This window comes from Dermacentor variabilis, chromosome 10 (genome assembly GCF_050947875.1).
Source record: "Dermacentor variabilis isolate Ectoservices chromosome 10, ASM5094787v1, whole genome shotgun sequence".
NCBI classification, from domain to species: domain Eukaryota; kingdom Metazoa; phylum Arthropoda; class Arachnida; order Ixodida; family Ixodidae; genus Dermacentor; species Dermacentor variabilis.
In genome coordinates this window covers 59,193,356-59,262,138 of record NC_134577.1, presented here as the reverse complement: position 1 = coordinate 59,262,138, position 68,783 = coordinate 59,193,356, and the positions used below count along the sequence as shown (strand labels likewise).

The following is a 68,783-nucleotide window of genomic DNA, read 5'->3' as shown; positions in this document are numbered from 1 at the left end:
GGTGGCGCCTCTTCCACTTCAGCAAGATAGGCTTTCTTCTTCGACTAGGAATGATATTGTGTTAGATTATTTATTTATTTGTTTGTTTATTTTTTATTTTTTTATTTATTTATTTATTTATTTATTTATTTATTTATTTATTTATTTATTTATTCATTCATTCATTTAATTAAAGATACCTTACAGGCCGCTACAGGCTTTGTGGAAGGGAGGAGAGTGCAATGAAAGATTACAATGTGCAGTAATTGGAATACATATGTGAACGCATACACAAAAAATGCAGGGTAAGAAATGCGCAAATGTACAGTAAAATAGCATTACAATATGTACAAAGAACAAACCGAACGCTCTGCAACGCGACACCTCATTCAACGATAAAGTTTCGCACGGTAAAATGTAATCCACAAAATTGGAGAGCGAGCGAGGTATAATTAGGCCATAGCAAAACACTGTTTAGTAACGGCAAAGGCAATGACAAAAATAATGCGTCAGTTTAAGTAGTGTTTGAAAACATGCGTTGTTAGAAGAAGCCGGAAATCTTCTTGGTCAACCTCATAAGCTATGGCGCAAGGAAGCTCGTTCCAAAGGTGAACGGTTCTTGTAAGAGCAGAGTAGATAAATGAATGAGTCTTTCCGTAGATGAACTGAACCGTAGATGAATTTAACCCAATAGCTGCCTACATATGTTTGGCGAAAACTTTTTTTGCGCTGAATTGGCACAAATACAAGACAATACTTTGTAATCCGTGGCTTCGAATATACGTGCCGTCGCAATTCTTTCGGTGCGAAATCGTAAGAAAACGAAGTGTCGTCTTGATTTCCTGTAACAGTAATAAACTTTTTTTGCGAAGAAGAAATTGAAACATAGTGGTGAAGGGAGGCGTGCTTCTTTTTAGTTTCCCTTAGAAGCAGGAAGCTTCCACCTGTGCACGCAACAAAGCTTGCTAAAAAAAATAATGAAATACCACATCTGTGCTGATACTGCGTGCTTATGATGATGCTGGAGAGGGAACGAATGTGACACACCTAAACTCTGAACAGACACAGCAGATGAAGAGGATATGCTATGGGAAGAGGCTCTTCTTTCTTTTTTTTCGTTCTTGTTTTATTGTATCTCTCAAGGGGGGAGGGAAATGGAGGAAGGAGGCCAAAGAAAGAGGATTAACACGGTGTGAAATTTCCTTACAGCTCGAGATATCACAGCGAGTCTTAAGCCTGTAGATGGCGGCAATTCAGAATTTCTACGATAGAAAGAAAAAAAAATAGTAGCTCACTACATTTATGCCAAGCAAAAGCCAGCGGAGTCCTTACTAAGCAGATTGTACGGTGTGGTCCACTCACTCCTAAAGAGAACATTTGTAGAACGCGCTTATTTATTTTTTTATTTATTTTTTAACACGACGAATGCACAATCGCTCAGCTTTGCAGCAAGTGGCACGCGGCTTATGGCGCTGGCATATTTCAGGAGTCCGAGCCTGCGGACTTATCGACATTAGCTGCCAGCGGGACTTTCAGCTGTAGCATCTTAAAGGGCTAACAGGGCACACGGACGGCGACAGAGAGGAGAACAACAGGACACAGCGCTCATCTCTCTCTGTCGCCGTCCGCGTACGCTGTTAACCCTCTAAGACGCTTTACCAACTAGCCCACCAAGCCATCCTTGTGAATTTCAGCTGTGGCGCCAGCTCTAGTTGCAGTAAGGGAGCGGTCTAACTAAATGGAGCCGTCCATTTAACACCAGACAGCACTGTACATGCGAGCAGATGAAAAAAGAAAAAAACGTGATGAACTACTCTAGTAACTGAATCTGCTATCAAAGCTTACTACTCTACTATCAGTTGTCCGTGTGTTTGTGCCACGATCGCGGGCGAAATTCGCTCCCCCTTTTTTTGCCCTTCTGTACCGCACGTTAATTTCCTTGGGTTTCACCCCCCGCGTTGGAGCGCAGGAGAGCGAGTCCAGCATCGACCTGCAGGCCGAAACGTACGTCTCGAAGATCATGCCGGACCCGGCGGCGATCGTGTATGCGGAGCAGCGGGTCAGCGGCCTCGCCTCCAACGTGCAGGGAGCCTCCTGCAGCAGCCACCCGTACGGCGACTACTGCGAGGAGCCGCCCGCCACGCCGCCGCCGCAACGACGCCGCGGTGAGTCCGATATCGCGCATAGGCGGGCGTCGACGCCGCCGCAGCGACGAACTGCCACGTGTACCGAACGGTGCTCAGCAGAGGAACTCGTTCTCGGGAGTGCAGTCGGTTCGCACCTGGAGCCACAACCGCAGCGTGCGCGGGACGGACGCAAGAAAGGCGACGACGAGGCGCTTGACCCTTTGCAAGCGCACCCCACTCATATCGCGGCCTCACTGACCGAAACGAACCCCTTACTGTGAAGTGTACGGTTTCGTTCGGCAGCCTTTCGCGGGTCCGTCCCGTAAACGCCACGATCGTCGCTCCAAGTACGCGTGTACTGGGAACGCGATTGCGGGGGAAGGCAGACGGCGTCTTGAAACGAGCTGCACCCTGCGTTTTCTCGCCGCGGCGTGAACCCTCTCGAGCGTGCGCGTGTGTTGCAGGTGGGCGCGCCGCTCCTCGACCGGCGCCACCGCGGCGGCGGCGGCGCGTGGCCATCGACGGCGACGAGCGCGTCGTGTGCAAACCCCAGACGGGCCGCTGGTCCTCGCTGCTGCCCGTGGGCACGCTGGCGCGCCGGCCCTCGGCCAAGCTGGTGCAGCTCGTCGCGCAGGCCATACACGAGAGCCCGCAGCGGGTGCTGCGGGTCACGCACGTCTACGCGGCACTGCAGTGAGTCACTCCTCCCTCCACCCCCCTTCACCAATTGGACGCTGCCCTTTCTCGAATCCGTCACCCTGTGCGCGGTTGCAGAAGCGCCGATCGTGGAACGGCGCCAGAGGTGACGCGCGGGGACGCTGTTCACGCTTAACTTGTGTGTGTGCTCACGCTCGATGTGAACTAACAAACAATCCCAGTCAGTCACTGTTGCAGGAGGAGCCCTAAAACTGCCAATCTTTCATCTCTCTCTCTCTCTCTCTCTCTCTCTCTCTCTCTCTCTCTCTCTCTCTCTCTGCGTCATCTCCTTTGCAAACGGACGAGGAAAAGAAATCGAGAAGTACAGAACTTCTTCTGATCGCGCGTTTAAAAGTAAACTTGCCGAGAAAAGAGAGGTGCGTTTTGACCTACATAGTACGTCATGGGAGATATGCTTGAGGCAAACAGCGCGAAGAAATAAGACGACCGAAAAAAAAACGGAACCAGCGCTGTGCGTCCTCCGTAGCGGTGTGTATGATTTCTCTGACGCCTTATTATCCTGTTTGCGCTGCTTGTTTATATAACAGATAACTAACTGGCCCAGCCAACAGTATTTTCGTTTTTTTTTCTGTGTGTGTGTGTGTGTGTGTGTGTGTGTGTGTGTGTGTGTGTGTGTGTGTGTGTGTGTGTGTGTGTGTGTGTGTGTGTGTGTGTGTGTGATGGAATATAAGAAACATTATCCTGTCGAGCTTTGTGCGTACAGTATACTGTGTCGAATATACTGACATAGGAGCAGTGCTCCTCTGTTATTCGCATAGCGTGCGGAAGACTATCATCAGCAGGGACATTAGGCCCGAGCACATTTGCGATGCAACGACTGGCTGACCGTGTACTGATAACAGATTCTGGAACTAAAGATCACCATGTTTCCCCATGATTATATGACTAGCTTACCATGGTAACCTCCTTAAATTGTAAGCCAATCCTTCTCGAAATCGCCCATTGCATTCGAAATTAGTGCTTAGATATTTGTTGATTTTTCCGTATAAACCATGCGTTTTATGCACTACCATCACTGTTGCTATAATTGGTCTCTTATTGTTCACACAATTTCCAATTTTCGTGTCCTTTTTGCGTGTGTGTGTGTTAACTGTCACCTCCCATGTAACCGCCGACTTCTTGGCCAATCCGCGCAGTTGGTAAGCATCATGATTGCAAGCCGAGCCTACCCTGGATTCTCTTTTTATTCCCCCATCTTACGCGCCTCACTCGCAGGAACAGATACCCTTACTTCCGCCTCCTGGACAAGAAGGGCATCAGCAGCTGGAAGGTAAGCGACTCGGAGACTACAATTTTCAGTTAAGCGACACGTCGCAGCTTAATACCACCGCAGCGGCTTTATGCTCCTTCATCAAGCCTAATGCCTACACTTGGCATAATGCATAATTACTAAAGCCTAAAAGCATCGGTGTCATGACAGATTGAGTGCCGTCGCCTTCCAGGCATTCCTTGCCTAGATTGCAATCACAGCATGGGTCTCGAGTTGCGGAACTGTGTGGTAATTCCGATGACGCATATTTCTTTTTCTTGTTTGTTTCTTGTTTTTTTACCAATTGTGTTATTTTGCTTGACAAAGTAACCGACAATCGGCCTCATTGCAGCCGCTATCGTTGGCAGCCACTTACCCCGTGCGCGTACGCAGTATGTGGGCGCACACTAAATGGAGTTTTCAAACGTGTGTCTCATCTTTAACCGGACTCTTGAAATGCGGGGATCTTGTAGGTGCGTCTGGGAATAGACTCATCTGGGCCACCACTCGGATACTCTCATGCCCCTACTGTCCTTTCGTATTTTTTTTACTGCAAGTCATTCGTAACTGCCCTAAGTGCATGTATTTTGGTTTCTTCATCCCACTGTGTGGAACAGCTGGCCGGAGTCATTTAACGCCGGGCAAATCGTCCACCGTCCTCTTTATCGATAGCTTGCCTTTCTCTAAAGAAAAGAAAAGCGAGGGAGTCAAAGACAGAGATAAAGCAAAAGAGACTAAAATGATACGCGCGTGTGATCTCGAGAGCAGGGTTTCACTGTGATAGCAATGCCATATATACGCATTAGTGACCTTTGAGAAATCAACAGCTGCGAGTCAAGAGACTCGATTGATGTCTGCGGCGGTTTAAAAAAAAAAAGAATCTACCATTTTAATTTTTGCGGGTAATGTGCAGCATCTTCCCTTGAAAGTATGGGTTATATTAAACTGTGAATGGCAATGTCTTGTCTTCTATTTCGTTTAAACGAAAGTGCGCTGTTGTCCCTACCCCCGGTTGTGTAGTGCCGGTAGCGCATCGGGGGGAATTACCCAGCACCTACAGCGATGCATGCTGCAGGCCGCTGGATGCGTTCTCTGCGTTGGTCAGTCACTACTATTCGCTGTCACCTATGGTTCGCTATAGCCGGGGAGCGTCCCAACCAACTTCCCTCACCTTCCCAAAGGATCCCAGCAGGTTTAGGCCCTACGAACTGACGTTCTTCGACGCGTCGTCCAGTGGTTCAGGCCGTCTCGACGCGCATACATTTACCGCGGTAGAAGGCACGCGGTACGAATCCGCTTGATATTCGGCTTACCGCATGTGGTACGAACAACCGAATCTCGACAAGTTTCCAACGGTGGCTATATTAGACAGGGCAGCTATATTAGAGGGGGTAGCTATGCTTTGGAGGCGCGTAGCACGTCGTATTGTGTGTCGACTTCACTAGACGTCCTAGGCTAACGGCTCGAACGCCAAGTGCAGGCGGGACGAGGGCGCCTGTTCGTCGCCTGGTCATGCATCACGTGTAGGCCCTTCACCGTCCCGTTCGACAAGTACGTCCCATTCCGGACGTACAGTATCGAGCCCTGCCCGTCTGTGATGTCCCCGCGGTTTTCGCCGATTACCGTGTGATCGACGCCAGCCCCTGTGTCCCGATCAGCCTCTCTTGTTTCGTTGTGGGAGCTCCTCGGTTGTGTGGACCACAAACGACGCGTTTCGTTCGCCGCAAAGCTGAGTGCGCTACTATGCCGCCAACATATCTGCTTGTCGAATAAAAAAAATAATTGAGTAGGACGTATTTCAAAAGCAGGAGCGCGCGTAATCTTTTTGCTCGCGTTCGTACCTTCCACCACACATTAGTATCGCACGAACTATTGACGTGCTGCGCAATATGCGGAAGAAAATAAGATATATATAGATCACGTCCCGGCGTACTTGCGTACTTCAAGAGCGCAACGCCGAGTGTTTACTGTATTCCACGAGGTTAGGCAGCGACAACGACGGAGTAGAACCTCAGGAACCCATAAGCGTGAGCACGCTCCAGCCGCGGACGACGTCGCGGTCCTCGCGGTGTGCGGCGCGCAGGGAGCCGGCGCCGAGCGATGCGGGGGCTGCGTAGCCGTGCGTCTGACCTCTCCTCCTCCTACAGCGCGAGCAAATGGCCGTAGCGAGGCGAATGGACGGGGCGACCTTTGGCGTCCCTCGCTCTCACTAAAGCTCTCACCGGCACCTCGATACACCCTCGCAGAGCTCGGTGCGTCACGCTCTCTTCCAAAAGTGGTTCGTGAAGCTGCGCCCCACGTCCGTGATGTACGAGTCGGTTCGTCCCAGGAGCTTCTTCTGGGGCCTCAACTACAGCAACAGGTGGGTGAGCCTGCGTGTGGGTATGTATTATATGTGTGTATGTGTGCATCCAGTCCCCGTCTGTACCCTGTCTCGGCAGTTCCGTTGAGTACAGCGAGAACCGCGTGCGGTTGACGCGGCAATGTTCCAGCTAACCGGGAACAACCGCCAGTCGGAGGAGGACTTTTCCACTGACCATAACTAGTTCTTTTGTTATCCTTCGGTTCACCCGACGTCATATGCAGAAGGATTAGTGACGGATAGTGAAAAAACTCTTATTGCTTTTCTTTTCTCGCTCTGACATGATGCGTAACTCTCGCTCCTGTATATGCATCCGCCGAGACAGATATGCGGGCACTTTGGCACGTAAGAGCCCAGAATTCATTAATTCATATACGGGTAGATGAACATGGATGGGGAAGGTGTAGTCAATATTAAAGTTAAATTCACTGAACAACAGCCAGAAAGCGCCTACGCATCAAGATGTCATAGAATATCCTCTTTGGAGCCCCGAGTTTAAGCGTGGCATAACGCTTAGAGCGGGCTCACTCGCATCTCACGTGATTGCACCCGCTTCCTGCATGGCACAGCCGAATTCCTGTGAGTGAAATATGCAGCCAGTTCTGTAGGTAATGCCGGGTTGGGATAGACGCCAGGCGTGTGGCAATGCGTGCTGCGAGACATTGTGTGCTACGAGGTTTACTTGAGATGGGAGCACCTGAAAACGCAGGTGAATACGAGGGATGCCTTAGCCCGCGGTGCCAGCGCTTGGACAGGAGGACGCCCGTTCGTTCGGACCTCGGCGAACTGGAGACCTCTTGTCGACACATTGACAGCAGGCCGAGGCTGCGTCCTCGAAGCGTTACGATAAGCCGCGGGTGATCGAACGTTTTCGCTGCGGACCGTTGTCCTGCTTTTGAAAGGACAAAACCAAGTCTTGGTTGAACAGAATAGCCCAACACGTATCGAAGCCAAGAGTACTGTTTGCGTAGTAAAAATATTTAGCTGAGCCCGTTGTGCATGACAGCGCTTCGCTGTTTTTTGGGTTCCTTTTTATGTACTCCCTTTGGTGCTTGCCTTCCTTTGGTAGACCTACCCTGTGGACCTCTTCTTTACCTGCCTGTCGCTCACTCGTCTTCCCACTACTCGGAGATAAAAAGGACATAGACGTCCTTCCAAACATTTACAAACAGTCTCGATGCACGCTTAAAACGAAATACCAACAGATGACGTGGTAATGCAGAATTCTTTTTCGAAAGAGAAACGATGGCTAGGAACCGTCATGTTAGTGAAAGCAAAAGACACTTTGGTCTCATAGGACTACAGAAGTGCACTCACTGTCCAGAGATGCGGAGGCACTGATGCGAGCATGTGCCCGAAAAATCCGATCACGCAAGCACACTTTCAGGATTTTAACAGAGTCGCTAAAGTTAATACTGACTTTAGAAGGTGCCGTCCCACTGTGACTGCATTCGGTCTGAGGAGGCTGGACAACTTTGGTGAGGAAAACTCCGTAACCGTACGTCTGGGTCGGGTCGCGGACCGCAGGCCCCGTGAATGGGAGATGCCCCGAGAAGTGCCGCGGGCCTTCGCCGCACCGACCAACGGCGACGACCACGGGCAGCAGCGGGACGACGGCGAGCCGTCCAGGCTGTTCTCGGGCCTGCAACTGGCCGCCGAGCCGCCGACCAAGAAGCCGACGCTGCCGTCGGCCTTCCGCCTCGAACTGGAGCGCGGCCTCTTCCCGCCGCCGGACCTCCTCCGATCTCCGGGCCGCGAGCGGAAGCTGCCGGCCGTCCGGTGCTGCGAGTTCGGGCCGGTGACGTCGCCTCCGCAGCCGGCGGACGAGCTGATCTCCGTGGACAGCCCGTCCTCCTCGCCGCCGCCCCGCGTCGCGCCAGAACTGTGGAAGTCCGAGTGCGCGAGGCCCGACGGCTGGCCGGTCCAGGAGCGGGCGGAGGAGCAGGCCTGGCAGCCCAGCGTCGGCGCCTGTGGCCCGCTGCCGGGCGTGTGGGACGCGGACGTCGCGTACTGCAAGCCGGTGGGTGCTTCCGGCGGTGCGTCGCGGTGTGCGGCCAGAAGTTGCCACGCGGCCTCGTTCGCGTAGCCGTCGTTCCGCGCCCCATCCCGTCACGCCATCGGCGGCCGTAGTAAGAGGGCTGGCCGGCTGGCCCAGCGTCCCTTTTTTGGGAACGAGAAACTATGTGAAAATGGCCGAGCGAATTAGTTGTAAGGCTTACTTCGGTTAACGAGGTCTAAGGCAGGATATAAGACAGCATTCACGCTGCCGTCGTCCCACCCCCCCTCAACCCATCACCATCGCGGTGCGGATTTCCTCCGTCGGGGTAGACCCTGGCTTCCTTGCCGATTTATCCTCGAACACGTTGTGATAACGGTCCGGCCAGTATCGTCAGAAAATACAGAGCCGTCACTAAATTGGTTCTCCAAAGCAGGAGCTAGAAATCGTCACGGCTTGCGGAGCAGGTGCGCAGCCGTATGCGAGCCTACTGAGCTGTTCGCAGTGGCTACAGAACACACCGGTCTTTGGTTAACAACAAAGACCGGTGCATCCCGACAACTCCCACACAGCTGCTCATTGAAAAGGCTAGTGCGTGTGCGCACAGAGCGCATTACGGCTGTAGCGGAATGCTGAGCACTGCAGTCGCACCGCGACTGACCCGATTGAGCAGCGGAGCGCGAGCGTGCGTTCGCTTGGCTTGTTCGGAACGATGTGGCCCAGCTGCGACTGCGCCCGGCTCGAAACTCTGCCATATGTGTGCATTAAAAGTGCGAAATCAACTCTGTCCTCTGCACTGGCCCATCGCATGAAATGCGAGCGGAATAAATCGGTAACTGCCGCTCAGCTAAGGCTGTCTGTTAAAGAAGTAATGGCATAACATTTACCATTTTCCTATTTTATTATTATTTTTTCTTTATATCAATCCCGGATCTTCAAACCCTGGAAGAAATACTGACAAACCTCGCGAGGCCGTGTACATAATATAATATATTAGCTTGCTTAGGTATCGTATGTGAGGAGGTGCGTGTGTTATGACGTTTTTTTGTGCTTGTCGACCTACCTCGTATGTCTGCCGGTAATGTCGAGCGTTTTGCACGGCCTAATCGTTCCATAGGGGACCGGGATTTGTCAAGCTGCAGTCTTTGTTTCTTTTTTACGGTTACCTCGTTCCTTCGAGATAAATGAGAAAATTGATTGATTGATTGATTGATAGATAGATAGATAGATAGATAGATAGATAGATAGATAGATAGATAGATAGATAGATAGATAGATAGATAGATAGATAGATAGATAGATAGATAGATAGATTGATTGATTGATTGATTGATTGATTGATTGATTGATTGATTGATTGATTGATTGATTGATTGATTGATTGATTGATTGATTGATTGATTGATTGATTGATTGATTGCGACGCCTAAGGAATACATTCAAGTCAAAGCAGAGCATCGTGACGATTCAGCACACTTTCCTACTCGCTCCCTCGGTCGTGTGGAACGTTACTAATATACTTACGCGGCTCGATGCCTCATCATTGTATGCTTGAGACCTCCTTCATTGCAGACGACGAAAGCGGTTGGCACACAACATATACATAAAAGGTGTCACCACAGTTTTCAGATCAAGCAAAAAGAAAAGACAAAAAGTGAAATTTTGGACAAATTGCGATGAGCAGGCCATGACCTACTCGTCGAGGTGAGGAAGGAAGGGGACATCCCAGTCTTTAGATGCCCGGCCGGAGTATGCACCAGTGTTGTGCGAGAGTAGTCGTGCCTACACCGAAGGGTGTGTAGGCACGACTACAACCAGCGCGTTGCGGTTGACGCCAATGGCATAACGTCGCTTCCGTGGCAGCGGGACATGCCAGGCCACGGCTTGCATAGAGCGCGAAAGAGCAACCGGCACGTAGAGTGCAGGAGTGATCAGTCTGCACGTGCCCTCTGCCCCAAATGCTCGCTTCTTTCTTGGTTCGACGCGAGGTCGACGAGCCGAGGCGGCCGCGCTGCAGGCTATAGTGTGTGCGCGTCGGAAACAGCAGCCGCCGTAATAAAATGCGCAGGGGTCAGCACCGCCTTGCTCGAGCGCTACGGCCACGTCGGCGACTGCGACGCTGGTGGAGGCCGTCGTGGACAGCTTCCAGAAGCCGTGGCCGTCGCTGTCGGGCGAGCAGTTCGTGCAACTTCGGCACGAAGAGCAGCAGCAGGTGATGCAAGAGCCATTGCAAGAGTCATTGCAAGAGCCACAACAGCAGCAGCAACAGCAGCAGCTGCAGATGCTGCAGGCACCGATGCAAGAGTCCCGGCAGCACCAGCAGCAGCAGGAGCTGCAACAGGTCTTGAGAGAGTTCCTGACGGCACCGACGGCGCAACAAGGCGGCGCGATGCAGGACTGGCTGAGACCGGTGGAGGTCGTATGTGAGTGTGCCGATGAGAATCCTCGCCCGCAGTTTCCTACTGAAATCACTATAGAGGCCAGTTCTGGCACTACGATTGTTCGGCTACGGCGGGAATGGCGGTTAGCGCATACTTATTAGTGTTTCAGCGCAGAATCTACAAAAAAAGCTTGCACCTTTTTCACTTCTTGCACTTCTTTCCCTTTTCGCAGTTCTTTTTTTGTAGATGCTGAGCAAAAGAGCTGATAAGTATGGATTGCCAACAAGCTCGAACAATCGCTTTGCTCGGTGATTACATACTTGTTTGATCTTCCTGCTTGCAGTTCAATTTTTGACATTGATTCGTCAGTAGATGGTGGTAAATGGTACGTGGAACACGTATGTCGGTTCGAGGTTCCTCCTGTGTCTTCATTTATTACGCTTCACCTGCCTTTACTGGGCGTAGAAATTCGAAGAAATAATAATAATAATATTTGGGGTTTTACGTGCCAAAACCACTTTCTGATTATGAGGCACGCCGTAGTGGAGGACTCCGGAAATTTTGACCACCTGGGGTTCTTTAACGTGCGCCTAAATCTAAGCACACGGGTGTTTTCGCATTTCGCCCCCATCGAAAAATTCGAAGAAGGTCCGTTCCTCTATACGCGAAAGGCAATAGGACTCGGCGCACACGCAGAATAACTGCGAATTGTTTCACTTGTAACGCAATTTGTTGCAAATGATCGATTCTCACATTCGCACAGTCGTTACAAGCTAGCAGTACGAAGTTTCAAAGGCCGCACCAAAATAAGCCCGTATACGTCAATGCGACGCCACGGAATTGGAAGCATTTGCCTGTTGCATAAGCCATTCCGGTGAAGTTTCCGAAACCTGATGGCTCGGGCCATTGGTTATCTTAGAATGAGGTGCAGTTATTCCCTGTCGATAGGAAAATGAATAGACCGGAGTGGGCGCTGTCAAAATGCACGATGTCGCGGTGACTTGGTGTGGGAAGTGCAAGGCAGCGTCGCTCTTTCGTTACTGCGGCTGATTTTATTTCTTTTTTTTTTTAAGCGAAGCATTCTCGAGTACATAGGTTCCTGTCGCTCGCCTCATTTTCGGGACGTTTCAACAACAACAAAGTTGGTTGAGGAACGGATAACGTTTGAAAAATGGTTCTCCAACGCAATAGCCCGAGACGCTCTCCACTATATAGGCCACAGACGTATATGTACTTTGCTCGTTCAAATGTTAACTAGGTCTTTGGGACAGTTGGCGCAAATGTCACGTCGTGGTCAACAACATTCTTTCGAAAACGGGAACGCAAGCGCCGCATGCCGGTTTTCATTAGGCCGCAAACGCGGGAACCTAACGCCAGAACAACTAGCAACCTTGTCTACGTTATCTCTGTCATTCACGTGCGTCACATGGCACCACAAGAATTCACTTCTAAAAGCCAACAGTGGACAGCTATCACGATTCTCCGCGCATGGTAGCTAGCTCTTTGAGAAGCTTTGTGACAGTGTTTCGCCTTTGTGATAAGCCCGGGCTTGACGCAACAGGCCATAACGTTTCTTCTGCCGGAGTGTATACAATGATTCCGTTGTCACGCGGTCGCCGTCACATATCGTAGACGATGTATACACGTCACCCACAGCTTGCATCTGTCGTACCATGCACAACTGCTCGCTTTACACAAACACGTTGGCTGATTCGGTAAGGCTTTTCAAAACAATGAACGACGCTGTATATCTGGCTGCCTACAAAATGCTTCGAGTAACATAGACTTCAACAAGGCGCGGGATATATATATATATATATATATATATATATATATATATATATATATATATATATATATATATATAAACTTACCAAGCATTACCTCGAGATTTATAAGCGACCGTATTCCTGCTCCAGAAGTGCAGTTTACTAACCCAATTTATTAGTCCACCTCATTGTCTCTCTTAAAGTACCGACCGCTCAGCTCTTTCCATTCCCCAGAAGCGCACACGGAGCATACCGTAATCGTCAGCGCTAATGGCGCAAAAGCACGGCCAACAAAACCATCTCGTTATACCATGCTGCGCTCTTCGCAGGCCCCAACGACATCTTCGACCTCAGAACGGAGTCGCAGGACAGCCTCTGGGACTCCCTCGACCACTTCATCGGATCGCTGGCATTCGGCGGCGAGGAACCGCTGGCACCTCGTCTCGCCCAGGGCTCGCCGCGACACAACGCGCACGCGTCGTATCCCAGCCCCACGGCGCTTCCCACCGCGCCTCCGCCGACCCAGGGGTCGGCCCCGTCGCAGCCGCCACCGGCGATTCCCGAGCCGTCGCCGCCGCATCTGGTAAGACAACGTTTTGGCGGGTGCGCCGTATTCCCGTAAATGCAACGACGTTTCCGGATCACGTAGGAAACCGGAGGAGTCAGCGTGAGATGTCGACGACGATTTATTGGCATCCCCCCTTTTGAAACGGGCGGTCACAAATAGCCACCTTGCCTGCTTGAGTTACTCGGGTATTATATCATCATCATCAGCAGCAGCAGCAGCAGCCTGGTTACGCCCATTGCAGGGGAAAGGCCTCTCCCATACTTCTCCGACTACCCCGGTCATGTACTAATTGTGGCCATGTTGTCCCTGCAAACTTCCTAATCTCATCCGCCCACCTAACTTTCTGCCGCCCCCTGCTACGCTTCCCTTCCCTTAGAATTCAGTCCGTAACCCTTAATGACCATCGGTTATCTTCCCTTCTCATTACATCTCCTGCCCATGCCCATTTCTTTTTCTCGATTTCAACTATGATGTCATTAACTCGCGTTTGTTCCATCACCCAATCTGCTCTTTTCTTATCCCTTAACGTTACACCCATCATTCTTCTTTCCATAGCTCGATGCGTCGTGCTCAATTTAAGTAGAACTCTTTTCGTAAGCCTCCAGGTTTCTGCCCCTTACGTGAGTACTGATAAGACACAGCTTTTATACACTTTTATCGTGAGGGATAATGGCAACCTGCTATACAGGGTGGCCAGTTCTTCTAGAACAATCTGCCCACCATCAGCTGCCTTCCCCCTTTGCATAGCTCCCAAGGCTTTCTTTAATTCGTCTGGCGTTCATAATCTGAGAATGCCTGCCAAACACACCCCAGCCTATTCTTATTCTTCTGATTATTTCAGCCTCATGATCCGGATCCGCGGTCACTACCTGTCCTAAGTAGATGTATTCCCTTACCACTTCCAGTGCCGCGCTACCTATCGTAAACTGCTGTTCTCTTCCGAGACTGTTAAACATTACATTAGTTTTCTGCAGATTAATTTTTAGACCCACCCTTCTGCTTTGCCTCTCCAGGTCAGTGAGCATGCATTGCAGTTAATCCCCTGAGTTACCAAGCAAGGCAATATCATCAGCGAATCACAAGTTACTAAGGTATTCTCCATCATCTCTTATCCCCAATTCTTCCCAATCCAGGTCTCTGAATACCTCCTGTAAACACGCTCTCAATAGCCTTGGAGAGATCGTATCTCCCTGCCTGACTCCTTTCTTTATTGGGATTTTGTTGCTTTCTTTATGGAGGACTACGGTGGCCGTGGAGTCGCTATATATCTTTCAGCATTTTTACATACGGCTCGTCTACACCCTGATTCCGTAATGCCTCCATGACTGCTGAGGTTTCGACTGAATCAAACACGTTCTCTTAATCAATGAAAGCTATATATAAGGGTTTGTTATATTCCGCACATTTCTTTATCACCTGATTGATAGTGTGAATATGGTCTATTGTTGAGTAGCCTTTACGGAATCTTGCCTGATCCTTTGGTTGACAGAAGTCTAAGGTGTTCCTGATTCTATTTGCGATCACCTTAGTAAATACTTTGTAGGTAACGGACAGTAAGCTGATCGGTCTATAATTTTTCAAGTCCTTGGCGTCCCTTTTCTTATGAATTAGGATTATGTTAGCGTTCTTCCAAGATTCCGGTATGCTCGAGGTCATGAGGCATTGCGTATACAGGGTGGCCAGTTCTTCCAGAACAATCTGCCCACCATCAGCTGCCTTCCCCCTTTGCATAGCTCCCAAGGCTTTCTTTAATTCTTCTGGCGTTACTTGTGGGATTTCAAATTCCTCTAGACTACTCTCTCTCACATTATCGTCGTGGGTGCCACTGGTACTGTATAAATCTCTATAGAACTCCTCAGCCGCTTGAACTATCTCATCCATATTAGTGATGATATTGCCTGCTTTTACCTCTTAACGCATACATCTGATTCTTGCCTATTCCTAGTTTCTTCTTGACTGCTTTTAGGCTTCCTCCGTTCCTGAGAGCATGTTCAATTCTATCCATATTATACTTCCTCATGTCAGCTGTCTTACGCTTGTTGATTATCTTGGAAAGTTCTGCCAGTTCTATTCCAGCTGTAGGGTTAGAGGCTTTCATACATTGGGGTTTCTTGATTAGATCTTTCGTCTCCTGCGATAGCTTACTGATATCCTGTCTAACATCTTTGTATACATCTTTGTATACACTTGATTTTTTTTTTCTCTTACTTAAAACTCCTCTATCTGCTTCGTGCCGCTACCTGTGCTTGTAACGGATCCGCTCGTGTGTCGGTGTTTTGCCTGCATTATATTGCTTTCACCGATGCTCGAACGTCGCTTGCTCATCTCCGCTGCTGACCAGTTGATGCGTCCGTCCTCTCCAAGCGCTGCTAGAAGCGACCGGGCTGGTGGCGCCATCTGATGACGCAGAGCTCAACCGGACAAGTGCGGCGCTATTATTACAGTGACCAAGAGCATTTCACATCGGCGCTGGGGTACATTTTCGGCAGCGACGTAATCGCCAACAAGTTGCCTTTTTAAATGTAATTTTCTTTTTTGTCTTTTGACACTAACACTCGGGGAACACGATGTGGTTAGACGAAGCGTCACATGAGATGTCGCTACCAGCGACCGGCAACCCGGTATTAGGCAAAAGCCGTTGCGTGTACCGGAATACGCGACGCGCTAACACTGTCAAAAGCTTTGACGGGATACCACCCATCGTGCACTGCCATCTGCAAAGCGGGTTACGTGAGTAAAACGTGCGCGTAAATACAATCCTGACCTTTATATATCAGTCTACCAACCAGTGTTGCCACATTTTTTTAAGCGTACCGCTTAAGTGAAACGAAAAGTTGCTAAATTTCCGCCGAGTATTGCTGCAAAGTAAGAAAAAAATCTCGCTAAATCTTGCTATGTAGGCCTGTGGCTGAGTCAAGCTGTTGAAACCGGCAGTTTCTTTTTTTCGTTGTCTCCGGCATCATCTATGCACCTATGGTGCTGGATTATTATTATTATTATTATTATTATTATTATTATTATTATTATTATTATTATTATTATTATTATTATTATTATTATTTAGACTGTCAGATATACTTCTTTACGTACATTCGCTGCCTGATCACTTACATATAGTGCAGTGGAAAAAGTAAGTACTCCGACGCTCCTCATGCTCGCCTCACGCGAGAGCTGACGCGAAGGAGTGCCGTGCGCAGTGACTCCGTCCATTCTCACCCCCAACTCAATTAGAAATACACTATTATTGATCGATTTTAATTATGAGCGCCAAAATGGAAAACTTGTGCGTGCTTGTGTGTGAGAGGCATGGGAGAACTTAAAAAGAACGTGTATATATATATATATATATATATATATATATATATATATATATATATATATATATATATATATATATATATATATATATATATATTTATAGTGCAACTGACTGTGGCCTGCTCCCGACCACCGTAGTTTGCATTCCGCCCCTGGGGCCGGACCCGTGTATCCAGTGCGCTCCTGCAGAACACTTTGCCAATGGGACACGAACGCGCTCTAAATCACAGATCTTGGACCCTCAAAGAGGTGCCACGTAATACTAACGCGTTTCTCTCGTATTCAAGGCGAAAAAAAAATTACCTTTGTGTGTTTCGCCCTCCCCCTCCCCCTCCCAGGGTATCCTACTGCGAAAGATGCACCAGGAGCAGGCAGCCCGCCTGGCGCACCTCCTCCGCGCCGTCGGAATGGCGCTGGAGGACCCGGACGAGTGCTTCGCCTTCGTGAACGTTCCCTGGCCCGTGTGGAAGATTCTGTCCGGGCGCTCCATCGTGAGGAGGAGCACCCCGTCGGGCGGCCGCCGCGAGCGAGAGCGCATAACGGCGATCGTGTTGGCGCCCCCGTCCACGCTGCTACCCACCGACGGCGACGGTCCTCCGACCGCGGATCATCAGGCCGAGTGCCGCGCATCGCGACCCCCCGCTGCCGGCGGCGACGAGGACGGCCGGTCGTTTCCCGCGGACCAGGCCGACTGCGGAGACCCCGGGTCGCCGCCTGCGTAAAGCGTTCGAAGCGCGTCCGCCGTCTCGAGCGTGCGCCCTTGATTGAGTAATGTGTGTGCCACCGTTCCTTCTTTTTTTTTTTTTCCTGGTTTTCATTGTCTTCTTTCTCTTACAATGCCGGGTCCAGAAGTTGTTCTTGTTCGGAGACAGCGATTCGTATTTTTCGGCTCGATTGCCTCGATAAGTTAGAACGAACGGTGCCTTGTTGAGTGGATGAGAAATGTGGCTTGAAACGCTGGGATGCCCCCCCCCCCCCCCCCCCATTTGCGTTAAGGTTTCCGGCTATACGTTCCCGTGGCTTTCGGATAGATTTAGCAGGGCGCGGATCCGTACCCGGCGCAAGGCACACGCCGTGCAGCCCCACCGCGCCAGTTCTCGAGGAGCAAGTGGAACCGTCGCATCCGTGCGCCTCGCCGTGACGCATTTGTGCACAGACTGGACGCAAGTGCGAATTTCCGAAGGGCGCGAAAGGGTGCACGCGCCGATGCCACGACGGCGCTTATTGCGGGCGGCGCTTGTACACACAGGGGCACCAGCACTCTAAGAATTAAAAGTTTACGCCCTTTGAGTCGTATCTCGACACGCAACAATAAGCGTCGCCTGTCTTGTCCGCGTTTCCCTTCTTTTAACGCTGCCAGCCCGGTACCCCCCAGTAACGAACGGCGTGCGCGTTATCAGCATGACATATCATTGCCGACAGGAAAGTAGCGGGCGCGGCGTTTGCAAGAAAGGAAACACAAGCGAGGGAGATGACGATTATCGTTGTGTGGCAGATGTACGCCCCAAAGGGTGTAAACTTTTTTTAGAGTGTAGGACGTCTGTCGTCTGCCCTACGGTGGGAATGGATTCCCGTTCCGCTAAAGTTCAGAATGTATTTCGCTACTGTGTTCTTCTGACTGCGTCTGCCAGAATTAGCACTCCTGCTTCGCAGTGTCGTCGCGGAGGACGCTGCCTATAGTTTGCCTGCCTCTATCACTCTTAGAAATATTTACACCCATTGGGGCGTATCTTGTCCCACAACGATAATCGTCATCTGGCTTGCCCACGTTTCCTTTCTTTAACGCTGCGAGCCCGGCACTTTCCAGTCACGAGCGGCATGCGCGTTATCAGTGTGACGCGGCATTCTCGACAGGAAAGTAGCGAGCGCCGAGCTTTCAAGAAAGGAAACTCGGGCAAGCCAGATGACGATTATTGTTGCGGGACAAGATAAGCCCCAAAGGGTGCAAATTTTTCTAAGAGTGCAAGAGAAGTTTACACCCTTTGTGGTGTATACTTGCCACACAACAATAATTGTCATCTGTCTTGCCCGCATTTCCTTTCTCGAAAACGCTGCGCTCGATACCTTCCTGTCGAGAATGCTATGTCATGCTGATAACACGCATGCCGTTCGTTACTGGTAAGCATCGGGCTCGCAGCGTAAAAGAATGGAAATGCGCGCAAGACAGATGACGATTATTGTTGTGTGGCAAATATACACCCCAGAGAGTGTAAACTTTTCTGAGAGTGTAGATGTGGGGAAAGGCCTATCGCGTTCCGTCAACGGCGAAAGATAACAGCCTTCTCTCGAGCCTTTTTTTAGGCAGGGCTGCTAGACTTGGTTTCCGTGTTGCCTTGTACCTGCCCGAAATGTGATATTCTCAGTGCTCTCCTCGTGATTGCCAGCGAGTACAAATACTGAACGCGTGCGCATACGTCATCGCCGTGTTCTTTTCTTTTTTTTCCTTTTTCTTCTCTCGAGCATCTAGTCAGAGCAGTTAGTGCCTTTTGAAGACTACAGCATTGTGATCGTGGTGTCTAGCCTTGTACAGTTGAACGCATCTCCGCAGTCTTCCAAGGTTTCCTATTCCAGTCTGAAACTTCTGGAGGCAGGCAGCACGTGACTTTCAAAAAAAAAAAAAAACAAGCGCTAATACTCGGATGCAACGTGTGCCCGTGGTTCTCGAAGTGGCTGCTATTTGTTCCTTCTGTGCGTGACTACAGACCCTTCAGCCTTAAACGAGTGTTCGACCAGCTGCCCAGCGCTTCGCACAAGAACAGGTGGTTGTCTTCTAGTGGCGCGTCGCTCGACCGTTCTCCGCCTTTGTCACAAAGTCTCGCAGCGTCTTCGAGGCATCGCGGGTTTCCTCGAAGGGTGCTCCGCGACGGCGTACGTTTATTAGATCACGAGGTAGACACGTCTTCCGGGGACGCTTCAACTCGTCGTGCAGTAAGGTCGCGATCTCGGCGTGACGCGTTGCTCTTGGCGTTTCAAAAAAATCCTCTTCGTGTCTGCATCCGGTCCCGTGGAACGTGGGGCTTTGCAGCCCGGTTGCGCGACGGGTCGGCAAGAAAGACGTCGAGGTCCGAAAGGACAGCGCCGCAGTGTGCCGACGCGTCATCTCCCAGCGTCGACAAATGGGCACGCGATCGATGCGCGAGAGATGCTGAAGACGTGAAATCAGAGACGGGACGAGCTCGACCGAAACGGTGCCGGAGGACGAAGTCCACCTAAGATTATACCCTGTCCTGCCTCGACACGGAACTTGGCGCACTCCGCAGGTCGGACAGTTTACCGCGCTGCTACTGCTAACACGAAGCTTCGTCGGCTAATTTCTCGCCTTCTAAAGTTGGCCCTGGTAATCTCCGGGCGCGTTGGTAACCGCGATGCGGCATGTTCGTTAATTCGATCCTCGGGTTTCTGCGAGTCGTTCTTTCGGCGTGATTTTTTTTTAATGAACTCGAACTGCCCTCCTTCGCAATTGTTGAAAGTCTGTTGTACGGCAGTTTAGTCAGTGTTTTCCCTTGTAAAACCTCCAGCCCGTGCAGACTGCTGCGTTCCAGACTGTCAAAGACAGCGTCCGCGAGATTGCGTAGCGAGCCAGTTTCGTCTCCCATTGTTGTGGCAATGGTCATTCGCTCGTCAGCAGGCCCTTCCTATTGTTTGGGACGAGGCAGCGTTAAGTAATGTTTGCCTGGAGTTATCGTTGAGATGGTCATGACTCTTCATAGACATTATGAAACGAGCTTGCTCATTTCAGGCTTCCTATAAACTATGGGTATGACAGGTTCAAAAGAGCCGCTAACGCCTCACCTACCGCCCGCGAAGCGTAAAACTTGGGACTTAGTTTTCCAAGTTTGTCTCCAGTGTTTGGCATTCAGTGACCGAGCTGCAACTTCGTCTATTCCATGTGCAGAGTATGTTTCCTTTTTTTCTTGTGTGTGTGTCAACCCGCACTCACTGTCTCAGCAAAAAGCCACTGTCAGACGCAAAGGAATTTCAGTCGAACGCACCCACGTTACTCAGAGGGTCCTCGCGTATTGCATCTCTCTAGTATTTTCAGTATTTTCATGCATGGTCATTTCTGCGTTTCGTTCTAGTTATATTACTTTCTTTTTTCAGCTGCGAATCCGTTGTTGCTCAAATATACCCTTAAGTATTTCCACACGCCATATATATATATATGTATGTATGCATGTATTTCTCGTTGTCAATATTCGTTTCTTTTCGCGTTGCTTTTCCGTTATTCGTTCTCATTATTATGATTTGGGCGCATGAGGGTAGGCGCAAGCATATGAACTGCCATTAGCATCTATCGTGATGACGTATTTTTATATGCCCTTGACAGCTCGGTCGTCCTGCATTCCTATATCCCATATTTTTTCTTACTCTTGCACACCGAACTATAGTAAAGCATGTCCTCGGTTCGAACTTCTTGGATGTTAAAGTTCTAAAAGTTTAGGATCAGTTCGTTGCATGCTCAGTTCATTATTACTGAAGCTTTATCGCATGCTCGTTGCACGTTCTTAATTAAAGTTAGGCTTGTCCTGGCGTGAACGCTGAAGTCAGTTTCCAGCACTGAAATGCCTGCATCAACTGTCGACACAATTTTTTTAGTGTCTCCAGTGCATGTTGGTGTCGACATTCCGATACGTTTGATCTTCTCAACGGTGCCTGAATTTGATTATCAGCAGTGTATATGCCTTGCTCAAAGTTGCGACTGTGATAAATTGTGACGACCTGGAACATGCACTGATTGCTGGGCCCTTGAGCCAGAGCAGACAAAGGCGAGCTTATCAGCGTGTCCCTTTTTCTGACAAGCATTCGCTGCAAGCATGTTATCAACGTTCCAAATTTACCCGTGACTATGTCACAGGCCGCTGAATGCCTGAAAATCTTGCGTGATATTTTGTGGTTGACTTTATCATTGTTTCACTTGGTTCAAAGTTGACTCCAGATGTAGCCTCAAAACTGTCTTTCGTGCCAATGTATGTGCGGAATGTTAAAACATCAAGTCGTGTTTTCATTCACCGAAGAGTCGTTGCCGTTGTTGAGTGCGAGGAAATTTTACTCATGTCAACACGTCATCTCACCGCTTGCTCTACAACGCCGTCGTTCACTGTTTGATGCGCCACACATGTGTTCCCCTCGTACTCTTCTTGTTTTGTGTTATGTACTATAGCGATAAGAAAACCCAAAAAAAGTTTGTTGCAATAAAACTGTACAAAATTTTTTTAAAAATCTCCGCGCGTTATTGCTAGCCACCCTCTTATGAGCGGTGCACTTCAAGACGTTGCAGAACGCTCACGAGAAGATAAAGAATTTTACTTTCGTGTACCCTAAGGTATGAAACGGATGGCTGTGAGACAAGTGTATTGAGTTGACCTCGCTTGCTTGTCTCGCCAAACTTAGCCAAACTCGTCCAACGCCTTCCGAATGGATTAGGTCAAATTGGCCCATCCGTTTGTGCGTGCGAATGGTCCAACCAATCCGATCTCTCTCTCTCTCTCTCTCTCTCTCTCTCTCTCTCTCTCTCTCTCTCTCTCTCTCTCTCTCTCTCTGTGTGTGTGTGTGTGTGTGTGTGTGTGTGTGTGTGTGTGTGTGTGTGTGTGTGTGTGTGTGTGTGTGTGTGTGTGTGTGTGTGTGTGTGTGTGTGTGTGTGTGTGTGTGTGTGTGTGTGTGTGTGTGTGTGTGTGTGTGTGTGTGTGTGTGTGTGTGTGTGTGTGTGTGTGTGTGTGTGTGTGTGTGTGAACAAGGGCGCGCTTGTTCGTGGAGATAAATTTGCTGCCACTGTAGTGCCTCTGGAGTCTTCCAAGGCGCGCGTTGGGCTGTTACAACCTTGCCCAAATACAGCTCACCCACGGAGATTTCTAGGCGGTAGTAACTCGCCTCAGAGAGCTCTGAACCACTCCTTGAGCTTGTTGCGCAAAGAGATTTCGCTGATGCAGCAGGGTGCATCACCACTAGCTTACCTGTAACGTCCTCTGGTGAGCTAGTTGATTACACGACTTCGAACGCAAACGTCCTTGCGAAATTTTAGAGTTATACATTGTTTGCAGCGCTCAGTGAAACGTGAGTTCAGTTTCCGCTCGTTGCAAAGGAGTATACTGGCCTGAACTCCGCTGCTGCGACATGCGCCGCATGATGATCTTGGCTTCTAGCGCGAAGTGAACACAGACACAGAAAGGAGCAGACAGGACTTCGCGCTAGAAGCCAAGGTCATGTTACCGTACCAACTCGCCCAACTGTCTATCCTCATGATGATTAGTAAATGATAGGCGACTGCATATTTTATCGTAGATAAATAGCAGGGCTTACGATAAGCGGCACAGCTCGGGTGCTGCCACACAAAATTTATTTTGCATCGCATTCCCCATCTTCAAGTCATCGGATGTGGTCGTCGCTGAAACGACCGCCATCTGTACGCCGACTTCGCCAAGGTAGGTGGCAATGACGGTACCAATGCTGCGGTTCTCGGTGGCACGATGGATGCCTTAACGAAGGCCAACACGATAAGGAGAACAAAGACGGAGGCTGCAGATAAGCGCTATCGGCGATCTCCCTGCTGCTGGCCTCTATCGCGAGCTTCAGCGCTCTCACTGTCGACATTCTGCTGCCTCGAGTTTCATCTCTAAGTACAAGGCAGAGAGGCTGACAGAAAGAGAGAGAATTGCGGTCAACATTCGTCGAGCAAAGGCTTGAGGCGAGCGTTCGATATGGGGTTTTCATCATAACGCGCACAAGTTCTCCCTATTGAGGCATTCGCTGACTTGTTTATATTCTCCTTGTTAGTGTAGTTTGTCGCCGACTTGTTTAGGGCAGCTGAAAAAGAAGCACTGGGGACTGGGCTAGCAGAGTTCTCGATTAAGTGGTGGCCTCATCGCATTCACCACTGCGCGCCGAAGTGCACGAGCGTTTTCGCACCTCGCCTCCATCGAAATGCAGCCGCCGCGGTGGGGATCGAACCCGCGACCTTGTGCTCAGTGGCAGAGTGACTTAGCCACTGAATCACCGCGGTAGATTAAACGTTGTCTGCAGCCTGAGACATCCCCTGCCCAAGCACAGTTGATAATTTCTGAATGTATAAATTTTCCAGCACGGTATCTGGAGAGAGAGAGAGAGAGAGAGATTTGTAACGAAGATGCAGTCTGCTTAGAAGCAGTGATGCAGCATTGACGTATGTTGGGAAAAAAAATGGAACAATGAAAAACTCTGCGAAGCTTGGGTAAGTTAGGTTTGAGTTTGTCTCTTCTATGGGGGAAGAGAAAAAAAAGCTTCGCTTTCAAAACATAACAGCGCAAGTGGAGTAGATAGGCTCGCAAGTGATAGATAGGCCTCGCACAGGCCTATATCTATCAGTTGCTGAAAGTTGCAGCCAAAACCTCCTTGGCTGCAACACGTTAAGAAGCGTGTCTGATCGTGGGAACTCCGGGATGATGATGATGTTGATGATAATATTATTATTATTATTATTATTATTATTATTATTATTATTATTATTATTATTATTATTATTATTATTATTATTATTATTATTATTATTATTGTTGTTATTATTATTATTATTATAATCACAAGCTACGCACAAAGGACGATTGGCCAAGAATCGGGCTGCGGGAGGGCCCATAATACGAATACTCGAAGCCCGGGAAAAAACTATGAAGGAAGATTAAAACTGTGCGACAAAAAAACGAGGACAAGCGGAAGGAACGCGCAACACACCACGAGCGCTTGTCCTTCCGCGTTTGCCTTCGTCCTTTCGCGCAGTTTCAGCCTTCCTTCAAGTATGAACCAACTAGCCGGAAAGAACGTTGTTGCTGTTATTGACGCCTCGAAACATGGCTTGTGCACACAGGAGGGATTCACCCCACTGGGTTGATTGAAAATACAACAAGAACGTCCTACTAAAAAGAACTATGCAAAGAAAGAAGTGATCACTTCTTCTGTGTTGCCAATTCTCCAAATCGCGCTAATTTTGTTTTCTAGCATTTCCTTCGCGAATTCGCGCTTTCTGTTACTTTTTCAAACTATATATAATTCGGCACTGTGGGCCTCGGCCGCAGCCACGGTGCTGTTTGCGCTCATTTAGTATTAGACGCTGCTGGGATCATACAACAATTCCTAGAGCTTCATATAATAACTACCAGAGGGAACTCTGGCGCTAGTGTCTACGGCAGCTGCAATGGGAGCAGATGAGTCAGCATGGGAATTATGGGAAGTACGTGGATTTGCCTAAATTTCGTCCTTCTGGCTTCAAACGGCTTTACGACTTTGTAAACTCGTCATTTTCAACAATGTACCGCGTAATATAAGTAATCAAATACACATTATTAATTTTTTCCGACGGCAAGATTTGAGCACAGGACCTTTAGCACAGAAGCCGGATATTGAAACCATTAAGCCACGGACGCTTTCTTTTTTTATTTATTTCCAGCTTGGCTACAAGCCTCAAAAGAGTTTGTGATCATAGATCACACTCGTTTTATATGTGCCAAAGTATCAAGCATTGACACCGCAGCTTCATCACAGTCATTCGTCTTGTACACGGCATGTACCTTCACAGTCATTTCCACAAAATATTCATACACAGATCGGCCTTTAACATCACAATGTCTATATGCCAACAGACTACGCCAGACTGCGTGCGTCCCAAGTAAAAAGATAACATCCATCTGCTCAAAATCGCGTTCAGGTGGTAAAAAAACGAATGCCATGTGGGTTGAGGGCTAGGTCTATCTTTAACGTTCTCTGTAATATATCCCAAAAGAATGTGGCATTATTACAATCAATGAAAACATGTTCGATCGTTTCAGCTTTGTTGCACAGAATGCATCTGCTTCCCCATGGCACATAAATCCCTCCTTCCTCTAACCGCGTTTTAACAGGCGAGGTTCGCGTGTGAAGCTTGAAGAAGAATGTTATAACGTTTGCCGGTATCCACATATTTTTAAGCCTTTTAAGTACGCCTTGCCCAGGCCCTTCTTGAAACATTAACCGACACAATGAAACAGGGAACACACTTTCAATGAGATCCTTCATAAGACGCTTTCTTTTCACATTGGAGAGTTACTCAAGAAAAAATCGCGCCCTAAGGAAATGATAGGACGTTACAACTTCACGCAAGAACCTTGAAATTGTGTAATGAGGGTCAATGGCTGAAGAAAAAAGAAATCAGGCACAGAAACTGTTACCATGGTTTGAAAGAAGAGCACAGAAACGGGTCTCCTTCGTCCCTTATCAATATGAAACGTGATACAACTTGCCGAAGAAACAAGTGGGACACCGACAGACCACCTCTCTTTACTCGACGAAACAAATTTGTCCTTGATGTTCGCTCCCACGTACAACACCAGATAAACGTGGCAAATATTCGGTGCAATTTTTGAATGTGCTTACGTGTACAATACGGTGCCTGCAGAAGATACATAATTTTCGCAGCGAGAAAAACGTTACAAATAGTGGCACGTGCAAAAATCGACAGTTCACGGCCACCCCATGCTTCGGCCATCGCACGCATTTCATCCGTTTTTTCGAGCCAGAGTGACTCGTTCTCACGATACCCATCCAAAGGTACCCCCAGGTAAGTTCTAGGTGTCGTGAGCCACCGGATATTTTCAAAAATACCGGGCCTGGCATTCCAATGGCCATGCCAGAGCCCAATACACTTTTTCTTATTGATTTCACTACCGCTTTTCTCGCAAAACCTTCCACTAATTCTTAATAATGCGCTAACACCCTCCCTATTAGCAGCAAATAGGGCAACGTCATCGGCATAAGCTAGAACACGTATTTCACAGGACTGTATCTTAAAACCCCTGATTTCTGTACTATTAACTCTTTTTCTACACAGCGGCTCCAAAAATCAAGCAAGAAGTAAAGGACTTAAAGGACAACCCTGTCGAACGGAAGAGAATACTTGTATGCGTTGTGGGAGTTCGCCATTAACAATTAAATTGGTACATGAGCTTTGATATGCCATTTTGATGCCTTTACAGATGACGGAACCAAGTCCTACATAATTAATTAATAAAAAGAGAACACTATGTAGTACCATGTCAAAAGCCTCAGCTAGATATATTTGCAGCATCGCTACCTTGAGGAGAGCGCTATCGCAATATTCTAAAATGCTTCTAGCTGTATGAATAGTTGTAGATATGTTCCTACCCCTGATGCCGCATGTCTGATGCGGCCCAACTAACTTCCGTATAACTCCCTGCAGCCTTGCTGCAAGAAGATTCATGAAAACCTTGTAATCAACATTTGTCAACGTAATTGGCCTGTATCCTGTTACTTTAAGTAATATATTTCTATCTTTGCCTTTTGGGATTAGTACTGTGTGCGCACGATTGAACGATGGAGGTAAAGTCACCCTCTCGAGTGCCTCTGAAAATACTTCATGCAATGCTGTTGCCATATCCGTCTTGAATGCCTTGTAATATGTCGCGGTAATCCCATCCGGACCAGGAGATTTGTTCGAGCTTAGTTCCTCAATAGCCCTCTCAATATATTCCATACTAATATTCATTTCTAATAAATTCGTTTCCTCTTTGCCTAGCGTCGGCATTTCTGCCAAAAAGTCATCCTCGTAGCCCGGCACCTTTGGCTCACGACAAGCAAACAACCCTCTATAGTAACTTTCAAATGCCGTCATAATAGCTTTCTGTTCTCTGAATATCTTACCATTATATTCTATTTCCAATATTTCATTTCCTCGAGCCTACGCCTTTTCATCTGACAAAGCGCGCTTTGTTGGTACTTCCCTCGTGAGATATTTTTTCAGCTCGTGCACGTACAATTGCACCTCTGTATTTATCCTCCTCTAAGCTTTCTAGTTTTCTTTTAATGACTTCCAGTTCTAGCGTCACCAAACCCGGATTAGCTGTTTCGATTCGCACCAAGTCTTCGAGCTCCTGCCTCAGACCTTGTTCATGTTTTTGAGCTTGATACTTCATATGCCCACCTCCTTCTATTGCGTTCAATTTTACCCTTTGATTATATAACTCCCATTTCTCTGCGGCACTGTGTAGTGTGTCATTAAAAAACTGCTTCATTTCTTTTTTTGTTTTATCTATGAACACGTCATCCTTGATAAGCTTGGCGTTCAATTTGCACCTTTCCCATTCAAGTTTCCTTTTTTGCTTTTGGCCGGTCTCGAAGGCCACTAAACAATGATCACTGAAAGAAACAGCATCACCATCGTATTTCTAACACAAAGGCGCAATCTCCGAACACACATATACTCATCTAGTCGTGCATGGCTGGTGCCTTGAAAGTGTGTGAAGTGCTGGCAACTTCCACCTCTTGCGAACTGTGCCACATCATTTAAAGAGAATTTGCTCACGCATTCTTTAAGATACGCAGCACTTTCATCATTTACACTAACAGTGGTTGAACGGTCTTCCTGATTAAGGACACAATTGTAGTCACCCAACACAATCAAACACCTCTCATAATCAAAATACATACTCAATTCGCGAAAGAACAGACATCTTTCATGCGCCTTTGTAGGTGCATAGACGCAAATAAATCTAAATTTCGCTGCCCCGTAAGAAAGATCGCACGAAACAAAACACCCTTGCAAGTAACTTGTAACCGTTTCAACGACAATGCCAATTGAATTTTTAACAAACAATATACACCCAGCTGATGTTCCCACCGCATGGCTGACGCATACATTGTACCTTAAAGAAAATTTTGCTACCGAGCCTTCGGTCGCCTCCTCTCTGCTAACCTTAGTCTCCAGGACCGCAAGCAAATCTAGGTCTCATGCGTTTGACCTGATATTGCTTGCGACTAGCCCCTAGACCCCGTACATTGAACGTACCGACGCGTAATGGTGCAGGTATACTAATCATGGTGATTGTAAGCGCGAACCACACGTACAACGCTTACCGTGGCTCTACCCTGCAGTGGGAATACCGGGGTATTACTTTTCGCGTCCCTGACCTCGAACCGGCGGCGATGACGCCGACCGGACTTCGGGGACATATTTTTTTACCATTGGCGCCAGCAACGCGATGCCACTGACGCTCCAGGCGTTTAACCTTGAGTTCGGTGCTGTCCTCCGTCAACTTCGGAATGCCTGTTCTGGGACGCTTCCCGCGTGCCGCGGTCTCCCCCGCAGCGTCTGCTTGAACTTCGGCTGTAGTGATCTCGGTGCTGTCGCTCATGTCTTCCTCTTCACTTGCTTGACTTAAGAGCAGTGGCTCTTGCGTGCAGCCTATTTCGGCACGTTCCTCAGTTGCCTTCCTCATGTCGCGGCTGTCAGGTGTCGTCCCTCTAGCTTTCTCGGCGTCCGTCTGCCGGGTCTTCGCGTTCCTTGGTGTTGCTGTTCGGGGCAGACTTTTCGGCTTGCTCCGCGTCTATTATAATTCTCTTGGACTTCTTCTGTTGGGAGAACCGTTTTAGTTACTCTAGCGTAGCTCCTTGCACAATCATTGCTTTCGTGTCCGAACGCCCGGCACCCACCACAACGTGGCGTCTGGCAGTCCCGTCAAATGTGTCCTTGCCTGCGGCGCCTCAAACATAGCGGGGACCGGCCCGGGGCCACAAGAAGGACGGTGTCACTTCCTAAATTGAAAAGATGAGGCAGGTCATCAAGCTCAACACCTCCCTTAAGTCTCATTCGCACGACTCTCGTCCTGGACGTCGCATGTTCAAAACCGGTGACGGACTAGTTGTCGTTCGACGCGTCAAGGACGTCACCAAAGCTACTCAACGCTTGCCGAAAGCTCTCACTTTGGACAGCAAAGTCGACCCAGTGCACTTTCACGGTGACGTCTTGTTGGACGGGGTCAATGACAGCGCAGAAGCCGCCCTCGACTGGAAGCCCACCCGTTTTCACGAGAGAATCCTTGTCCGCCTTGCTGCGGAACTTGACTAGCCAGATGTGATTCGTCTGGAAAGCTCCTACACCCGTGATGTTCTTGATGATACCAGCTTCCTCCAATGGCTCGCGAAAAATCTTCCAGCCGATATGGTCTTCTTGCCAGGTCACCGTGCAAAAAAAACGCACTGCTGCATGCTCTCGCCTGAAGGCAATGTTGGCAGGAACGTCCTATAATCCGAGGGTGCAGAGGAAAAGCTGTCACCGCGGCCAACGGCGGCCGCCAAGGAACCTCGCACGGAGCGAGCCATCACGCGTCCGTCCTCCTCGAAAGACGAACGCCGACATCAAGCCACGGACACATGTATCGACAAGCGATGTGAAACGCCATTATGAATTTATCGCGGGCATGTCTTGAGACGCTTGGCGCGTTTCGTTTTCGCCACCACGACAAGCTCAATCGTTGCAGTTAGTAGCGATTGTGCGTGTTTGCGGCGTCTTCTGCGCTTCGAAGAGTGTAGGTTGCTCTGAAATTTACGACAGTAAGATTTATATAGCGTGATTACAAAGCCACGAGAACATCTGAATCCACAAGCACGGAAATTATTGTATGAAACTCTATGCCCTCTAGTGTATTGTAAGAAACTCTATGGCTGGGATGACGTTGTTGGGAGTCTGCGATGTGTTTGTGTAACTATCTTTAAAATATTGCGCTTAACTGTTGTTCGTTATTCAATTTTCTTGCGATTCCACATGGAATTCGTTCTCTCTTTTTTTGCTGTTTTCTGCAAATTCCGGCAGCTGTTTGCAGTCTTGTTTTGTCTGCGCGTCCAAGTTTCTCTCGCTAGTATGTTCCACGTAGGAAGGAATGAACATCGTCATGACCATTAACGGACGCCAACCCTTCAATAAGTTAGAAAATTCAAATAGCGAGAAGACAAGTTTACAGTAATAATTCAATGATGTTACAATTCAATATTTAACTTACTTATTCTTTGCACCGACCGTTTACTTTAAGTATTTTTAATAATGAGTTCACGGTACTCTGTTTACACAAGACTGACTACATTATTGCGCACTATATTGTTTCATTTATTATCGGTTCCTTTCCCATCTTTGATTACTTTTTTTCTTTCCTTGCTTTCTTTTCTTATCATATTACCACCCGGTTCGTGGCAAACGAATGGCCCAAACCCCCAGTGGGTTTCTGCCAAAGGAATCATCATCGTTATCACCCAACCGCCGTGAAGTTCACCCTTCTCAGTTGCCACGACTCGTTTGGAACAATCGTCGAGGCCAGTCACCCACTTTCCCGGTCACTTCGTCGGCCTGAAATCGGCGACTCGGCGCAGCTTACAGCGAGGTTGAAGACACCGACGCTATGTCCGCAAGGCAAGTGTGAATACTCGTGCGAATTTGAAGTCTGTGGCCTCGCGCGCGATCTTGCCGCCGTAACCGTTACAGAGGCAGTGCGTTCTTTCTTTTTTTCGTTAATTTACCAGCTGTGCTGTTCGATGATAAGTGGTAACAGTCGTGTAAGGTATTGGTGAGGGATGCAAGGTGGCAGAAAAAAAAATACCAGCACTAGATTTCTCATCCGCAAATCGGCAGCTCGCCCAATGCCACGCAACCGTGTCACACGGTCGCGATCGATTTATGTTTTTCAATCGCTATTTGCTCGTTTGTGCAAGCTCGCGGAAAAGCAGCCGATGGGTCCCGCAGATTTCAATGATCTTTCCTCTGTACATTCTTTGAAAGCGCGCGTGTAACAGGGGTATATTGTCTATGGGGTTTTACGTGCCAAAACCACGATCCGATTATGAGGCACGCCGCGGGGGGGGGGGGGGGGGGGGGACTCCGGAATAATTTAAACCACCTGGGTTCTTTAACGTGCACCTAAGTCTAAGTACACGGGTGTTCTCGCGTTTCGTCCCCGTCGAAATGCAGCCGCCATGGCTGGGATTCGATCCCGCGACCTCGTGCTCAGCAGCCCAGCACCACAGCCACTTAAGCAGGTACGGCGGGTGACAGGGGTATATAAATAATATTAGGTAGAACCCGACGATAAAAATTCGCAGCATGGAAGTCACGAAAAACTTAATGCCCCAGCACTCAGCTTGGCATTTCTGAGTACCATTCTGGGATTCTTGTAGAAGCATCATTACCAACCATAACGTTCCATCTAGGGTTTATTTCTTAGTCTTTCTTTCCTTTTTTTTTCGTTTTTTTTTGCGCTGGGTAACGTCGTAGGGAACGTCGGGCCATTTTCAATTTAGACGAAGGTTCTTTTTTCTCTTTTTGTTTTCAGAGCTTTACACTTTTCTACTTTCGATTGAAATCATGATCTTAAGAACATGCCGCTACGCACCCTATTCTGACCGCAAGCTTCATATAACAAAGCCAAAGCGATCACAGCCAAATTGGAACTGCTGTTCTAACGTGATCTTAATTGGCTTTCGTGTAATTAATATCAACGTGCTCGCACGTCAAAAATATACGTTCGTTGTCTTTCGCCCTTCTCTTCCAAGCACGCTAATGTCTACAGGAAAGGTTTTCATCGCAAATATATCGCTAATTGAAATCACCCATCACAGCTCAGCCAGATTGGGGGGGGGGGGGGGGTAGGGGTGATATTCTGTAGACGTCCACCTAATGGAGACGTGCCTTTTGTCTGCTGCTGAAGTGCTGATTGGCTGGGTTGGGGTACCAGCGAGAATGAAACGGGCGACCACAACCCGTTTCCTTCTCTCCGGTTCAGCGCGAGCCAATCGGCGGTGGTGGCCGAAATGGACAGTAAGTACATTATAGGCGGACATTTACGGAATAGTCCCCCTGCCGGATGCAAGGGTAGGCAGGGGAAGTGGACTGCGTTACAGGCACGACGAAGTACTGAACTGTACACAGGAAGCGAGAAAGCAACAGTGTTTCACTTCCCGCCAGATGGGAGCGATTGTTGTAACGCCGACTTGAAAGTGTTACGAAACAATGAAAGCCGACGACATCCACTCAAAACTTACGGTTAAAATGCGTCGTCGTAACACTTATCGGGAGATTGTCACCGTCTCTCCCTGCGAGCCTGCCTCCTTGTTACGCTCTTCAACAAGCAGCGCAGGATTTCGCCTCTGTCCTCTGATATACAGTTCACCCGTCGCCTGCGCCGTTTTAGATGGATGGTTACTAAGGGCAAAGTGCAACAAAATTTCACTTTGGCTATAAAATGCTTAGAAATGAGCAGTACGTACTATTTGAATCAATCTTGGCAGAGCTGCAGGGCTTGTGATTGTCTCGATTTTTTGTTTTTTTTTTATCAGCAGCCTTTATATCGCATCTAAGCGACGAGGCGCGCACCTGGCGGTTAGCGTGTGTGACGTACGTGCCAGCATGTCGCCTTCGATATTTCGTCGCCGAGGATTCGCGCATTCTAAGTCGTGCGTCACTTCCGGCGAGCGGTAACGCAAACGTTTCCTTTTTTTTTTGGGGGGGGGGGGGGAGGTTTCAGTAACGAAAATCTCCAATTTTGCGATCTTTTTAGTAAGGCAACCACTCGAATTTCAAACGTGAAATCTGACCCGATGCTGCTCTTGCGTATGCTATCTAAAGCTATGCTCTTATTTTTATTTTCTTTAAACCTCGCCTAAGGTTTCGTTGCGGCTGGCCTTGAAAGGTACTTTAGGCAATTTTCGTGGCACCTGCCACAGCTATGTGCTTTCAGAATCAGAATCGAATATTCAGAATATCACAACGTTTATCTTCGCCGCGCTTCTTCGGGAGAACAAGTTGTTGGTATTATTGTTTCGGCACAATCACTGAAGCCCAGCAAGGTTAGACAGATCAAGAACAAACAAGTGCAACACCCCCTTCCCCCTCCACCCCCCCCCCCCGAAAAAAGAAAGAGGAGATCTCCTTGGCGTCATCTATGGAATACAATGTCTGTTTAACGTCGCGTGAGCCGCTATAGCGTCGTCCTAGATTTCGGTATTTGTCACCGTTATATAGTCATCGTCGTTGGGACAGCTGGCTCTGGTAAGTGTGCAATTTGAAAGCGCACAGAACAACGGCGGTGTCCTTCGTCATTTCCTTATGCGGGCCTCGTGAAACTTATGATGGCCACGCACCTTGACACGTACCAACACAGCCCAACAATGCACAGTGTCAAGAACACTAAATTAGCTTAGATTCTTGTTACAAACCGCAATTTGAATGCAGTGAATGTACTTGAATTTAATATCGCGCCAGAATGGGAGCTTCACTGCACCAGTGTATCGTCACACGTTACAAAAATCTTGTCGGGAAATTCGGCTTCGTTTGAGCAGAAAAAAAAAACGCATCCAAAGTGTCAAACGTGAGCCTGTAGCTCCACTGTGGCGCTGCGTACGTAGTCCCCCATTCTCGATAAACAGTCACGCGCACGTAGTCCCGATAAGCGCTTTCGATATCCTTGATATCACGATGACTCGGTACATGTGGCAACTCCAATCCGGAGCCGCCGCCCGTTTTTTTTTTTTTTCTGTGCTGCTCTTTTCTCTCACCAAACGACCGACAACAGTAAGAGTAAGGATGCTGCAATTTCCGAAACGCATTTTACTAATCAAGTTAAACATATCATCCCCTTCAGAGTTCCTTAGATATATTTTTATTATGGCTATTGATCGGCCTTTTGGTATCTTCTTTAACCCAGCAGTTTCGCATCAAGGAAAATAAGAACAACTTGTTCACATTTATTTCTGACCATAGAGAGTATAACTGTACAAAAAAAATGTTATTTGAGGGAAACCACGATCAGTTTGGTAATTAGTTAAACGGACCTCGCTCCAGTGTATCGAAAACGAAACTATAGGCTAAGCGAGCTGTTTCCCGAGCTTAAATCGGAATTACGAGATAATTAAACTCTGCGAAGCATACATACGATACGCTGCACGTTGCATGGTTAAAATCTAGGCTCCCGACCAGACCAGCCCCATTTTTATAAACCGGTGCGTGACGTCCTCGACCGCTGCAGGCACTTCGCTTCGGGAGACGGCGCCGACGTCCGTCCTCCGGACACTCGCCTCTCGACCAGGGGCGTCGAGTCCCGTCTCCCCGGCTGGATCCCGGAGCGGGACCTGCGCGAGGCCGGCTCCTCCTCGGGCGCCCAGCCCAAGCCGAGCCCCGTGACGGCGTGCTGCCCCGGCTCCCGACCCTCGAAGACGGCTCGCATGCAGCGCAAGACCACCGCGGTGACGGCGACCGCCGCTGCGATGCCCCGCCGTCGCCGGTCGTACGAGGACAGCTTCGTGAACCGGCAGAGCCAGGAGCTGGCCCGGCTAAGCCTCGCCGAGGCACGGGAAGAGGACGACAGCGGGATGACGAGCGCGGAAGGCGCCCCTCCGCGGCAGGCCACCGCCGCCTACGCCGGAGGCGACGGCGACGCGTCGGCGATGGATTTCGCGGCCGACGAACAGCACGCGGTGGAAGGCGTCGACGCGGCGCGGGCCTGCTTTCCGCAGGTACGCGCGTACCCACCTCTAATAACGCTCACCGGCACTCACTCGCGTTGATGCCTCTGCCCACGCGAACAGGTATTCACTAACTTTCATGCTCACGACTAGCCACACGAACAGTTATTGGCTCGCGTTCATATTCTCAAGTGTACTCCCACTCATTGTTAACTCAGTCACGTTCATATTGGCGTCTACTCACAGTTCTAGCTACTCATGTTCATGTTCACGCACACGGACAGTTATTCTCTCACGTTCATATACTCAAGTGTACTCCCACTCATCGTCGCTCAGTCACGTTCATATTCGCCTCAATTCACAGTCCTAGCTACTCGCATTCGTGGTCACGCCCGCGCATCCGAACAGTTATTAACTCGCGTTCATACACCCGCGTCTACTCACCCTCACTGCCACTCGGCCACGCTCGCACGGACGTCTGCGTACACACCTTATGTACTCGGACACGATCATACCGACGTCTAATCACACCCTGCGTCGCTCGCTCACACCCGGGTTTTCTCGAATGAGCAAGTGAGATGGGCGATCGAGTGTGTCGACGAGCGAGCGTGCCGACCTGTGCTTTTTACAGGGCACGTTCGGCGAGGGGTGGAGCCTGACCTGGGTGTGCCAGCCGTCCGCGGCGCCGTTCGCCTCAGCGTGCCGAGATCTGCGCAAGCCGTAGTGGAGCCCAACGTTCGACGGTTCGACGCTGCCGCATGCTCCTGCCGCGACGAGCGCGACACCCGACGACGTCGTCGGGTCCTTTAGAGTTCCACGATTGTCTCGTGCCTTGGAGATTCTCATATCGTTTGTGCTGCACGCATAGCTTCGAAAAAGTGCCATAAACGCCCGTAACCCACTTTTCTGTCTCACGATAACAGTGATGTTGGCCTGCCTGCGACCGCTAGCTCCTATCACTGCGCGTGACTACTGCGGAAGCTGCGGAGGGGCGGTTGAAAATTAGCGTCGGAGAGTGAATAAACGAAAGTAAACAAAGGTGGAATGGGGGGGGGGGGGGGGGCGCTGGCCCCTGCACATGAAGAGTTGTATGGTAGCGAAAATTTTGAATGCATATGAATGATCACGGAACCTTGCGAGGCATTTCTGATACAGTATAAGATGTTCATGCATATTCGTGAAAGGACTTAATAATCGATCTATGCAAACAAGGTCATACGAGCTTAACATAACAACACACAAACATTTCACATAGAATGGTGCAATAAACCTTCGAAGTTCAACCTGATGTGGAGTCATCGTTTGCTATATTACTGCGAGATCTCGGCAAAAATAATTTACTCATCCAGGTGCTCGCTGAGCTTTGCACTGCAAAATCTCTCCTGAAGCGTGCTCCTTTGGAACAATGGTTGCAGGAATTGCTAAATGTTTTAAGTACAGTTCAATTTAACACGATCGTATTGAGCGGTTTCGAAAGGCACTCTAATACCCTAAAGTAACCACGCATATGGCGCCCATTCGGCCAGAAATAATTTTCTATATTTTTTAGAGCTCAATTTACTATTGCAGCTGCTTACAGAAACTTTCGCGTCATGTCAGCTAAAAAAATCAGAACGAATTGGAGAGACCTGAGTAACGTTCCGCAGCTGCACGTCTAGATACCTAATCCTATGCCGCAGGCAGCACTACAAATAAAATGGGGATCCAACTCTGCATACACACAGTATATGCCTACTGATTTATTTCTTAACATGAAGCGATGGCGTCATCATTTAAACTTTCAAAAATATCGCTTCTTTTAATTCGACGGTTTCAGCTGCCGCAGGAGCAAAGTAACATTACCGCGTACAACGAAGGAACCGACGGCACCGACGAAATCAGCGTGCCGACCCTGATAGCTTGACCGGACCCTACGCGATCAGCCGCTGAACCGCAACGCGATAGCTGCAGCTCATTCACTTTTAAATATAATTATTCGCGGTCAAAATGCGTCGACATGCCTTCGAAGCTGAAATGCACGAGCTTCAGTCCTCTCAAGCCGTGCACGTGAAGTTTGAATCCATGTTAACCCGGTTTAGCGAAGGTTGCGTTACGCCTGACCCCGTCGTGTTCGTGCACCCGCCACCGATGGACCTGAACTTTGAAAAAATAACCATTCAGGACGAAGGAAACCGCTCTTATAGTTCAGCTGTGATCCTACAGCGATTTGATAACTACTCTTCACTTCGCACAATAAGCAGCAAGCGGCGACACAGCGCTGTGCCAACATCTTGTACTTTGGTCATCGTTCCCGAACTCTGCCGGTCGCATTCCCGTAGATGGTGGATCTGTGTGTGTTATGCTGACACATTTCTTAGTTCCAGAGAAGCACTGTTTACCTGTGTCAAACGGGAAGGAAGGGAATAATCATTCGGTACAGCAGTACAAACTGGCTCATTACCAACGGTGTCGGCAATGGCATCCGCGTTCTCGCGAGAGAACTACACGGCCTATAAGTGGGGGCTTATGCCGAGCACAGTTTTCTCTAATAATACTTTATGGCAAGCGCAAACTAAGTTAAACAAAAGCGAGAATTAGTAACAGCCCGTAATATATATGTGTCTGTATCACAGTTGCAGTTTAAGTCACTCAGCTACTCATACTGAATCGTCTTAGGGAGGAACAACGCGGCTCATATGCGCAGATATGTATATTTTGCTACATTTTGAGATTATTTCACATCAGCGATGCGCCATGTCTACAATATTCGAAGAGCTAGCAGCTTTCTGAAGCTGTAGATGTAGATGGAAATAAATGCATCGCTTTGGCAAATCCCACGTGGAAGGCTGCGCTCGAAGGCTTCTTGAGTATGCGAAATATTTAGTGAATGTGTACAATGAAGAAAAAAAAAAAAACGACGTGCCATCGCAGAAATCAGCGACAGCGAACTCTAAGGCAGCCGCATCGGCAGACGGAACTCTGCGTGCCTTTCTCGGCCGCGCTGTTACCACAACAACGCACTCGGACCTGTTCACCCACTATAGTTGACATGCCGCCCCGGAGAAACCATTAATAATTATTCGCGATTCACGAAACGCACAACCAACGCACACTCAACATGGGCGCAGGTACACAAACCAACCGGCGAAATCCCCGGCACCCTTCCAAAACGTTTCTAGCGGCGTGCGTCAGAGGGCAGCACAAGAACATAAAAAAGACGGAACCTACTGGACAACTACCGCTATCTGTAGTAAAAAATGATAAGTAGCTGAAGCTCCACGTGGCCTCCGCGATCAGCTCCGGCAGCGGCGCGCCGCCGGAGCTGATCGCGGAGTCCATGAGCTCCACACGGGCGGGCTCGGTCGCTCGGTGTGCACGTATACTCACGTCACCATAGAGTCTCTTAGTAATACAATAAAGAACTCTATGCAAAAAAAAAAGATAACACGTCATTTTCGCTCTTTCTTTTTCCTTTGTCCATATGAGTCGAAGCACCGGTCGAAGTAAGAGTCGAATATTACCAGTTACCTCAGAGCATAGTGGTAGAATTCTATCACCCTTTGATGTAAGTGGATCTTAAAGGCAATGTTGTTAAAGCGCTGCAGGTTAGGTTCTGAACACATCCCAGCGCTTTCTTTGACAGCAACGCATTGTTTATCAAGTACAATTCACGTCTTTAGTTACGTTAATAGGCAGCATTGCTTCGACGTTAAATTACTGCAATGAATGTTTTTGAACTGCTTCGAGAAGCAAAGACCAATGACGTCATAGGTGCTTGTTCACTTTCTGCATGTCTATACGTATACGTCTCTGTATACGTCTAGGTCTAGGCTAAACTGTACAGTAGTGTCCTCTGCCTTGGTATTCTGAAATTACTAGCCACGCACTGCTGCTGCTCCTGCTGGTTCCGTACTTCGGCCGGCGCAGGTCGACGGATGCGCTGCGTGCATAAGTACGGACACATTGCCTTGAACGATCCGATCAGCCGCAGTGGCAACCGCCCTTTGAGATAATCGACACTCCATCTGAACGATCCGTATCCGGGTTCGCCGTAGGCATTCTTTAGCGTCGCGTCGTGCGCCAGCTCAAGAGTTTCGTGTAGTTACCGGCCCCACCATGATCAACACCGGGTAAGTGTCGCACGAACTTCGCGCTTGCCCCCTCACGTCAAAGCAGCCTCCGGCGAACTCTTGTCAGCGTCTTCCCTGTCTCACTTTTTCCTCGTAGCCTGACCGGTGAAGGCCGCTGAATGCGCAGCCGCTACGATGGTGCGTTATGTTAAAACAAACGCGTCACCTCTGCAAGGAGCACCGCTTTGCCCCTGAGCCATGCACTATCGGTAGTAAAAAAGCATGTGTGCTGCGTAAGCTAACGAACAAACATCATACCGTGTTGGTCTAAGTATGTAGTGCCCGGATTTAAAAGATGCACAGCACAGGCGTTTACGTCTACCCCTGCGATGCGCACGAATTATCTTTCAGGCTACCAGGAAATTGTTTGTCGGTGCACTCGTGGTCAACGAACTTTTCCTTGATGGTAGTACCACGTTTGCTTTTCTTTGCGTTAGCTTTCCTTCTCAAGCAGTAGCCCATTCGTCGTGCACCCAGCATATCGGAAATGGTGTACAAAGGAGTCAAGGTTACTTTATTATCACGTTCGAAAACTGCCGCATAGGGCCGTGTGCTTTCGGTTCATCGCCGCGTACATTTAATGTGCTCACTTCCTCCCAGGCTCTAACCAGCAGCAGCCGTTCTGAAACTGTACGACCTTGACTCAACACCCACTTGCTGATACAGTTGGCACACCAATAAGCCGGTCTACGTACGCTGAAAGTTCGTGTGCTTAGTTAGGTGTTCATGTACTATCGCACCCTATGTGAGTTGCAACACAGGATACACCCGTTAGTTCTTTCAGTAATAAAAATGAGAAGTGCTATTTTTTCTCGTAAACAGGGTACTACCAGACCGGGTACAGTATGGCATGGCAGCACTTACCCACAAAAAAAAAAAAAGGGGGGGGAATCTCTTGTTGCAACTCATATTGAGCACGATAGTACGTACGTCGCTGCATAATGTGTAGCTGTGGGACTCTAGGCCGACGCTGAATAGGCTGTAGCGAATGATGCGTGACATCATTAACCGCGTCGGTAATGGAAAAGGATAGAAGAGGGAAGAAGTCCTTCATGGCTCACACCAGCGAAAGAAACGCAAGAATGTCGACAGTGACCGCTTACAGACGGTTGGAAATGGTCATCGTGAAGGTTGGGCGTCATGAAGGTGAAAAAGAAAAGGGAGAAAAAAATGGATAAAAGAAAGAAAAGGAGAAAGCAAATTGTCATTTCTGTAATGAGAGAGTATCTGTACATTTCTTCTTAATGTGTCGTCAACTTTCAGTTCAAAAGGAAAGACATTTAGAGGATCCCTTTTGAAAGCTTGGCAAGCTTGGCATGAACTTGCCACTTGCGATTCTTCTTTCCTGCGGAGCTACCGCTCTCGGTTACAGCTACAGGAACATTTGTGATGCCATTTTCGATTTCTCAAGCGAGACAGTAACATTTATGTGGTTATATCTCATTTAATATCTGTGTTCGCAAGCTCTTAACTTTAATATTTCCACCTGTTTGTTTCAATTTATATTCCTCGAAATTCATTTCATATTCCTGCATCCTCATTCCACCCAATTCTGGGCCAATCCCTCAGAAGGGGTTGTGTTATTACACTGGGAAATGAGCAACCAACTAGAAAGCCTTCAATCGGCTTACTGTGAGCCCACTGTGTATGCGGTTGTCATTAACCATGACTATTTCATATCTCCTTGCCTTTCTGCTTCCTTTGTCTGCACCTTCAACATTGTATTGATAATGCAGTGGCTCTGCTACGCTTGTTATTACTCGTCTGTCTTGGCTGATACCGTGCAGTGAGGCTGTCTGTGCAGCTGACCAGAATTTTAGTTTTCACATGCATATCACATGGTCTCTTTCGAACAGGGTTATCATGAAGTTCCTATTAGATAGCAGTTCTTGGCCTTGTTCTGGTGGGTTACCTGAAGAGGCAGTCATTACTTGCAGCATAAATTGCATGCATTTAGCTTATTGTGGGAACCTGGAATATAGTTAACTATACTTAATTTCTTTAAGGGACGTGTTGCAGTTCCACAGTTAAAGCTACGTAGTAGTGAAGTAATGCCTTTCTGGAGAAGTTGCAACTCGGGCACTTCGGAAATGTCCATCCCAAAAATATGCTGCAAAATACCGTGGCATCCAGTTTAATGTTATCCCAGACACCCTCCACAACACACTCCATCACCAGGCTAAGTTTATTACTGGTGTATTTCATCACAGGTTTTGGGGAGGGATATGTCAGGGAATTTGACTTGGGATTTTATACTGTCTTTAGCTCCACTCTTACAACCTGTGCGCTATAGGAAATAAATATAGTCAATTAGAAAGCCTTGTTAACTAGTGTTAACAACTATTCTAGCGTCCGTTGCAGCTCTGCATTTCTTGTTGCATAGCACTTTTCAGTCAGAACAAAGTAACATGTATCATTAGTGGCCCGAGAGTCTAATTCATTCATTGCCATGTGCCCGACTTTGTAGCAGCTGTAAGGCCTGTGTACCCTGTTTATGAAACACTTCATTAATAAACTTCCATATCTTCCTGCAAGAACTCCACATGTTTCGCCACGAAAAATAATAACTAAGAACGTTATGGTTTGTTCCGTAAGGAGCGCCTGCACTTTCTAATGGTCCACTCGAAAAGTCAGAACTGCACTGTCCATCATAGGTCATAACGAACGTAGCAGCTGGAATGTACTATAAAACTTTTTGCCACTTGAAGGACAGTGCTTGAGAAAAAAATGCCAAATTTGGATTGCTTACAATGGCAGCCCTGGTGATTGTGCTGTTTTCTATTGATATATGTGCTGCCTTTGTGTCTCTAATTATATGCCGGACAAGCCCTGGTTACTTCAGTTGTCAGTACAGGGTGAACAAGCCACCTGCTGAACTGTCATGTGATAGGTGCTTGTAAACGCTTTGGCACGATGTGTTGTTGTTAGTGACATGTAATGCTACTGCTATCCATTAAAAAGTTATTTGCCAAAAATTCCTGTTGTGTGCAATGATTGACTTGGAATGCAGATATTAGTCTGTGTATCAAATTAAAAAAGATATGAAATTTAATGTCCGCATGAAAATTGCAAAAATCATTTGCCTTGCTAAATTGTGAGTACTAGTAATACTTCATTTTCTGTTCTGGTTGCTTCTGTGCTAGCTTACAGTGTGCTTCTCCATTCCTTAATGTAGCTTTTCACAAGGGGTTCAGGGACCCATTCTGACATGGTGGCTATATATGTTGCATACCTCAAATCTTACTAGGGCCTTTATAATGGTGTTATTTTTGTTGGTGTGAGGTTGCAGCTACTCCCTCTTACCATTTGTATTGTCTCTATTGTTTCTTTACTTCCTCATATCATTCATCTAAAAGCTGTTCATTTTTCTTATAGAATCAAGCTTGTGTGCCCGAAAGAGTAAAATGAGCAACAAGAAAATCTAATCCACAGTAAAGGAAGGAAAGTGCTGCTGGCCGCACTGTAGCAGTTTAGCTCAAGCATGTGGCATCTGAATAATGGCCAGCAGAGAAGAAGGCATTGTGAGATTAACACATAGAGAAAGGAAGAAAGATTGAGAGGGAGCATGACATCAGGCGGCTAGCCTTAGCAAGCCAGCCTACTCTGATGTCACTCTACTTTCCTTTGAGGCCAATTCGTATGTTAGATCTTGGGAAGTAGGCCTTCTAAGTTTGCCTGGCCTTTCAAGGCATTGTTTGGCTCATGGTAGCTCTTAGTTGACGCCCTCGTCAAGATGGGCCCTCCCTACCCACTCTACTCAATCCCATCCTTCCACGTGCTTTGCGGCTTTGCAGAGCAGCTGGGTGGCGAGACCCAGCTGCTGTATAAAATAATTTGTCTTCTGAGCTGTACCACATCCACAAGAAGCCACATGGCCCTAGAAACACCTCGGCACTCTTGGCCGCCGGCAGCAGGTGCACGCGGTAGCAGCTGAAGCGTCTCTCCTGCAGCACTGCACATACTCTGGATGCGTCGTGACGTTACTAGCTCCAGACCAGGGGCGTAGCCAGGGGGAGGGGGGGGCTTATGGGGCTTCAGCCAAAGTCCATTGACTTTTCTAACGTCTTACATCGGAACACACAACGAGACAAGTCAAATCAACACACTAGCAGACAAATTGGCAAAGCACGCAGCGAGGTTCAATGATGCGCAGCGTTGTGGTGGTTCATTTGTGCCGCCATCTCACATAAAAAGATATCAACTTTTTTTTAACCTACGCCAAAACATCCATGTCAAAACACTAAAGCCAGCCAAGGTAACTACGTTCTTATTTATTTTTTCTACTTTGACTTTTATTCGCGAGGACACATTGAGCCTCTTCAATTTTTTTTTGTTCTCGCTACCATACCCGCGGGCTGCCAGAGCCAGCCAGATTTTGATAGTTCCGTTTTCTGAAAATTTGCGATTTTGGCCAATTTTTAATAAAGAATGGACCGCCTAAATGAAAAATTCGAAACAACAGTCACTAGAATTTACGTTTTTCTTTTAAATTCAACAAACATCGTCAAATTTGGTGCAGTTATTGCGAGGAAAAACGAATTAGCCTTCTACATGTATTTAAATCGCAGCACTCGAGCTAAAGCTTCCTCTTAAGGAGGAGGCCGAGCTGCAACATGAGCCCCCCCATCCCTGTACGAAATTTCTGGCTACGCCACTGCTCCAGACCCACGATAGCCGCGACTGCCATACACATTAGCACAGCCCGCAGAAGTGTGCACAGCACTCTTGTTTACTTATGAGCTGCTTCATCATCCCTAGTCTCACTCTAAATGTCATTCTTCTTTATATGGAAAGCACATGGCACAGTTTCTACAACCTGGACAATATGTGTCAGTACATTTTTAACCCAAGTTTAACTTGAACCTGTTGCGGTAGCCCAGTGGCTATGACGCTGCACTGTTGAGCTCAAGAGTTCGACCTTGGCTGCAATGGCAGCCAAGGTCAATTTCTATGGGGTTGAAATGCGAAAATGCTCATGTACTTAGATTTTGGCACTGAAAGAACCTCAGGTGTTCAAATTTAACCCCCCCCCCTTCCCCCAGTTGTGGCATGCCTCATAATCAGATTGTAGTTTTGGCACATAAAATCCCAGTATTCAGTTTAATTGACCCTTTATTAACTTGCTAGTTTCTTCTAGTTCACAATATTTTTTTTGCTAATTTTGTTATTGCACTAACATTTTCACACATTATATCTTGGTTCCAGAATCTTTGATATTGCAGCTTATTGACCAACAGATGTCAGGAAGAATACTTGTTCTGAACAAAGGTCTTTCCCTCGACATTTGTGTAAGCACCTGTGTTAATGTCTGAACACATGATAGTGAAGGCAACACAAGCTACAAAATGATGCCCATGATTGCTCAAGCTCATTTGCACTAGGCAAAAGGGCTTGATTAGGGTGGTTAATCTCTGTTGCAAGAAAAGCAAAATTAACTGACTAGTGCCATGGCCAGGGTAAAAAGGATAGCTAGTTATTAGCTGCCCATGTGTGGACACTTCTTCATTCGCGAGTAGCAGTAAAACCATCCAGTTGTGCTTTTTCTCTCTATCTCTCTCTCTCTCTTTTCTTTTTGTCTCTTTTTTTTTTCTTTTTTAAGGGACGAATGGTACACGACTTGTGCATGTGTTCTATGCTGCCGCAGAAAGCTAGCAGGGAGAACGCTGTTCATTACTGGTGCCAGCCGAGGGATTGGCAAGGAGATTGCCCTGAAGGCTGCGAAGGATGGTGCCAACGTGGTCATTGCTGCCAAGACGGCCGATCCCAACCCCAAGCTGCCAGGCACCATCTATACAGCTGCCGAGGAAGGTGTGATTACCACTGTCTTAATTTCATTGGCCGATCATTAGTCTTCTGCTTCTTCTGTGTGCACCTTTCTCACTAGTTTTGTTTCCTATGCGGTAATTGCAGCCCAAGTGGAATAGGCTGGCAGAATAAGCGGATGCTCACTCACCAGTATTTTTCTAGGCTCTCTACTCAATCATACTCACAGTCACTGACTTTCGCTTATACTCTTGAACCGGCAAATAGACGAGAAGAGAAACCAACGGGCCTGATTTTTATTAGCCACACCCATATGAAGCCAGCAGATAATGAAGCCAAGGAAATCATCGGGGAAATTGCTGTTTTTAATTCAATTGTATAAATGATAAGGACAATGATAAGGAATATGAAAGTGGACAAAGAAAACAAAACAAGTTACCACTAGTAGGAGCCAAACCTACATTCTCCACATTATGCATACGATGCTATTGCCGATTCAGCTGTGGTGATGGCTGTTCCCATGTCCACATTCTTGAGTATTTATGTATGCGCACGAGACCTTACGTTGGGAATGTTAGCCAGTGCCACTCGTGGTCACAGCAGTGGATGTGGCACACACTTTTAACCACTGGGTTCATTATCCGTTGGCTTCATGTGTTTGCGACTAAAAAAAAAAGTGGTAAACAGCTGTGGTTGACTTCAGCAGAGGCCCGAGTGCATGAACTCCCTTGCAGCTGTGGATGTTCTGGCCGTGCACTGATCGTCAAAACAGCATAGTATTTCATACGTGACCCACCTTTGACGTTTCCCGAAATGTCTAGAATGCATTTGCAGCTGTGGACGTTCTGACTGCGCACTCGTCAGAACACCATGGTATTTCATACATGACCCACCTTTGATGTTTTCCTGGAATGTCTGGAATGCACTTAGCTGTTGAAATTAAGGACCATTACAAATGCGTTAGTGCTGTCCGTGTCTAAAGCATTTATGTGCACTGTTTGAACCAGTTTCAGCATTTGCGAATGCTGTCAGTTATGTGCTTGTGTAGCTGTTGGAAAAATTCCTGCTTGTGTAGGTGAATTCACAAATGCTCCTACAGTCATGCTGTCACTATACAAAATAGGATTGATGTAGGTAATGCTTTGCAGATCACCGTATGAATAACCCGGCATTGTAGTAACTTCTTGGGGCTAGCAAATTGCTGAGCTATCTTTTCTTTGTGTGTCACTTTCTGGCTCCATGTCTACAAACCCATGAGCAAGCTTTCTAAAGTGAACTTTTCTTTCTGTTTTATAGTCTGTATGTCGCATTCTAGTTTGCTTGCCATTTTGTTTGGTCCTACTAATGATGCTTGCACTTCCAAAATGATACAGATATGGATCCACAAATGATACCAGTACTTTAAAGAAAAATTAGGCTATGGGAACAAAAGAGACTATTTCACAGATATTATTTCAGAGAAAATTTCCTTAGAAAACGCTGACCCACTTCAGAAAATTGTTTGATGTGAATCATTACCATATAGAAAAATTAAAGAACAAAACATGTGACATTATTGTGTTCCATTGGCAAAAACTATGCAAGCATCTATCTTTCCAGAGTGTTCTCTAACTTTCTGTATATTTTTGCTTTTTGCAAACTTTTTGTCAGGCTCGTTTCAAGCTACCTGTGGTATGGATGAGGTATCATTATTTTCATTAGTGCTTCTGGCGAATTCAATACACTATATATGCAAAACTCTGCAAGCAGCCTTTCCCTTGCATTTACCTTGCCCTTAAGAAATCTGGCCAAGCTGAGAGGCACATTTCGAAATTTTGAATTTTACTAGGAATAGAAGGCAGCAGGGATGATGACAACAGTCTGCATGTCTAAAATCTGCCATTTTGGTTAGGTTGCTTCAGATGTGTGGAAAAGCACACTTGAGGATATTGCACATCGCCTATTGCACACGCGCCATTTATAGGTTAAGCTCATCTGGCAGTTATTGGATTCTTGTTCTCAGTTGCTCCTCAAAGCAATTTGTCTGTATATATATGCATTAGTACGAAGCATTCGTATCGAGTTCAACCCAGTTTTCTTTTAACAGTTATCTAGCTGGCGTATCTGGCCGTGCTTGCGGGCCAATCACAAAGATAGTTCAGCCTAAAAATGTAAGCTGTTGTGCCACTGGTTAAGTGCCACTCTTCAATGAACCTCTGATGTCAACTTGGGTGATTAGGTGTCACAACAAACACCTATGTAGTGACATCTATAGCATTACGTAGATGTCAGCTGGGGTTGACATTGCTTAAATATCTCTCTCTCTCTCTCTCTCTCAGTGGAAGCTGCAGGAGGCAAATGCCTGCCCTGTGTCCTTGATGTCCGTGACGAAGAGCAAGTCAAGCGGGCTGTGGGTGACGCCGTTTCCAAGTTTGGCGGCATTGACATCCTGGTCAATAACGCGAGTGCCATCAGCCTGACACAGACACAGAACACGGAGATGAAGCGCTACGACCTGATGCACTCTGTGAACGTCCGCGGCACATTCCTCACGTAGGTCTTTGGCCATCAAGGCTGTTTGATGCGGAGACTGCCATCCATTTGGTTGAACTAGATCTCTCTGATCACGGGGTGCATAGGAAATCAGAGACATTGCTTGTGCCTAGAGGCCAAGGCTAGTGGTAGGTCCAGTTTGCAAGGCTGGCTTTGAAGCAGAACTTTGTGACCAAGAACATTGTGTTATGTTCAAGCATGCAGAAAATGTTGCAGTACAACTGGTTTCAGTTAATCTGACCTGCCTTGTAGTTCAGCTGTGTTTTAAAGTCCTGAAAACAGCCAATCTTGAAACGCCATCGCTGTCGCAAAGACAAAAGATGCTGGTAGTTGTAGTCTTTGGCTGACTGAAGGGTAATGGTGGTTTGAATTAGATATCTTTTTTTTTTTTGGCCTCTCCATCTTTCTTTAATCGTAACCAGTTGGCACAGCTCTCAGGATGGATAGACAAGAAGGTGGGGAAGAATAAAGTCGGCAAGCATGCACCTGACCCCTATGGTGACTGCCATAGCAACCCCTTTACTGGCAGCATCTGTCTTGGCCGAGCTTAGAGAACAGTGAACGCATTGAACATGTCATCTTCCATCAGAAACACCCATTCTCAGCCTGCCTAAGGAACATGTGTGAGCACTTGATTTGATAACAAGATACTAAAAAATTTATTGTCCAGCCTTGCTCCATTACTATTCGCTCCTTTTTCACAGTCTTTATCAACTAAAACCATTCCTCATGACTGGTGTGTTGCCAAATACCCATTTTTAAGTCTGGTGATGATTGCTCGCTACTTAACCACTATAGGCCAATTTCCTTAACTAGTACCATTTGTAAACTCGTGGAACATACCATACATCCTGAAGTAATAAATCACCTCGAAGATCAGTCATTTATAAGTAACAGCATGGTTTTCGCAAGGGATATTAGTACAAAAGACAGCTTGCTAGGTTCATTCGTGACATTGTTGCCTCAATAGACTCCAGCTTACAGGTTGATGCAATTTTCTTAGATTTTTGTAAAGCTTTTGACGATGTCCCACACCACAGACTTCTATTAAAATTAAGAAAGGTGGTGTAGTTGCGTGGATGAAGGACGTCCTTTCTTCTCGAACACAATTTACAACCGTTAATAACTGTGATTGTTCTGTCAGCCATGTACTTTCGGTGTCCCTGAAGACAGTGTTATCGGTCTCTTATTGTTTCTCATGTATATAAACAACTTGCCCTGTTGTGTTCTTTCCTGTATTAGATTATTCGCTGATGATTGCAGGATATACCATTGCATTTCTTGCGAGGTTAAGCTCAGTGATTGGTGCACCTCCTGGCTAATGCTTTAAAATTTTTTCTAAAGCCAAAACAATGTCTCACTAACCACATTTTCCAACCGACACAATTAAAAACCAGCCAGTAGAACTTACTAGCACTTGCAGCCCGACATACCATGGCAGTACCACACTGATCATACGCTTGCATCTGCCAACCACTCATTAGAATTTCTCAAGTGCAACCTCCAACATGCTCCTGCACACATTGGTAAACTTGCATACATTTCGTTAATCCGTCCAAAAGCTCAATGCATAGGTATCTGCCGTCTGGGACCCAGAACTCGCTTACGCTACTGCTAACATAGAATCCTCCCAATACCTTGCTATACGATTTATTTACTCTGAACACGGAACATACACTAGCGTCACTGCTCTTAAAAGCTAAATTGCCGAGAGATTGCTTGCTTTTTGTTCCTTCACAAGCTTTATCGCCATCAGACCATGCATCAGAATTTCTTCCAGAAACCCACAGTCCAGGTTTCCGCGCCAAGGTCGCGGATAAAATATCAAATGTGTAAGGTACAATACATCTCGCGTTGCCATGTCATTTACTCCTCACACTATCATTGAATGTAATAATCTCCCACCACACATCACCACACGTCACCCAATTCCAAGAATTAATACACACACTGAACGAAGACTAACATATGTTCATCTTCAAGTTTCGGTTAAAATTTTGCACTTGACATACTACGACATCATGCAATGCATGTATAATTGTGTTCATGTGTAGAATATATGCACTCACTTAGCACTTCCCCGTATTAATTATTTACGTTTAAATTTGTTCTGTTTAAGGCCATGGTTTGTTATCATAGTTTTCGATGTCTCATTATATGACAACCATTTATTTATCTCTATTCACTAGTGCTTTTTCAAACAGTGTTTTAATTCATATCACAAATAGTGCTTTCTTTTTTTCGTCCCTATTGCACTAATGCATATTGAAGTGCAATTATACTGTTTGTTTGTATAATTGCAAATCGCTCCCAACACCTTGTAGTTTTCTTTTAGACTTTTGCCTATTTTGTAACATTTATTTTTTGCCTATGTGTTCTCTGTTCAAGCTTTTGTAGATAATATACCGCAACTAAGTTGTGTAATAGTGTATCTGAGTGATACGTTGTATCATTTCTGCACCCCCCCCCCCTCTATGTAATAGCCACAGCTGTGGGCCTTTGATATTATTTCTGAATGAAATAATACAAAGAGCGGTAGCTCGTAATCTCTGATTCTAGTATTTACCCGACTCTAACCCGCACTTTTCTTTTCTATTAATTTGGGTTGAAAATCATGTTTGCATGCTTTGCCGCATTAGAGTGCGTTGCAGCAAAGATTGCATTAAAAATTTGTGCGGTGAAGCTGAATTTAAAGAAGTCAGTGGTGATTTAGTGGTAAATGCAAGAAAAATACTTTAGGCATTACGTCACACCTTTCTGTAGTCGCTGATCCATGATTTAAACTTTGTTCACCACTTTGCTAATTGTTGTTTAGGAGCTCACTCGACATATGTCCTGCCTCCTCGAGGAGACAACTGACAGCGGCTCAGAGCAGACCACCATCAGTTGAACTATATATATATATATATATATATATATATATATATATATATATATATATATATATATATATATATGCACACCACAGGCTTCCCGCACTTCACTCATATTTTTTCCCTTTGAAACTCCTAATGCTATTGCACATAATACAACGCATTACGCCTTTGCCCATTTTTCTTATTTCTTGCTTGGAAATGGAGTGCACGTTTGATTTGTAATTTGTTCAGGAGCTTCACTTTGTTTGATGTGTCCATGTTTTCTACCCTGCTTCTATGTGTTATACTGTATTAAAATTATCGATGTGCACAAAGCTTTATGGAGGGTGCATATCACTTAGTAATGGAACTGCTTACCCAAGTCAAAGGCTGATGTCTCTCTTCCATCCTTTCCCATCTCCAGCTCCAAGTACTGCATTCCCCACCTGAAGAAGTCCAGCAATCCGCACATTCTCATGCTCAGCCCGCCGCTCATCATGAAACCATTCTGGTTTCAGAACCACCTAGGTACTGCAGCTTCTTTTCTTGAGCCATTAGAGATTTGTAATGCCAGCGTACGTGTGCCGCATTTACTCCCTTCTAGCAAGTGTTCAGCTGTAATGTGCACACTCTTTTTGTGATCTCAAAAGAGAAAAAAAAAATTAACACGTGTAATAGTAATGCACACCCTTTGACTTGCTTTTCGTTATTTTTGGCATGCATGGGCATTCTTTTGGAAAGCAAGATCACCTGGTGTCAGTTAGATAAAGCTTTTCAATGAATTCAAACATTTTTCATTCATTTCTAGCAGAGCCAAATAAAAGAAAAGGAGTCAACACACTTGGAATCTTCCTTGCTAATCGTCAGCCACATGCAGGTTACTTAAATTTGCTAATTCAGAGCAACACCGATTACAGCCGGTGCTCTGTTCACAGGCCTAGCTAGCATGGCACTGAATCGTGCAGCATGCAATAGGTATTTGCACCCAACCATTGCTCACTGTACAGCCATTTGCGACGTGTGTACAGAACGCAAGTCATATATAAATCAGCGACACACTTTATATTCACCTATATGATGCTTGCAGTGAGCACGTTTCAGTAGCTGCGGCTTCCTTTACTCCATGGTGGCATTAATGACAATAGGGTGTGGCTCCTATAGAATGCTCATTCTTGTACAGGACTGTAACGTGCCTGTCAATTTTTGTTTTTCTTTAGGAGAGGGGGGAGAAAGTGCATGTCAGTACTATTAAGTTAATAAGATGTAACAAATCAGAGAACCTCACTAGGTGGAACAGGACTCATGAAAGGGAAAATTGTCATCTACCGTTGTCATCCATCAAATAGACCATTGTCAAAATTGTCATCCAGCCAGTGCTTCATGCTTCAGTCATGTGGATGTCAATTTTCCTTTTCATGATAGTTGAAGTATTGAATGAAGGGAGAATGAGACATCCACCCAATAGTAGCAGTTGCTAAAAAGGAAGCCCATACGGGTTTCTCGAAAGAAAAGCCTCTCAGTTTTTTTGTGTTTTTTTAAACTGCGAGGCTTTTCTTTCAAGGAACCCGTATGAGTTTCCTTTGAAGCAATTACTACTATTGGGTGGATGTCTCATTTTCCCTTCATTAATTACTTCTCTCCACCTTGCGGGTATCCGCAAAACTATTACGTCATAATTGAAGTATGTTTACAAACAAGTTGCTTCTCTGCCTACAGCATTTGTTTTTCTTCTAGACACACTATTCTCTGAGCATTAACAAGCAGTATGTATAGTGACATACATGCCGTATGCTGGCCCAGACTTGCTATGCCAGCGTACAGCACATGTACTACTTTATGCAGGTGATCGTGGCATGCATGCTGTCATGGCACACTCTCATTTGCTTACCATTAGAAAACACTGGGGTATCACAGCAATTTAACAATAAATGGGAAATTGTGATGGATCACTAGTATATTCAGAGCACTTGATAAGCTCAGGCGCTTCGAATAGTAAAAGTGCAGTGGGAAGCCGTAGTGCAGCGTTTGACATTTTGAATATCTGCGCAACTCTGGTTACTACAAAGTTCAATAGTGTGACTTCGCTTTTGTGCCCCCCCAGCCTACACTATGTCCAAGTATGGAATGTCCATGTGCGTTTTGGGCTTGTCCGAGGAACTACGACCTGATGGCATCGCCGTCAATGCTCTTTGGCCAAAGACAGGTGAGCAAATCGGCCTCATGTGCAATTGATGGGGGGCACTGCAATTGGTGCTGCGATGATGTCAGCTGGGGAACTCGCCTTTGTCCTGTGCTACGATCCAGTGAAAACAGCGGCATTTTCAATTGTTTGCCCATGCTCTGATCCATGTTCACGCAGCAAGGCACTCTCCAATTACTGTCTATACTATTTTTTTCCTCATGTTAATCTTATCAATGTCAGCATAAGGAGGCCAACAAACATTCTCTAAAACCACAGCCATCATGTGCAAGGACACGATCTCACGCCTTAGTTGCAAAACATCACACTGAGTGAGTAAACTAGATTGAGTCCACGCAGGTTTGAAACTGAGGCACAGTCTTGTGGCTAATTTGCAGAATTGTGCATTGACTATGTGACAGTTTAGTTCAATACAGATTTTACATATTGCACCTAAGTCCATTCATTTCTTGCTAGACAAATCTCTTGCTGACAATATTAATTCTATGATTTTGCTCGTAAGCAGTTACTCTCACACAGTGATTGCACGGCACTTTGTCATCTTCACCAGTTGTCAAGCATTGAAAACATGTCTCCCTGCAAATGAATATCACACTACATTGCGAGAATTTATGTTCACTTAGGTTAGCATGTTTAGGCTTTCTGTTCATTGCACGTTTAGAAAACATGAAAATTCGTAAAACGTCACTTTATCACTGTAAGAACAAAAATATTTTATTCATAGAACAAAAAGTGTTGTGATTTCACACGAAAAGCATAACATTGATTGTGCTAGCAAATTATTGGGCAACCATACGAAGTAGTAGCGCTCGTCCTGTCTGCTTCTAGTCTGTGTCCGTATCACTTCGTGCCCCAATCCAAGACCGTGTTACCGTACCAACTCGCCCAATTTTCTATCCTTTTGCATTACACGAAGTAAGGTTGGTAGTTTTATCGGCCGTATAACCTGCAGTAAACATTCACTTGCTAAATTAACAAGCGTGGTGTCATGCACGCGCATGCAAACATGAGCACATCTCGTGCTATGGCTGCGGATACTCGCTGTCAGAATGCTGGCGTGATGAAGAGGGGCAGCAGTGGCGGCCGAATTCCCCTTCGTACTGCCTCTTGCTTCGACACAAACTGGGCACGTGAGAACACAGTGCGTTTGAAGCTATCAGCCACATCAGGCAAATCTCCTTGATTTTGGGTCACCTAGCCTTTGTACCCACCAAGATAGTGTCACAGTTTTTCGGTTTTCTTGCTTTCTGAGCACATTCAGTTTACATCCTGCCAGACCATTTAAAACTGTTTATCTATGACTTAATCACCTAATGCTACATTTTGGCACTAATGCCACGTTGCAGCAGAACGCGATTTTGCTGCAACGCCGCCAGAAGCCTGCATGCTATAATACGCCGCAGAAACCACCCAATTTCTTGAGGATGGCATCAAACATTTTTCGTTATATGCTTGAAGCGCTGGATGGCAACAAAATTGAAATGTCCGTGGCCAAGGGAGCGCACGACCAACCACGCAAAGGTTCACTGGACACATGCAGGCACAGATTTTATTACAGTGCAGACACTGCAGCCGAAGGCCCAATAATGCAAACCATCTACAGAAAATAGGCCCTCGAGTTATTGTGAGTGTACTACAATCACTGGACCGTTTTCACAAAGAGGTATTGACAGTGTGAATGTGAACACGCTGTTGGCCACCAGATGACTTTGAGGAGCAATCCACACAAGGTTTCCAATAGTGACCTAGCTCCATTTCACGGAGAGTATTGTTCAAGAAATTCTTTACACTGCTTCACAAACTTAAAAACGTGGGACGCTTTAAAAAATTGAGCAAGGCAGGTCGACCAACTTCATCAAGCAGCCTCCATGTTGCGGGCACGCGGCATGGCGGCAGAGTCTCCCAGCTGATGTCGTATGCGAGAGGCTGCCACTCAAACTTCTCATTTTTGTTTCCAACCAAAACCTGTCATGCTTGCTGTCATGAAGCCACATACAGAATCACTCCTGTCTACACAAACATCTTAGCGTGCCTTACAAGATCGCTTGTATTAAAATGATGAGTCATCATTTCAGACTGTAATACAGTCATACCTCGATATATGAAGAATTTGTACTCGAAAGAACGCATTCAAGGTTTTAAAGCTTCAGCAGTAAAAACTTCACAAATTCCCAGAACGTTCCTTGTGGATAGTGCCTTGTCAGTAAGCAGTAATAAACAAATCTCAAGGTCAGGCCATAATAGCACGGTTATGAGCGCCAGCGTGCACGATGCAGATCACATCAAGGGCAATGAATTGAAGCGGCTCAGCGCATCCTAGATTTCTGTGCATTGCACCACGCGGCACCATCAGTTTTAGATGCCATGACCAGCCGCACTTAGTTCCCACAGCCTATATCAGGCATCCACAAATTAAAAATACAGGTGCAAAAAGGTGCAGATATTCATCCTGAGCAATAAAAAAGAGTTGCAGTTTCGCCACGAAAGTGGAGCATTGATGGCGATAGCAAAGAGACTATTACACAAAGTAAGGTTCGTAGCTTTACCGGTGTCACACAGTCTCAGGCAAATATGAACAGATCTCACTCAATGAGCGCAAACGCTCTATAAGACAGGAGCCCAAGCTTTGCATCATGTTTCTGAAACTAGAGATTACACAGCTGCGAACACTTGCTCATCAAAGCACCAATAGTCTCGGTTTGCACTTTGAACTTGTCGCAGATTACTTCCAAAATTGGGTGCATGATTCGCGTTCACCCTCTCCCTCTTTGTGCAGAAGGAATTGTTAGCTCTTGTGTTTCTCCAAGCTGCCACGCACCCTGTGGCCTCCGCAAGTTGTTTATACCAATGTGACAAATGGTGCAGCGTCGTTTATATGGTGTCCTGGCGAGCACGCTTTGGCAGTGTTTTTGTTGTTGAAACTTTTCATGCGGAAGTACGCTTGAAATCACCTCGGCCAACATTTTTACAGTTTTATTTATTTCTTTCCTAGATTTACTAGCCGCGCAGGCTCCAAATATATGCTTGAAATGGCCAAGAACTTATTGAAATCAAAACCGTGTCACAATATTACGCTGATAAAAGTGTGAAAAACATTGTGGTTTTCAATGGAAGTATGATCAGGAAATGTAAATGCAGTAAGTAGTTTCTGTTGCAAATTTCGTTACATCGAAGTTCATTATATTGAGATTTTGACTATTGCTTGTGGTACAAAATCTTTAGGCACAAAGATTATATTGTAGGTTCACTGCTAGCTGTAGCAAGAAGGGGTCTGTTTGAATTTTTTTCAGGAATCCAAATTTGGGAAGAGAAAGAAGGGGCGTGGCTTAATTACTGTTCCACTGCAATACAGTAGAACCTTGATGATGTGATACTGTTACGTATAATTTCCTGGCACCAACGTTTGTGATCGACAACACACAGAAATTGAGCCAGTGAAGCTGTGCTTCTTTATTACAGGTTAACATGTTCCCAGAAAACAAAATCTTTTGGCACCAATGTCCTGTACATCACCAAACTGCAATCATAAAATATGTTTTATGGCTGCTAGATCCCATGTAAACAGGAAAAGGCATGAGGTGCATGCGATCGTGAACAGTAGCCACCCGCCACAACAGGTTCCCTGCAACACCAATGCACACTCAATTTCCTCTTCCGGTATCAGCAAATCTCCTCCCGGGTCGTCACATGCCGCATTCATAGCTATCGCCCTCAACACTATTGCAATAAACATCTTTGCCTATCTGTTTCACAGTGCATGGGGCTTAGTGCTGCTGGAAGCGTACTGCACACTTTTAATAGGCGATTAACCAAATGCGCCACCATCTCCTGCTGCGGGTGGCATGAACTGAGTATTATGTTTCACTGTGGCAGCATCATCGGCATCCTATTCCCACATCGCCCACCAGCTTGATTTCGTTTCAATTTCCCATCGCTGTCTTGAAACACTACGCAGTCTAAAAACAACAACGTGGATCTTGGGTCACTCGGCCCCCACCAGTCGGACTCGCGTCAGCATCTGGAGCCGTGTGAGCGCGTCAAAACTTCTTGTCAAAATACGTTGCTCAGAGCTGTTGACTCAGGCTGAATTGGAAAAGTGCAAACGTAAGCTTGCCAAAGCAGCAAGAATGACCATACATGTTACAGGCTGCTCAGGCCTCACCAGCTGATGCATGTCTGTGTATTGTGCTGCAACAATTTGCACAATGATTTGCCTTATGTAAATTTCAACTACAGTTGAGTCTGTCAATATTTTACAGCGGAGCTGTTGGAACCTCACTGGGTTTCTCTTGATGTCCACAGCTTCGCCGAACCGAGGGAGAGAGAGTGAGAGCAGAGTATAAAAATAGTATCGCACAGCATAGTGACATGGTGAGGGTGGGAAGAGCCTATCAGGGGAGAAGGAGCGGCACAGACACAGGTGGTGCGACGTCATTGCTCTCCTATAAAAACCTGCGCGCTCGCTTCAGCGGTCTTCTTTCTCGCAGTGGAAAAAAATGTGCGGCTCTGCTATCGCAAACACCAGAGACCAGCCTAGCAAAAGTTACACCAAGTGTACGTTTTGGCACTACTTTACTGGCCTTCCCCCAGCTCTGCTGGTCTCTGGTGTTTGCAATAGCAGAGCCACGCATAATTTTTTTGTGACTTCGGATCATACATTTTCCCGGCTGTACTATGCTTTTTGACATTTGTTTCCAATACTTGTGAATGAGGTTCTACTCTATTTTCGTCAGTACTGAGGAGATACTGCATGTTATGAGACACATGTCAGTTCTGTCCAATAGAATAGCAGACCTGTTTATTTTGCAAGAACCTTCAGCATATATGTAACCATTGCATGCCTCAGCGATTGCATATATAAGATTGTGCAATCTTGACACACATAAAAAAAGAAAAATTTCCCCCGTTTTTGTGACAGCCATCCACACCGCAGCCATTGAGATGCTCATGGGTGCCGAGCACGGCCAGAGCACAAGCCGCAAGCCAGCCATCATGGCTGATGCTGCATACGCCATCCTGACCAAGCCCAGCCAGTCTTTCACTGGCAACTTTTGCATTGACGAACGACTGCTGCGTGAGGAAGGCGTCAAGGACTTCGAGCAGTATTCATGCGTGCCTGGTGAGTGCAGCGTTTGTCAAAGAGCCCCCATAGAAGAGCTCCGCTCAAGAGTTCCAGTATTAGTTTAGTCTTAGAGCTAGTTCTAGCATAGCAGAAAATGCAAGGGCCTAGCGTTAGTCTTGCATGACACACACTGCGTGTGCTCAGTACAAAACCAACCCCGGTGCTGTTGCGTGCATATTCATGAAACGCCACGTTGAATACGTTTTTGTATCTTGCGCAGTTTCTTTTTTTTTTTGTGTTCACCCACTCCTTTCTGTAATGCCTTCAGGCCTTGAAATTATCTTAAATAAATAAATAAATAAATATGCCATTTACTGGATTTGGCATTCTATGCTATTGCACACTTGTGAAGCAAGTAACATGGTGGTGCTTGTCAAAAGTGGATGCTGTCCACTTCAGGTCCCTTGAGTCACTGTACTGCACTGTTCAGCTCATTAGTTCCCAGCTGGTGCTTGTATTTGCTTTAAATTTGTGTCATCATGCTTAGACAGCAAAGTATTAGTTACAATAGACAAGAAAAGGCAGCGCCCCCTGTGGCACCAAGAGCATTATGCAGAATGTGAGAGCCAGTTTCGGTTTTGGACGCCACATTCTGCGTAGCTAAATATCGCAGCCACCGCAGAGTGCCGTAACGAGCCCGCTCACCATCGAAACACTTGGAAAACTCTGTACTCCGATTGGGCTCTATGGGTGACATTGCTACAGGCGCCCGGGCATGGGGATGTGAGCGAGAAGGTTAAAGAAAAACTGCTGGAGTGGAAACAATGTCCCGAAAGTGAAGCCGCACAGGAAGGGCACAATAAAGCTATAAATGAACAATAAAAAATGGCGAAGAAGCACTTTTCACACACTTCCCATGTGTTAATCAACCTCCTTTGTTAATCATGGCCTATTTTATCAGACAGATGCTTATCTACATATATCTCTGTATTACTGGCTTTAGTGTGAAATCTGAATATCCTGGCATATTGTATTGGGAAGAAGTCATCAATATTCAGAAGAAATGATTATTTTCGTTGGGAACAACCAGCTTTTATTTTCTAATTAGCCTAGCATTACAATAATAGAGCCAAGTCACTTAATCTGTAAGTGGAGATCACCTGACAAGGCTCTATTTCAGGTGAAGGAGGGGGCAAGCATTGGCTTCACCTTTTCTGGTAAGAAGCTATGGGAGCTTCCACTCAGCAGTTTTTCTTTAACCTCCTGGGATGTAAGCCAGCCCAAGCTCGCAGCACCCTTCAACATGCATGACTTGTTTGACACTTTTACTGGCCCTATGCACAGCAATGTGCAGGGTCAATAGCCGATGTTTCTTTAGTTTCCTTCACGGGCTTTTCGGCTACACTTGCCAATGCAACCACTGTTCTGTGAGAAATCTCTAATGGGTCATCCACTTGCAAAACATGCGAAAGGCTTGTAAACATTGTTACACAGCTGCTGTAATCAACCGTGGTTGCATAGCATTTATGCGAAAATGTGTGTTATCTTGCGTGCTCTTAAAGATATAAAAGCTTATTCGCAGATACCCCTAGCTGTTGCCCGTGCACACTAAGGTGTATTTTTCAGGTCACGTTTGAAGAGTGCTAGAATAGCAGGTAACATTCACATGCAATCCATTGGTGGCCCCCAGCAACTGGTCAAAATGTATGGAAAAACACATTAGCAAATTTTCGGTATCCTGAACAGCATGAGGCATGTTTAAGTGCACAACACAAATGGCTAAGAGCCTTATGAAAAATTGCTTACGCAACCAATCACTTTAAACGTGATTGCTGTGCTGCTGGAATGGCTCCGCGCCTATGGCCAGCTGAAACGCAACAAAGTAGTAGCGTGAGACCTATGCCATGTTCTGATGGAGTGCTGCTGTCTTCTCAGCAGCATCTTGAAGTTGTGCGTTTTATGTGTTTAGTAAAAGCATGCCATGGCTCACGAGTTTTGCTGCACGTACCTGGCAAGCAAAAAGCGAGTGCCGGAGCGTGGATGCGTTCGGTGCACCAACTGTGGGGAGATGTACTGGCTACGTAACCAGCACATAATTTTGTGACCACTAGGGTGACGCTTCATTTTACGACATACTGTGCTATGGTAAGCTAAGACAGTAGAACAGAGGCTTAACTCCAGTTAGATGAGGCCCGTCCTACCCAGGTGTCTGCAAGCGAAGCAGACGACGTAGTCCCCACCCTCAAGATTCCCATAATGCCTTACCAGCAACTGCTTGAAGGCGTGCGCCACTTTCTAAAGTTGTCTATTGGGCACCGTTTCCAAAATCTGCTTTTGATCTTTTGGCTGCTTAGGCTTAATGAGAGGCTGTAGTAGCTACAGATTAGCTCTACGATTTCGCAGCATGCACTACAGCACTGCACAGGCTATTCTTTCAAGCCAGGGCTCGGCCAGAGCCTGGTGCCTTCAAACCTGGCCCACACGCGGCCCAGGCCTGAAATATCTGGGCCCGAAAGATTTTGGCCTGATTCGATCCATTAGCCCTTCAGCCTAAACGAAGCATGGTCAAATTCTTGGTTATTGTAAGGATGCTAACCGAACGCACCCAGATGATTATTTCATTATTCAATATGAGAGCTAACAGAGTAGCTGCTACTCCAAGGCTGCTGCTTATGGCATAGCCACGCAGGCCCTATCATGAAGGTGATCTGTGATGGGGACAGAGTCTAGGTGCGACGAGGGCTGATAGCCCTCGTGATAGCACGAGAGAGGAGCCTGGTTGCCTTATGACACACTTGCCAGCGTTCACACGCACCAGCGCACCATGCATATCAGAAGCCATGTGCACACTTCACAGTGGCGGCACTACATGGCTCCGAGTGTTCTTGGGAAAAAGCAGAGGAGTCCCGCCTCATACACAGCTTGTTTCGGCGGTGGCAATAAGTTGTGTCGCTATATTGATTCAATGCTGATGTGTTACCGTCGACAGTCGTCATAAGATGGGTTCTGCTGTAGTTGTTTTTGCATTTGCCTTGTTGCCTTGGCTATAGCTTTGGCCTGTGCACAACAAACTTTAGTTGGAAGCCAGAACACGTGTCATATGTTCCCTTAATTTTAATCCCGTTTTTGCACTGTTTGCAATAGTATGTTGTCGTAACAACAAGCCCGGCTAACCGCCATCTTGAAGCGTAGCAGATGCTTTCACTTCCGCATAGTTTTCTTACTTCTTGAACTGAGCACACGCGCTACCTCTTTCTCATCGCGATGCAGGCTCCAAGCTGCAGCCAGACTTCTTCATTCCGGACGATGTACTTGCCGAGTTTGACCAGGAGCAGGTGTCGTCATTGGGTATCGGCACCGTTGCAACACCGCCACCGTCAGTATCAACTGCTTCTTCTGGTAGCCCCACTGCTGATGGTGTCGACGGCATCGTGCAGAAGATTAGCCAGAAGCTAAGCCCTGAACTCGTCACTCAGACGGGAGGACTGTTTCTCTTCCAAGTCAAAGGTTAGCCTGTTGCTCATCTCTTGGGATGGCTGCTAAATGGATGCGGCAGTAAATTGCTTTCTCCTTTGGTAATGTGCCAGACACATGTTCTATGCAAGGAAGGGTCATGATTTCAGCAGCACATCCTTGTATTTTGAGTTCATTGTCATCTTCCATCATCTTGTGCAATAACTCTAATACAGGAAAGCGACATTTTCAATCGCTCTGCAGTTTCTCATTTCCAGCTCTGCATGCACCCAGCCAATATAATTGTAAATTTTCTCACTTCATCATCCTGTTTTATTTTGCACTGCCTTGAAAGGGCTTTTGCCAGCTTCTGGCATTGCAAACAAACATTTGTGATGCATAGATCATGCTGTGATAACTGTATGTTCAAAATGCTGCACCTTGTGTTGACGTTCAGTGCTCCAGTTCACTTTGCATATAGCAACAAGGGCTGTGTTATCGAAGGCTTGCAGTGCTCCACTAGCATGCTGATGAAATGCTGATAAGTTGAGTGATTACCAACAACATGAGAAGAGCTAATACTTGGTAATGATACATTTCATTATCTATTCTTATTGCAGTCGACTTCTGCCAATTGATCCTGATGGGACCGACAAAAGTAGTCTAATTACCCAGCAGGTCAAGTTAAACAAAAAGCAGAAAAAAACGCCAGAAAATGCTGTTGATTCACTTGGTAGTAGTATTGCTTTCAAAATTAGCTTCGCTGCAGTACAGCTGTGTTATGCGATGAAGCATATAAATCGGGTAAAGATGCCATTATTACTGGACATAGAACATGTTCCTTAATTTACACATGCACTTGTACCATTTACAGTCACAGTACGAGCATTGAGACGCCTAATAAGTTTACTGGCAGGCCTTCATAATTCTAGGTAGACCCCCATTCTTTTCGTGCACTTTTAATGTTTCTTCAATGTTGAACGTTCCCTCAATGTAGAAACAGCTCTGAATGGCTATGAGTATGTTTATTAGGTGTATAAGTGCTCATACTGTGACCAGAGATGGCGCGTGTGCACGTGAATAATTCAGAAGCACAAACTATGTCCCGTAACGGCCCCGTTGCATTTCTTGTATGCATTTCTTGTAGCCACTGGCTCATCAGTGCAGCCAATTTTGTACACTCTCAAGTAGCTGACAGGTCATGGGAGTTTTGAACTACTGCATCCAATGTTTACTAGCAGTGTTGGGCACTTCCAGATTTCAGCAGGATGCTGCTCATTGGAAGTATTGTGTTGGTGACAGGTCGCAAAAGGTGTATTTGTTTCAAGCAAATTTATACAGCTAAACCTCGATATAATGCAGTCAGTAAAATTGTCAATTTACTTCATTATGTTGAAATTTCATTCTGTTGAAGTTCGGGCTTTCATGCAAGTAAGTACAGTCTCCAATCGACTTTTCTTTCGGGCAATCTAAAAAAAGCAAGTTTAAATGAGAAAACAATTCATTTTTATAAATTTGGGAGTCTCCGACAAATGATACGATTTCATGCCATGTACGTCGACGATATCTTCTCGGTGGCACGAATTAAGTGAAGCCAGCCGCGCTTTCCCGTGCACTTTGCCCCCACAGCTCATAGCGTCGCCCGCACTGGGATGACGCTATCAGAAAAACTGACGGCAGTAATGGCAAATACCTTGCCTGCCTCTCACTCCAACAAGTCACCAAAACTAGAGATTACGCAACCTCTAATACTAAATGCGCGATAAGACAGCTTACATGGTGCCACGCCATCTCTGCTTGCCTACTCTTTGCATACACAGCAGATTACCTATAAATCGCGGTGCGCGGCTGCGGATACACTCAGTCCTGCTTTCAGCCATGTGCACCCATGGCCGAGATGCACGCCAATATCGAGACGTGTGCCAACCTACCCCCACTTCGACCTCCCGGCCCTCTTGCCCACTTCATCACTTGATCATGAGCTCGTGCAGGAAGGCAGCACTCCTGAAGTCACCATCTTTCTTTTCTCACCCTCGCACACTTCCACTCACACCTAAAGCGCACAGTGTGCGGGGCCCGATAGGATCTTATCGCACTTGGACTTTATAGAGAACATCTTGAGGCTCCACTTCAGTGGTCGCTCTTGTCGTGAGGTGCGTTTGCAAGCAGCCGTTTGTAATTCAATCATTTGACCATCTGCGTCCGCAGAAGTTTCCATCTATTGTCTCAGCATTCCTTTGTGGTGGCAGTGAAATTTCGTTATGCTGAAACCGCATACAAACACTTTGTTATATTGAGGTTCTAAATACATGGTATTCTATGGACAAGAGGGTATGAAAACGTGGACACTTCGCTATATTGAGAATTTCGTTATGTTGAAGTTTAACTGTACTGACAAGTTCCTGAAGGAGGTGAAATTGGCAACACCAAGGTTCCTGAAAAAGTAACCATAATTTAAAAACAATGTGCTTATCAATCTTTGCTTTTCCATGTTTGCTGCTACTTGTGTACTGCATCTGAAGGTAACTCTTCGTGAATAAAGTGCATGTGTAACCTTCAGAAGGTGCACGGTCAAGGAAAGGCTTGTGGAGAAAATATGCTGTTGACAGACTGATAAACTCTTTACTCCTTTCTGCACAGGTGGTGATGACTTCTTCGTGGATCTCCGAACGGGCCAGGGCAGCGTGGGCAAAGGCCAGCCCTCGGAAGGCAACTCGCCCGACGTCGTCTTCACCATGGACACTGACAGCCTGCTCAAGATGTTTGCGGGCAGCCTGAAGCCAACAGCAGCCTTCATGAGTGGCAAGATGAAGATCAAGGGAGACATGGGAAAGGCCATGAAGCTTGAAAAGCTGATGGGCAGCCTCAGGGCCAAGCTCTAGAAACCAAGCAGGTTCCTCTTCCGTTTGGCACCAGTATTGACACGTTCGCCACCTTTGATCCACGCAGCCATGCGGAGAAAGAATGACCAAGGCTAGATACAGACAGTGCCACCCATCTCTGGAAGGTCACAGGAGAAGTAGATTGTTCAGCCAATTCGGCATGGAGACCGTGCTAACATCTACTGGATCAAATGTTGAATGTGTTCTCACGTTTGCGAAACTCCTGCACATTGTGCATTTACAGCGACCTTGAGAGGCGTGGTGAGAAGCTGCAATTACGTGCAGTGGTTTGGGCTACATCTTGAGTGTACAAGGGTGGGAGCTTTCTGATCAACTTATCTTGTGCCGAGGGTCTACTTCACCAGGAAAGTGGATGATGTAGAAGCCTTATATAACAGCGAACTCTGTGAATGTTGTGCTTTACCAATGAGATTTGATTTCGCTTTCCGGTTTGGGTTCTTCAGATATTTCAACGATCCTGCAAGTGGTTATATCCAAGTTGTTTGTTGGTGTGGTGCAAAGTTGTTGAATGAAATAGTAGTTAATATGCATGGCTGAGCAACTGTCAGGAATGAATTCTGTTGCATGTTACTTGGAAATGTTGACTTTGCTCAATAGTCTGCACATTCCATCTGCTCTACACTAATGGAATTGAATGCATTAATTCTAGTACTCTCTATTGAAAGATAAATCGCAGTTTATTAGAAAATAAATTGCATTATTCAAGGCCTGCGTATTCACTTGCTTGTTTCATGCAATTGTTGAGCTGTTTCACAGCGCCTTTATTTTTTACCTGAGAGCACTGGATTACTTTACACATAGAACATTATGGTGCTTTTCTACTCTTGCTGCTGTGCAGCTTGTACTATGCATGGCTTACAAATGTCAGTTGTTTTCGACATTAAAGCTGTTAGTGTACTCAACACATTCATGTGCCTTACTAGAGCTGTTGATATGCCTTTTAGTTCTGCTGTGCAACAAGGAATCATTCTGTGGTTTGCATAACATCTTGTTGATGATTGCCAACGATGTTTGATAAACTTAGGTGTCTTACAGTGATGATGAATAATTGTTAGTGTAATAACACATGCACATGATATGCTAGTGAACATTGAAAGCCGTTAAGGCATGGCCACACTAGTGCATAAATATGCACAGATAGTTGCTTGCATTAAAGGTAACAATGGAGGCATGACTACACGCTGGCCATCTGCTCATCCACTAAAGCAGTCACATGATAAGGTTTGTAATTAATGCGTTCTCCACTGCGACCAGCGATGATTCCAGGCAGGGCTGAAAGAGAGCAATATTTTTCTGTGCCAATCACCCATGTGACCAAAGAGAATGCTTTCCATTAGCCTCGCCATCTGGCTATCTGCAGCATGTTGTCCACCATGCTCCCGAGAGCAATTTGTCATGTGGAGCAGAATGCTTGCTTCTTCTCAGCCTTTATGATGTGTGCCACGATCATGTGGTGCAGATATTTTCTCACAGATGCGGCTACACCTTCACATGTGGCGTATCTTGAGTTCTGTAGCTTACAGTGACAGTTCTGTTCACATGTGTAATGCATGCAAACAAAAAAACACACCATGAGTTGGTGCACATGGTTCTTCAAGGAATAAATCAGTTGTGTGTGAAAGATATGCAGTAGTGACTACCACTGTCGGTGCTTGCTTATACTTTTTTTTTTAACTTTTTATTACCTTTGCTACCATTGTTGCTAGTTTTTTTTTTTTTTTTTTTTGCTCGTACGCTTAGAAAATTTCTTTAAGTGCTTGTTTTTCCTTGTGTAATAATTACATAGTCTACCAACTCCAACTCCTTAAAAATGACAATTCTTGATATGTTGCAGTACGCTTAAGATAAATTATGTCAAACTCTACTGAATTGTGGTGCGAGCTCTGGATGGATATCTGTTCATGTGAATGTATTTTTCTAGGCATGTTTGGTATACAGTCCGTGTAGTGCTTGCACTTGTGGGATGATACAATTTCAGGTGATTACTTAATATGTATACCTTCTTAACATTGTTGCTGCCGCACTTACTTAGCACTAACCTCGCACAGCCAAGACCAATTTGAAGCCTTCCAATGAGTCATCTCTCGCAGTCAAGGTGTAGCCTTGGCACACAGCATGTCATCGTTTATAAATATCACTACTGCAATTAATATTTCTTTTGCTTATCCGTCAATGAGCAAAGGACATACTCCGATTAGGTGATCCTTCAAATTTTAAGTTAATACCATCACTGCATTAAACAGCACTTGCACGCTCTGCGTATAGGGGAATAAAATTATGCTGATAATAGCAATGAGTGATGCACACTGGTTCATAATTTTGAGACATTTTAATTGATGTTTCTATAAAATTACTACCCTTAAGATTATCGTAGCTCTGCTTGAGAGCTAGTGATTTTTTCAACATGCATCACCGAAGAAAGGCAAATATCTTGCATAACGGTGCACTTCTGTTGCGCACTTGGAAAACTGCTGTTTGACATGAGCATCTTTTGCACAAATGTTTTGATGATGGGTGCATCATGCCGCATACTTAGTGGGCAAGTGCTCTTATACTTTCGTACACAGGGGAAGACAGACTGCATTTCAGGGACAGACCTCAGACTTGGGCTGAAACTGTGCAATGGCAAGTCTTGCTAGCATTTACTAAGTGCTTTGCATTGGCATCGGCATTGCTTCCATTGCATAGATATTGCAGCTCAAGCTGCCTTTGGAAACCTCGAAAGCACCGAGTTACTTGGCTACCAAAGATACGAGGCAGCCTAACCGAGTACAAAAAGATGTTGTATGTAGCGTTTATTTGGGAGCACGTAAAAAGTACTAATGGCTCTTCAGATGTAGAACAATGGTGTAATAAACCTGGGTTGTACATATGTAATATATTCTTGTTTTCTTGCATGTATGGTATACTTATTATACAAGGTCTGTCACAGAGGTAGTGAGACTGCATTTGTTAACACACTGGACAGCATTCACAAATGCACTATATTGAGTTAATTCCCTTGGAAAGCTACACACACACCATCGCATACGTATCTGCTTGTAGCAAGGCTGTTCCAATGGCTAATCAAAAGTGCTGGCTACTTGTTGCAATGGCAGATTGTTGCATCAAATTTGTGTCCTCTGGCAGAACCACCAAAACAAGGCGGAACTTCACTATCCTGGTAACTCCAGAACCGTATCGGTACCCGCGCTATTTCGACTCCCTGCTTTGCAGGAGCTCTTGTTTCAATTGCACAGTTTCTGGTATTGCTTTGTGCCTCCCTGTGCTAAGAAAAGAATGCTTCTTCATGTAGTTGATTGCCCATTTAAATTCTGCCATTGGAATTAGGCAACAGACTTGAGAACACAGGACAGCTGAGTGTACCACAGTGACCTCAGTTCAGGACCCAACGGTAGTTCCAGGGACATACTCGGTGGCTTCGAAAGCTTAGATAGAGATTAGCAAGTGACCGACTCTATGGCATACTCTAACTCGTATGTGGTCACATTTCTGCATTACTATAAGACACGTTCCCATTGGACTTGTGAGGATCATTCAGTTGGCTGGACATCACTTTCCCGATGTAATGATGGGATGGAGCGGAACAAGCATGTAAAACACCGAACGGCTCACAATCTGTAGTGTTAATATAGTATTTTTACTAATACGAATAGTAAGTATCGAATAGTTAGACGAAGATGCATGTACAAGGGACATTCCAAAAGTAAGTTTCTTCATTATTTTACAAAGAAACCGTATTGCCAAAAAAAAGATGCACCATGGCACCATTAACCATACACCTTGCGCTATTTTTCCGCATAGTCGCCAGCTACATTGAGACAGTTGTCGTAGCGTGCAATCTGTTTGTAGAAACCACTCTGGTAAAACTCAATGCCCTGCAATGCAAGGCCCGAGACATGACCTCTTCACCATACATAATCTGTAGGGGTGCATGGCGCCCCTCATGCCTAGTCCCACATGCCCATTCATACCAGATAACAGCACGCACATCCATTGCCGATAACAATGTCGGCACACATCTGTCTGCCACCGTGATTTGTACTCTTATAACCTCGGGCACGCTGATCTGCTGCTACTCCATGTTCGGTGCTCTGAACATGCGTCATTCCTCCTCTGCTGACGCTCCGTCTGTCGTTGAGCTAGCAATGGGTGTGGATTCTTATGGCGATGGTTTGTTTCACCTGGTGTACCATCTTCGCTTTAAAAAAATGACAAAACTTGCTTTCAGAATGTCTCTCGTAACAAATGTTTATATTGGCATAATTAGGTGCCATGCCTGTACTGACTGGAGAGACAGCCAACTATCACAGATTAAGATCAATTTTAAATGCAATATTTATAATTGTCATTAAAAGATCTGCTCGAATAGCCTCTGAAAATCTTTAGAGCCTGGTTGTAAACAAGCTTTAAAGACTAAATAATTGTTGTCGAAGTTTTAAAAAAAAGTAGGAAGTTGCGACAGAAGAGAACGAAAAGCTCTGCGCTATTCACAACTTTTGGCGAGGATAGGTACTAGCTTAAAATTTTGGAGATAGCTTCTGTGGTCATATGTTGAACTTAACCGCAATGCATAAGCGTAACCACAATGTTGGCCTGGCTTCGATTCCTCGTTTGGAGCTAGATTCTTTTTTTTTCCTTTAGTGTGATAGCAATTATATGGACCACAGAGTAACATATGCAAAAGTGCCGACTCGCATATCCTATAATGCATTTGGTGCGGCCAGCTAATCTCCCAGTGATAACAGGCGCCCGGTGTTCCACCGAGCTCTCTGCCTCCGTTCGCCCCTTTTCATCAGGGCTTTGCAAAGTTCCCTCCTCCCTTTCTTCCTTCTTTACATGTTTGCGCCAAATATTCGTGCTGTTCGGCAGTCAAGTCATGAAACGAACTTACCAAGAACTCATTCAGCTATCAAAATATTAAGTGGCCAGATGGCGTGCTTCTGCTATAGTTGCCATAGAGTTTCCTACAAAACGTAATTGTATACTACTCTATGGTAGTTGCCACTTGAAGCGGTACATCATTGTGGCACGTTCTTCGATAGCGACTGCAAAAAGTGAAGATATGATGAGCCAATTTCCAAGAGTGAAAAAAGTATATTTTGTCGGTGAAGTTACCCATTGCTATTGTACTAGCGGAGATAGAGGCAATAACAGCACGCTCTTTGGGCATTGCAGAGCCGCACATTGGATTGTGATGA

At 46.5% G+C, this 68,783-nt stretch overlaps 3 protein-coding genes across 3 annotated transcripts in view; all 3 read left to right on the top strand.

Moving 5' to 3' along the window:
- LOC142560601 (uncharacterized) overlaps positions 1-21,689 on the top strand; it is a 27,133-nt gene extending 5,444 nt beyond the window's left edge. Inside the window, exons 3-10 of the mRNA XM_075672815.1 lie at positions 1,949-2,144; positions 2,570-2,798; positions 4,038-4,092; positions 6,318-6,433; positions 7,961-8,453; positions 10,498-10,852; positions 12,909-13,162; positions 16,804-21,689. Of these exons, the coding sequence (XP_075528930.1) occupies positions 1,949-2,144; positions 2,570-2,798; positions 4,038-4,092; positions 6,318-6,433; positions 7,961-8,453; positions 10,498-10,852; positions 12,909-13,162; positions 16,804-17,187 (2,082 nt within the window). The 3' untranslated portion in view covers positions 17,188-21,689. The remainder of the gene's footprint in view (positions 1-1,948; positions 2,145-2,569; positions 2,799-4,037; positions 4,093-6,317; positions 6,434-7,960; positions 8,454-10,497; positions 10,853-12,908; positions 13,163-16,803) is intronic.
- An 8,720-nt stretch (positions 21,690-30,409) lies between these two features.
- Positions 30,410-35,758, top strand: LOC142560604 (uncharacterized). Its single transcript, XM_075672819.1, has 3 exons — positions 30,410-30,662; positions 34,270-34,756; positions 35,337-35,758. Exons 1-3 carry the CDS (start codon positions 30,652-30,654, stop codon positions 35,427-35,429), a joined length of 591 nt encoding a protein of 196 aa, XP_075528934.1. The 5' UTR covers positions 30,410-30,651; the 3' UTR covers positions 35,430-35,758.
- A 2,796-nt stretch (positions 35,759-38,554) lies between these two features.
- On the top strand, positions 38,555-66,454 carry Hsdl2 (Hydroxysteroid dehydrogenase like 2). Its single transcript, XM_075672817.1, has 8 exons — positions 38,555-38,814; positions 44,459-44,622; positions 46,896-47,109; positions 50,389-50,492; positions 52,066-52,167; positions 57,083-57,283; positions 60,497-60,733; positions 63,320-66,454. Exons 1-8 carry the CDS (start codon positions 38,801-38,803, stop codon positions 63,559-63,561), a joined length of 1,278 nt encoding a protein of 425 aa, XP_075528932.1. The 5' UTR covers positions 38,555-38,800; the 3' UTR covers positions 63,562-66,454.
- Positions 66,455-68,783: the final 2,329 nt, after the last annotated feature.

Coding starts and splice junctions, on each gene's coding strand:
- LOC142560604 (XM_075672819.1), top strand. Junction 34,757..35,336: donor CGCGGGCCTGCTTTCCGCAG/GTACGCGCGTAC, acceptor TGCTTTTTACAG/GGCACGTTCGGCGAGGGGTG.
- Hsdl2 (XM_075672817.1), top strand. Junction 50,493..52,065: donor CTGGTTTCAGAACCACCTAG/GTACTGCAGCTT, acceptor GTGCCCCCCCAG/CCTACACTATGTCCAAGTAT. Junction 52,168..57,082: donor TGCTCTTTGGCCAAAGACAG/GTGAGCAAATCG, acceptor TTTTTGTGACAG/CCATCCACACCGCAGCCATT.